At 41.0% G+C, this 59,163-nt stretch overlaps 1 protein-coding gene across 1 annotated transcript; it reads left to right on the top strand.

Moving 5' to 3' along the window:
• Positions 1-14,850: 14,850 nt before the first annotated feature.
• col15a1b (collagen, type XV, alpha 1b) lies at positions 14,851-49,171 on the top strand. Its single transcript, XM_054602898.1, has 44 exons — positions 14,851-15,253; positions 19,417-19,604; positions 20,532-20,741; positions 20,882-21,034; positions 23,607-23,681; positions 25,082-25,180; positions 26,038-26,152; positions 26,918-26,958; positions 27,131-27,313; positions 27,404-27,430; positions 27,513-27,575; positions 27,700-27,777; positions 27,970-28,032; positions 28,123-28,272; positions 29,727-29,891; positions 33,940-33,993; positions 34,121-34,156; positions 34,319-34,456; positions 34,575-34,634; positions 34,723-34,758; positions 34,912-34,953; positions 35,233-35,295; positions 37,258-37,293; positions 38,525-38,608; positions 38,702-38,767; positions 39,184-39,219; positions 39,578-39,640; positions 39,770-39,859; positions 40,766-40,801; positions 40,908-40,961; positions 41,231-41,287; positions 41,507-41,566; positions 42,060-42,104; positions 44,672-44,756; positions 44,976-45,016; positions 45,211-45,309; positions 45,539-45,683; positions 45,789-45,853; positions 46,051-46,182; positions 46,308-46,412; positions 47,093-47,167; positions 47,298-47,495; positions 47,843-47,958; positions 48,949-49,171. The coding sequence occupies exons 1-44, from the start codon at positions 14,851-14,853 to the stop codon at positions 49,169-49,171; spliced, it is 4,353 nt and encodes a 1,450-aa protein (XP_054458873.1).
• Positions 49,172-59,163: the final 9,992 nt, after the last annotated feature.

Genomic DNA, 59,163 nt, shown 5'->3' with positions numbered 1-59,163 from the left:
GCGTGCACGAGTCAAACTAAACAGGGACCCACTCATAATTTATAAAAAAATGCTCCATAGTGCTGCTAGAGGTCAAAAACTCTGTAGGGAACCTTAAAGTAGAAGTTTAGGTGGAAGTGAAACTACTATAAACTACTGAATTACCCTCAAGTTAAGTTTAATTTTTATAAAAATCTATTTAAAAAAAAAAATGCACTGACTCACATCTTGAATTAGTGAAGGGGGTTTAATTCTGGCCTATGCTGTTTACTCTATCATCATTTTTCCACAAACATGACTACAAAACATATCTCATTGCAATAACTCATTTTTAAAAGTATATCTTTTTCTTTCAGCCTTTTCTCAAAAACGTCACATTTTGATAGAAGCCCTCCACAGGTTTTGTGTTTTGCCATTGTTGATCGAACATCTTTGAACAAACAACATTACCAATTACAACCCTCCTTAGAATCCTAAAAATCAAGCAATAATTCCAGAGACCTAATATCTGTAGAGTCCAAATCACTTCTTTCTCAGTCTCCTTTCACCTCTGTATAATTGAAGAAAATGTTTAACATGATTAAAAAAAAAAAATTCCTTTGCCTCCCACTATCTCTATGCATTCTGTATCATCTACAATTCCTTAGGGCCGGAGAGCTCTGCAGCCTTACAAAGCCACTGAAATGTTTTTGCTTCTATGACTGAAGGAAAATGGAATGTGCTCAGGACATTAGGGACTCATTTACCAGTAAAAGATAAATGTCCCATATCCTTTTAGGGATCACAGGGAAAATCTTAATTCGGTTATGTAAACTAAGCTTTTGGAGAAATCGGCCGGCAAGCGTTATACTACATACATGTATCAAGAAGAGTATTTGTGGATTCAATCAGTGCTACACTTCAGTTTAGTGCTGAGTGTACACATGTACATATCTGCACATGCACCGGCCTGTAAAAAAGTCTCTACAGATACACAAACAAAGAAAAATTCCATTTTACTTCTGCAGTTCCGAACAATAGCGAATTTTGTGATGCGACGTCCATGGGCGGGAAGTCAATAGATGGTACTCTGCCAGAGGGACTGCGGACGGAACATGATGAGATAATATTTCCCTGTCACATTTCTCTGAAGGTTGTCTTTCATTCCGGGCCGTCCAGCATCAGACGCGTGAAAGAATCCCCCCCCACATCACTGTGCCTCCCATGTGTTTCATTAACATTCGTATTGGAGGAGGGGATGAGTCGATGCGGGAAGCAGTGAGAGGTTGTTTGCACTGAGGACAACACTTGCAGCTGAGCAAACACTCCCCAACACCCCACAGAGTCTCACATTCAATATCCTGTGCCCTACAGACGCATAATCAGGTCATAAACGGATGTAAATAGTATACCAACTTGTATCTATGATACCACATATTTGGATAAATTGATTGACTGGCTTGGTTGGTTTGATACAAATCAGTTCATCTCAAATTATCTCTGTCTATCCTCACTGTAGGATAGCATGAAAAGAACATAACTGTGATCTCAAAGAATGTTTGCAGGCATTGTATGAAATTGAGTTTACAGTATTGATAGAAATGTTTCTAAACTCTTTCTGGCACCTTTCTTAGTTGAATGAATTAAATCAGCCACAAAAATAAATCAAAATGGCTGGGGTGAAAGTCAGGACACTTTATGTCATGGAAACTGTCCTTCTGCAGATGTCCACCTCCTGACCGCTCCGAACAATGCATTCTTTTATCTCAAATATGGTGTAGGCCTTCCAGTGTGGCATTGAGCAAACTCTCTCTCTATCTGTGTTTCTGTCTGTTTCTGTCTGTGTGTGTGTGAAATGCTTATTGTGTTAATAACCTGTGGATGAGCAGGCAGCCTGTATGACATTACACCAATCAGCCCTCATGTTGCAGAGCCGTGCTGCATTCACGTGCCACTTACCGCAAGACTGTTTTAACTTAATTTTATGCCAAAAGTAAACATTTGTTTTTTGCAACAGCCACCAAACCACTCAATCAGATCAGCTGACAGCTTACTCTCATGCTATTTAAATTGGCCTTAAAGGTGGAATTATCCATATTTTTATCTCAAGAATAGATTAGATGACTCTGAGTAATGTGAAAAGGCATGCCCAAGTGACAAATCTACAGAAAAATGATCACCCAACTCTGTATTCTCCTTCAGCTCTAAAGAGCGTTTTAGAGTTTTTTAGCTAACTTTTTTTAGCTTATAGAAAAAGCAGCAAAATGTGGACAGACAAAGCTAGCGACGAGCTTTTGAACGCAGCTGAGCACTTGGCAGCTATCTAGATATTTAGCAGATATTTTTTGCAGGAGTTGGTTGAGACCAAAACGGAGCTATGTTGGTCTAAATTACACTAGGTGGACAGAAACACAACTCCAAAACATGCAAATGTTGCTACACGTGTAAATATGCAACTATTTTACATGCCAACTTTAAAATGTGCTGTTCTGTTATTTTTTTGCTTTGTCGCAAAAAAAAACTGAGAAAGTATGTAATTCCTTTTACAAATGAAAAGTTAAATCCATAAGCAATAAAAGGCACTGTTGCTTGATTCAATAAATCCATGTTTTGATGCTACAGCCTTACTTTGTGGTATGACAAGTAGCTCATGGTATAGCTAATGTTAGAAAAATCTAAATAGATATTGCTGTATAACTTTGTTTTGTGTGAAAGCAACAGTGTTGCTAAAGGAGAACTCAGCAGGATGAATGGTCCATTTAACGTAATCTAGTAAACTAGTTAAAGGCCAGACAAAATTTAGAATAATCTGTTAAAATAATGAAAGTTAGATTAACCAAATTTACAAGTCACATTCCTGCCTTGTCGGCTATCTGATGCCGTGTTGTGTTGGCCCCATGACTTCCTGAATGTAATTGGCTGGATGTCTGCTCCAAACCAAAACGTTCGTAATATTATTAATGCCAGCAAAAGCATTGGGGTCTGAATTGATTCAACAGTTTGAGACATTAAACGGGGAGTTTGTTAGTGCCACTTTCCTCTCTGCTGGATTTATGTTGGTGATCCACTGCCAAAATCATACGTTGAACAATCAGATAAAATAGCTGTGCACACACATTGTTATTCTCAAATACAAGACAAGATCCTGTCTTGAGAGAGATCAGGTAAACGGTATCAAAGTCTTAGCATTCTGTAGCATTCATGTGTGGTGACTTTTGGTGTTTCCTTGTGTTTGTGGGCAGGTCAGTTGTTTGGGGTTAATCCTACCCTAGGGTCAAACTCCCCTCAGATAACCTCTCTGACTTTTCTTTTCTCTTCCACTTATCTGTCCTCTTCTGTCCTCCTTTCTTCTCTTCTCCTCTGTCCTAAAGCAGCTCCTGTCAGTGCCTGCTTATTTTTTTCTCCCCCTCAGTCTCGCCCTTCCTCTGCACAGCCTCCCCCTATTTTCCCATGCTTCAGATTAACTTGTCACAAAGGGATTTTAATAGGCATACTAAAAAGGATCACAAAATAACATAAATGATAATAATTAAGACCGCTCCTACTGATGTTCCTGCTACCACTACCGCCACTACAGTGGTGAAATGTAACACTTACTGGAGTGCACTTAAGTACACTTTCAAAGTATTTGTTTTTTAATTGAGTGCTATTGCAGATATTGTACTTTTTATACATTTGTCTGACTGCTTTGGCTACTTTACAGATTACAGTTTTCCATCCCGTACTAGTCCAGTAAAAACACGTATCTCCAGATGTGTTGTTGATGTTGAATCTTCCTATTTCTCAAGCTAAATAAATTCTTAAAAAAGCCTCTTGGATCAGTTGGAATTCATCGTCACAAAGCTGAAAACAGGGCTGTTTTTCTTTTTAGAGATATGCTGTTCTCACAGGACAACAACGCTACAAACATATGAATGTCTTATAGAACATGACTTTGTAGATTCAACTACCCAACAGTATTTAAAGCATGTTAAAATGATGCACATGCAGCAGAGATAATAATCTAGAAACATCCGATATAATAATGAAACACTGACCAGAACATTTTACTCCTCAATCAGTACTTTTACTTTTGATACCATAAGCATCTAATGCTAATAATGATTTTACTTAACTCAGGTTTTGAATGTAGGACTTTTACTTGTCGTGGAGTATTTTCACAGTGTGTTATTAGTACTCTTCCTGAAGTAAAGGACCTGAATACTTCTTCCACCATTGACAGCAGGTGTGTATGGAGATATTCCTAAAGTCAGGGTTTAGTGGTTCTATTCATTATATTCACATAAACTGTTATGCTTTGACAACAACAATCTGTTGTTTGTACTTCCTCGGAGGAGAGCTGATGGAGGCTGATGGATTGTAACTCTCTCCCAGGTCTCACCGCCCCTTTGCCTGCAGGTAATCCTCTTTGTCTTCGAAGGGGTTGGAGGTTGAGCTAGAGGTTCAAAGAGTGTGTGATAGTGAGAGTGTGTGTGTGCGCGCGTCATTGAATATGCCTGCGCGTGTGCACATCTAACAACACCTCTGACATTCCAGGCATTTTTTTTTGCCTCCCACCTGCTGTTCTGGACACAAAAGGGGACCCGATCAGACCGACAGACCCTGTCCCCCTCATGCAATCACCACTGAACCTTGACTGAGTCCAGGGCCAACGCTAGAAAGTGCTGCTGCCCCTCAGTGACGTAGCTGTAAATTACATGTTGGGGGAGTTAGGATCTCCACTCGAACAAACTCTTAGAAAACAATTTTGATGGTACAAATAAGCAGATACACTTTTATGAAATTTATGAAAGTTATTCTGTGACTTTTTCTCCCTAAGACAACTTAGAAAAGTAATAACAAATATATGATACTGGTCAGTTTTTCCTATAATTTTTAAGTTTACCTCATAATTATTTGTCAGCATAAAGGGGAGAACGCTCTATTTTACTTCATTTTTTCCAAGTTTGGGTTCCCCACTACACCCATGCTCACTTCTGATTTTACTTTCTGATATCCTTCCACTCCTTTTTTTTCTATTTTGTGTTATTTATTTAAAAACACCCCAAACTAAAATAAATGACTTTATTCTGGTTTTGGCCAATGTTCTGGCTTAAATGGTCGTGTTATTGATGCACATCAGCGGCTTTATTGGCTGAATCAGACTTAATGTGGATAACAACTCTCCACTCCACATGATGGTGGCGTAAGCTTTAAGTGGGCTGAACAGCCTCTCTTGGCTGTTTTTTCCCATAAGAGTTTATAAATGTATACTCACTCAACAACGTTTTCTGACTGAACATGGCCTAGAAATATGAAATGAAAACACGACGTAGGAGTAGCGGAAGAGGAAGGGAGGAGGGGGGAGGTGCGACACAGAAAAGCAACACAGGCCTCATTGACTACTGGCCTAGTGGCTATACAGTGTGCATGTGTGCGCACGCTTCTGAAAATGTGTGTGTGGTTTACCGTTACCTGAGAACAGGTCCTCTCTGTTGACATCCTCAGCCCGCCCACCCACATTTCTGCCATAGGGTTGGTTGAGAGGATGTGTCAATCAAACCTACTGGGGGAAATGGTAATATGTGGTCACACAACAGAAAAAAAACCAACACAGAAAGCCCCTTTGAGTGGCACAGATGATCTTGTGCTTGGTTGACAGAACAAGAAACTAATGTCTTAAGATAACTTAAAAAAACAACAACACTTTGTTAGCATCTGTAGCAGCCAGTAAATTAATCGCTGTGTTGTTCTCGCACAAAATCACTGGCCAGTAAGCCAAAACCTCTTTCGCTCTAATTGGCAGAGCGTGCCAACTTGCACACTCAAACTTACACGTAGGACTTGTGAACACACAAACACAGGAATGAACTCATTCTTACGTAACAGCTTTTGACCATCACAAGCATCTTTGAACAGGACTGTTAGTTAGGCTGTTACAGAAACACTTTACTTTTCTTTCTTTCTGCAGATGTACCCTTTAATTATGGCACAGATGTCTTGTACGGGTAAATTATTGGGACTATTATAAACACGGAAATATTTCCGGGCAGTGGTTCCCAACCTGTTTTCTCTACAACACAGCCCTAACTCAAGTACTTCTTCATCTATACTATCTGCCATATAAAGTGTGCATTTGAATTGATTTCGAAGTGGATGTTCTATAACATACTTCATCAGTTAAATGCATTTTGGTGCAAATACTTTTCATACAAGATAGTGATCCTGTTTATAACATACACCAATTTGGTAGTTTCTAATAAGGTAACATGACCATAGGCCATGTGGTTTGAACTATTCTTTACTCAAGTCTTTGTGCTTTGCTGTCTATGACCACTAGGTGGTGCCAGAGTGCTAGTATGTGTTAACAGAGTTGTGTTACAGGTCCTGTGTGTCCACTTAATTGTGTCTCCTCTGTTGTTCTGGTTTTGAAGTTACGGTCGCTAGTTAGCTGATATGCAAGATTTTTTTCTGTGTCTTAGGATACTTACAATCTAATAACTGCATGGAACCCAAATGTTTACCATCCAGTTTAAGTGCTAAAAGAAGCCCGATTACCTGACTGTAGGACATATTTCAGATAATAATGTGGCATGTTACAGTGTCCAAAGCATCAAGTAACTGATTAGAAATGATTAAGAGTTCAGTTCCTGGTAACCGCACTGTCTCCAGAGGCCATTTAAGTGTTTATTTTTGCAAAATAAATTCATATGATCTGCTTGTGATTGACTGTGACAGTAAACCAATTAAAGTTTATTGTTGGGGTGGTTGCTAGGTAGAGCGGGAAGTGAGAGAGAGAGGTGAAGGGCAGTGGGGTAACTCTTCCTGGAATCCAGAGGCCCTAAATGGGGTCACCATGTATAGAAAAAAAAGTGGGACTGCAAAACAGAATGTGGGAGCTTTTCAACAGCAACTGCACACCAAAGGGCCCACTTTAACTTTAGTTATTTGTCGACACCTGATAGAAGTAGAACACTCTTACATTCTGTAGATGTATTGATACCCTCGGATATGGCTATTGGTCTTAGCCTATGAGTTGTTAGTCTTTTTTTTATAGCTTTTAAAATATTACAAAGTTTAATAAATTATTTACTTTTGCTTTAGATTTTTATTTGCATTTACTTGAGGGAGCTGTCAATGTCTGGCAATAATCTTGTATTTGGAACATTCCAAAAGTAAACTAACATTACCATCCCGTCTACAGTTGGGTTCATCAATAAAGCCTGCGACCCCCACTTACATCCTCTGGACAATTTCTCACAGATATACACCCCACGACGCCTTTTCTTTTCTTTAATGTACTCTTTTTTCTTTATTTGTTACCATATTTTATTTTCATATTTCTATTTTTAAATGATGTCTTTACTGTTTACTGTTACACGCCAATTAATCACCGAGCCAAATTCCTTGTATGTGTAATGTACTTGGCAATAAACAGATTCTGATTCTGATCAACAGAATGTGAAGGGGTTAAAAAGACGTCTGTGTATAGTGTTGCAGAGATATCTACTGAAATGAGCATGCTAACCAACTAGCTCCGGCCTGTCCTGTCTTGTCATACCACTTGTTCCTCGAGAGGCGATAGTGAGTCACTGTAGTGTCCAGTCTGTCCTCAGTCCGACATGAGAGGACAGAGTAGTAATCAATAATGTTGAAGGTACAAGGTCCCAATACGTTTATAAGATTAAATCCAAAGTTGCAGAAAGAAAACAACTCTTATTTCCGTCCTCCCTGCCACAAGGATACTAAGGTACTTCGCCAATAGGAGATTGGGCAGCAGCTCCAAGTGACGGACCTTCAATTGTCAGTTAACTGGGAGAACTTGCATTATGCAGCCAGGCCAAACCCAAGCATCGGGGTTTGATCCCGGGGGATTACTCCTGGTCCCCATCGGATAGGCAAACTTTCTGTCGTTGCCATTACACAGGTTTGCGTTTCCTGGCTGAATGTGAGTTGCTACGGCTGCTACCTAAAGATCTGTGTCCAGAGCATACTGCTCTCCTCCTGGCGAAATAGTTTCCTGGCGGACAGGAGGACAAAACAAAAATACGAGTCATTATCTTGTTCCTGCCACTTTGGATTAAATACAATAAACAAACTATCAAAATGTACAACCCTGCTAGTGACGCAGTCACTAAGATGGCTAACTTAAGTTTACCTTTTTAACTTCACTCTCGCCACTCTCATTAACCCCTTGTTCACTACCTGTGAACAAGACGGACTAAGTAAGCGACTAGCTAGTGAATATAGTTGAGCATTGAGCAATTAAAAAGTTTGATATTCTTCTCCGAAGTTGTTGGAGACCAAAACAGAGCTGAAAGGAGGATGGAATTTGGACTTAAATTCATCAAGTGTCCAGAAACTTAATTCCAAATGAATGCCCATGTTGCACCATGTTTGTTGGATGTGTTAACAGTCAACTTTGTGCCAAAAGCTTGCCATTACAACTTTGTAAGGTGATAATATGTTAATGGTACTTTTACAGCTGGTTCTGCTGCCCCCATGTGGCCAAACAATTAATTGCCACTGCTTTAAAGACATATTGCACACTTGGATATAACCTGCATAATTGCTAACTATAATACTCAGGCCCCCTCAGTAAGTACTGTGTGTATGTTGGTATGACAGTGTCCATTCCACACCCCCTCATCCCTGGCTAATCCATGACTAATCAAGCCTCTCCCCCGGGGGGTCTCCTTCCTCACCCTCTCTTTAAATCTTAAACCTATCATCTGCTCCATTAGAGACCACCTTACCCCTCTCCTCCCACAACTTTTTATGTGATAGTGTGCTCTAAACTGGCATGGCTCTTAGAATCTGATAAAGATAGCACTCAAGACAACCCCCAGGTTAGGCAGTTTAGGAGAGAGAGAACTATGGAGTGGAGGGTGATATCACAGCTAAGTAAGAATAGTAAGAATAAGAAGAGGGAGTAAGAATAAGAAGAGGGAGTGCAACGCATGTGGAGTAATGAAAGTACATTAATCAATGCTTCCCATCCAGGGACATAGGATACATCCCCACTTATACATTTTTGTTAAAAAAAACTGGCTTTTAAAAGGAAAACTATCTCCGTTCACACATGCGTTTCAGCATCTGTATCGAAATGATTCCTGTCCAGACTAGCTCACCTGAAAACGAATATCACATGACTATGCCGGTGTAAACAGGAAGTACATTGGTCGCTTGGTTACAGAAATTACAACAGAGTATTCTAATAATCTTTAAAAATAAAGTGAAGGACACGTGGGCCATGGCCGATCTTTTTGCTGGCAACAGCCAATCAGATTTTCCTCCCTGCACACACTCAGAAAATACCAACTCAATCACCAAGTCAATCGCAGTGTTACACATTCATTGTGTGAGATGCTTTGATCGCATCTCTTGTGTGGTTTTATTTAAAAGGGATTTGAAACCGCAAGTCGAGAATTTTTGATGCTCTGTGGGATAGGCTGCCTTTTTTTACTCCGAGTGACGTAATGCTACATTTTAGCATTAACATAAACAGTATCTATTGAAGAATCATCTTAAGCAATTCTGTTTTTCTGTAGTCATTAAAATGGAATTTGTATTAAATTACGAACTCTGAATGGCTAGATTTGAGCCCTTGATTATTTATCTACGATAAGGCAAACATTAGCATTAAGCTCTTTGACTGTCCAGAACAAACCTCGAGGAAGTGGCCCGCCTTTGAAACAAATTATACATATCGGCAAACCAGTGGAATCCCAACTTTAGAGTCTGTCAAGTGATGCCATTGAGCCCAAAAGTACTTTTCCCTTTAGTAATTCATTGGGAAGCAGACTTCTGTAAATGAGCGGATATTTATTTTTGGGGGGAGGGAAATCAACATCCCATTACGAACACTTGGGAAACCGGGGCACCCTCCTGGAGCCAGACCTGGTAGGGGAGCTCGCCGGCGAGCGTCTGGTGGCCGGGCCTTGGCACATGGGGCCCGGCCGGGCCCAGCCCGAAAAAGCTACATCGTGCCGCCACCCTGTGGGCCCACCACCCGCAGGGATAGGCATTGGGGTCGGGTGCAATGTGAGCTGGGCGGCAGGCTGGGGCGGAAACCTGGGCGTGCTGACCCCCGGCATCACAGACTAGCTCTAGGGACGTGGAATGTTACCTCTCTGGCGGGGAAGGAACCGGAGCTGGTGCGGGAGGTGGAACGCTACCAGCTAGATATAGTTGGGCTCACCTCCACGCATAGCACCGGTTCTGGAACCAAACTCCTGGAGAGGGGCTGGACTTTTTCCTTTTCCGGAGTTGCCCAGGGTGAGAGGCGCCGGGCGGGTGTGGGGATACTCACAAGCCCCCGGCTGAGCGCCGCTGTTCTGGAGTTCTCCCCGGAGAACGAGAGGGTCCCCTCTCTGCGACTGGGAATCGCAGGAGGAAAGTCTCTGACTGTTGTTTGTGCCTATGCACCAAACGGCAGTTCGGAGTACGCGGCCTTCTTGGAGTCCTTGGGTGGTGTTCTGGAAAGGGCGCCGACTGGGGACTCCATAGTTCTTCTGGGAGACTTCAACGCTCACGTGGGTAACGATGGAGAAACCTGGAGGGGTGTGATTGGGAGGAACGGCCTGCCCGATCTGAACCCGAGAGGTGCTTTGTTGTTGGACTTCTGTGCTAGTCATGGACTGTCCATAACAAACACCATGTTTGAGCATAGGGAGGTTCATAAGTGTACTTGGTACCAGAACACCCTAGGCCAAAGGTCTATGATCGACTTTGTAGTTGTGTCATCAGACCTGCGGCCGTATGTCTTGGACACTCGGGTGAAGAGAGGAGCAGAGCTGTCAACTGATCACCACCTGGTGGTGAGTTGGATCAGGTGGCGGGGGAGGCTGCCGGACAGACCCGGTAAACCCAAACGTGTAGTGAGGGTGAACTGGGAACGTCTGGCTGAGGATCCTGTCCGCAAGGTCTTCAACTCCCACCTCCGGAACAATTTCTCGTGCATCCCGGGGAGGCTGGGGACATGGCATCCGAGTGGGCCATGTTCAAATCCTCCATTGTGGAAGCTGCTGCTAGGAGTTGTGGTCGGAAGGCGATCCGTGCCTGTCGTGGCGGCAATCCAAGAACCCGCTGGTGGACACCAGCGGTGAAGGAGGCCGTCAAGCTGAAGAAGGAGGCCTTTCGGTCTTGGTTGGCCGAGGGTCTCCTGAATCAGCAGGCAGGTACCGGTTGGCCAGAAGGGCTGCAGCTGCGGCGGTTGCTGAGGCAAAAACCCGGGTGTGGGAGGAGTTCGGCGAGGCCATGGAGAAGGACTTTCGAATGGCCTCAAGGAAGTTCTGGCAAACCGTGAGACGACTCAGAAAGGGGAAACAGGGCTTTTCTCAGGCTGTGCTCAGCAGGGGGAGAACTGCAGACCCGGACTGGGGATATTGTCGAGCGGTGGAAAGAACACTTTGAGGAACTCCTGAACCCGACCAACACGTCCTCTGTGGAAGAGGCAGAGTCTGAAGACTCAGGGGAAGTCTCGTCCATATGCCTGGCGGAGGTCGTTGAGGTAGTTAAAAAGCTCTTCAGCGGCAAAGCGCCAGGAGTGGATGAGATTCGACCGGAGATGCTAAAGGCTCTGGACATTGTTGGGCTGTCTTGGTTGACACGTCTCTTCACTGTCGCGTGGAAGTCGGGTACAGTGCCTGTGGAGTGGCAGACCGGGGTGGTGGTTCCCATTTTCAAAAGGGGGACCGGAGAGTGTGCTCCAATTATAGGGGTATCACACTGCTCAGCCTCCCCGGGAAAGTTTACTCCAGGGTGCTGGAAAGGAGGCTCCGTCCGATTGTCGAACCTCAGATTCAGGAGGAGCAATGCGGATTCCGTCCTGGACGTGGAACAGCGGACCAACTCTTTACCCTTGCAGGTCTGTTGGAGGGTGCATGGGAGTTTGCTCATCCAGTCTACATGTGTTTTGTAGACTTGGAGAAGGCCTTCGACCGTGTCCCTCGGGGAGTCCTGTGGGGGTACTGCGGGAATATGGGGTACCTGGTTCGTTACTACGAGCCATTCGGTCCTTGTATGACCAAAGTGAGAGCTGTGTCCGGATACTCGGCACAAAGTCGAGCTTGTTCCCAGTGCGTGTTGGCCTCCGCCAGGGCTGCCCATTGTCACCAATCCTGTTTGTGATTTTCATGGACAGGATTTCAAGGCGCAGCCGGGGGAGGAGAGTTTCCGGTTTGGGGACCTCAGAATCGCATCCCTGCTTTTTGCAGATGATGTGGTTCTGTTGGCTTCTTCAGAACGTGACCTTCAGCACGCACTGGGGCGGTTCACAGCCGAGTGTGAAGCGGTCGGGATGAGAGTCAGTACCTCCAAGTCTGAGGCCATGGTTCTCTTCCGGAAAACGGTGGATTGCACCCTCTGGGTTGGGAGTGAGTCACTGCCCCAAGCGAGGAGTTCAAGTATCTCGGGATCTTATTCACGAGTGAGGGTAAAATGGAGCGGGAGATGGACAGGCGGTTCGGTGCAGCGTCAACAGTGATGCGGGCGTTGTACCGGACCGTTTTGGTGAAGAAGGAGCTGAGCCGAAAGGCAAAGCTCTCGATTTACCAGTCCATCTACGTTCCAACCCTCACCTATGGTCATGAGCTTTGGGTAGTGACCGAAAGAATGAGATCGCGAATACAAGCGGCCGAAATGAGCTTCCTTCGTAGGGTGGCTGGGCTCAGCCTTAGAGATAGGGTGAGGAGCTCAGACATCCGGAGGGAGCTCGGAGTAGAGCCGCTGCTCCTTTGCGTCGAAAGGGGCCAGCTGAGGTGGCTCGGGCATCTGATCAGGATGCCTCCTGGACGCCTCCCTTTAGAGGTTTTCCAGGCACGTCCAACTGGTAAGAGGCCCCGGGGTAGACCCAGAACACGCTGGAGAGATTATATATCTCGTCTGGCCTGGGAACGCCTCGGGGTTCCCCAGGAGGAGCTGGAAAGTGTTGCTGGGGAGAAGGACGTCTGGAGGACCCTCCTTAGCTTGCTGCCCCCGCGACCCGGCCCCGGATAAGCGGAAGGAGATGGATGGATGGATGGATGGATGGATTACGAACACTTGAATAGCCCTATTTAAAAAATTATAAAATGTAAAAGTGGTTTAAATGCACAAATAGCCAATCAAGGACTGGTAGACGCAGGTGGATGCAGAATCTGGGTTCATCTGAATTTTATACTCGGACGTCAAACTTTTTTTGCTCAATGCACCACTAAGCAACTTTCTTAGGAATGGATGGGGCCCTGCCTTAAATCCAAATAATAGAAGTCACAGAGCAAAATGAGTCTGTTCAGTCTACCTTTCTGACATTGCCTATGCAGGTAGTGCTGATGTCAACACCATCATCTGTCTCCCTGCACCCATTAACCCTGGCGTCTTCAAGTGGAAGAAGACGGAGACTCTTATTCTCAGGCCTCTTGCCCCCGGGTTTTTTCCTCAAGAAGTGTAGTGTTAAAATCAAGTGCATCAAACCGTGCTTGGCGCGACCACGCCCCGACTCAGCGTGAACAAACTCCTCCACCCAGGGATCCTCAGCAGCACTCCATCCCTCATCCTGGATCTCACCAAACATCAAGGGAAGCACAATACGACAGAATAGACTTCCCTTTGTCATCACCGACATGAGGCCTCTGACCCTCTCTCCCTGATCAGTGAGCTGCAGCAGAGAGAAAATCTACACTTTATAAATGCTTCATTTCGACCATTTGCATTTTTTTCCCCCAATTTTCAATCTTAATTTAAGTCAGGTGACTGTAAAGCTTTTTTTTTTTATTTACCTGCCTTTAATAATAGAATTAAAGCATTTCGATAACAAAAACAAATCTCAGCCTAGAAATAAAAGGACTTTACTTCAGGTCAGTGCAGTTCAATTTGATTCATTTCAATGAGCAGAGATTGGTTTACAGAGATCAAGCATTGTTGCTCTTTTGTAAAGGCTTACTGATGCATCTTATGAATGGTGAACATCATCACACCCTAGCTTAGCCATGATTACACTGACTTTAGAGTTTGTTTCTGTCCGTTGTTGTCATCACTGTTCCTTGGAAGCACAGTGATTAGTGATTGTCATCTGTGCAGGCACCAAACTCTGGTTCTGAAAAGTGAAGCCAGTGCAGAAAAAGGCCTAAAACTTACATTTTTGCTAATGGCCATCAAGGGGCGACTCCTATGATTGCAAAAAGAAAGAAAGTAGTCTGATTATATAGAGAAAATGACGCTCCTTCTAACTTGATTTATTATCTCGGTAAACATTTTAAACATGACTTTATGGTCTCAATCGCTAGTTTCAAGTCTTCCACCAAATACACCATCAAGCAGGGTATGATTTAGGGCGTGGCTACTTGTGATTGACAGGTCACAACTTTAACTTTTAAAGTGTAAGAATTCTCTTTTTCTAGGCCTAATATGTTGTAAGTATATGACCCAGAGAACATACACACACACAGATGGGGGAGGAGGAGGAGGAGGAGGAGAAGGAGGGAGTAGTGAACTAACTCTCTAATCGGCCTGTCTGAGAGAAAAAAGGGGAGAGAGAAAAAGGGGAGAGAAAATCAAGTCTGCTGTGTTGTGGAGTGGCAGAGGAGGGGGATCGGTAATTACACAGGGAGAGGAGAGGAGGGGAGTGAAAGAGAGAGATGTCAGGCAGTTAAAAAGGGGCAAGAGACAGAGACGGACAGAGAGAGAGGGAGGACGTAACGGGGAGAAGAAAGGAGAGAAAAAAGGGAGAAGGAACAGAGAGGGCACCAAGAAGCTGAAAGGTCGTTCCTTGAATACTTCTTGCACCACTGGATCTGCTGGATTACCACTCGGCAGGCCTCTGCTTCCTCTCATAGCTGGAGACTATATTCCCGTTTGCACGTGTGCAGTATTTGGCAGCTGCAGTTAACAGGATCGGCGTGTTTGTAGATTCATGCAAGGCATAGTCCGATGATGGGAGCCCCTCACCTCTCTCTCGCTCTCTTCCTCCTCCTCTCCTCTCCCGTACGAGCCCAGTGGTGGAGTTACTTCTGGGCAAACCCTCAAACCAGCTCCAGCTCTCCTCCTCCTCCGTCCATTCCTCCTTCAATCCCTTCTCCATCCATCACCACCCTGGGCACTTCTGACACCCCAGGGCCAACACAGTGGGTGGTGGTAACGGATGAAGGGGTGACAGAGAAAGCTCCAGAGGGTAGCACTCTGACGGAGGGGTCGGTGCTGGCCCCTACGCCCAGCCCAGGGCTGTCAATCTTTGGCCGCAGCACTGCAGAACCTGGGCCGTTACATCCAGAGGAGAACGCAGGGGGAGGCAGCAAAGCCAAGGCCCAATACAAGACACTGAAACACTGGAAGAGCGGTGAGTGTTACGGGGACGTTGGAGAGAAGAGGCTCTTTAAGAATAGTAGTTTTAAGAGAAGTATGTTTGCCACCATAACTTAAGGTAGCATATATACCTATTTAAAAAGCCCCAGATGTAATAGTTCGCTATAAAAAAAGCAAAGATTAATAAAAAGGTCAGGTAAATGGGCACGTAATTTGTGTAGCAGAAATGTTTTCCTATCTTGTTCATCATCTCCCAGGTTGGGAACGGACTGGATAAGATCACTCTATAACAATAAAATCCCACAAGCAAAAAAACTCAACGATATCCTTTTACCGGCATTAAAACATGTTTTTGTTGTCCACTTGGAGGGAGCAGAAACAAGTTAACCCAACATAGCAGAACCTTATAAAGTTGATAGTGCTAGCTGGTTAGCAAGCACTTGCCTGTTTGCACATGCAGCAAACACAGAGCAACATGTATCATTGATTTGGAGTTGTGTCTGTGTCAACCTGACAAATGTAAATCCAATATTCACTCTTCTTTTAGATCTCGGCCAAGTACAGATGAAAATATGGCGCTCTTTAGCTGCGATGTTCTGCTATGTTCACTAATACTGTGTGTCTGTCTGCCATTTGTTGCTGGGCAGGTAGTGAAAAGTGATTTTTCAACTGAGCTTTTAATACAGGGTGATGAGAGTGAACCAAAAGAGAAGTGGTCTTTAAACTAAAACAGTAAAAGATGCTCAAATGCTCTGAACGGCTGATGGGAGCTGAGGAGTCAGGTGATAACTTTCTGTGGGTTTACCCACTACAAGCAACCCCTTTACAGCAAACTAAGTGATTTGATCCTTTGTAAACATGAAAATATTGATTAGTGCACCTTTAAGCAAGACACTGCCACTAACTGGATTTGAGCAATATATAATATATATACAAATATATTTTTAATGCCCAAACATGTAGCACAACCGGCATTGTTGAATATCTGTAAAGAAAATAGTGCTTTTAACTGTCAAGCAGGTAGTGCTGACGTGTTAACACATGATTTAAGTGAGAATGCGTGAGAGGATATAGATTTTTACCATCAATACACCATATTAACAGCTTTAAGTCATTACTAGTCTAGAGTTAAGTCATTGGGTCAGTAGCTCACGCCTATGGTACCGTGTTTCAGTCCTTTTTATAATGTTCTCCTATCATGCCCCAGTTCGTCACGCAAATCAGAACATAGGTGGTTATTTCTGTAGCGTGTGCTGGTAATGTGACACAGTACCCTGATGACGCTCCCCTTTAAATCCGTTGGAGTCCGAGAAATCTTGAGAGAGTGGGCCAGGCAGCGGGAGGCCTTTTGTTTGGCGCAACAGGGTCAGTGTGGGTTTAAAAGGTTATACGTGGCAATGCTAGGGAGGTTGTTAATATTGGTTTTGTAAGTCGCCGCAAGCTGATCAAGCATCCATGTGGCCAACATGACGAGGATTAGGTTCAGGGGGAGCGAGTTAGTGTGGAAAAATGTGACGCCAAATGACTCAGAGATCAGATGACCAGCAGACTGTTGGATTTGGTGACATGAATGCAATTGTCTTAGGATACTGTTTGAAGCCTGACTGACCACCTAACTGTCTTATTGATAGTCTGCTTTAAGAATACCTCGTAAGAGTGTTTGCACCTTTTTCATAGGAGTGTTTAAGCTAGTATTAGGAAATCATCAGAAATATGTGTTGTGTAAAGCTTTTCCTTAACAATGTAAATTAAGTCGAAGCATGTAGTCTTCAAACAACATCTTTCTGTGCAGAGGTTGTTTTCTTTGTCATTAGAGCGGAAGTTGACCACATACCTTTCTGGCGACTCATTTCCATAGGCTTGTTTGTGTGTGTGTGTGTGTGTGTGTGTGTGTGTGTGTGTGTGTGTGTGTGTGTGTGTGTGTGTGTGTGTGTGTGTGTGTGTGTGTGTGTGTGTGTGTGTGTGTGTGTGTGTGTGTGTTTGCACATTCAAACTATTGGTGAAAAGTACATTTTACTCAAGAATTGCACCTATCTACTGCTTTGAGATATTTTACCTAAATTGAGTATTTCCATTACTTCTACTCCACCTAATTGCACAGGGAAATATTCTACATTTTACTCCACTACAATCATGGGGCCGCTATAGTTGAGTAAGCCTACTTTGCAGAATAAGATTTTACATGCACAAGATTTTCATAGTGGTGCTTTTGAGATAAATATGCTCAGTGAATGTCCTTTGAACTTCCGCTTAAAGTACATTTTACTGAAAAAACCTTTGTAACGTCACTAATAGCGAAGTCAAATTTAGACGTCACTAGCATTTTAACCTGTGTTGTTATGTTAATATTTTGATGAGAGCTGCATTTATGTTTTTGTCACTCTGGGGCCAGTGGGACAAGCTCAAAATGCTAAATAAATAGATTATTGATATCTTGTAAAGTTGATATGATTCCTCGCAAACTATTTACACATCCATCAGACTCAGAGTCCGAGCAACATAAGCATTCATTTGGAGTTATGTTTCTAGATACCTGATGAATGTATTACTATTTCAAATTCTCCTTTTAGATCTGTTCTTGTCTCCATGAACTCCTGAAGTAAACATATGGCTCTATAGCTGTTAAATTACCCACAATGTTGACCAGCTAGTCGCAAACTTTACGTTTTCTTTGCTGTTTTGCTGCAGGGTTCATCAGCTGTTGGAAAGCCTCCTGCTGCTTAATATGTGTTTAATCATATAAATATTTTAATGCCAAAAGAAGAAAGAAAATTGCATGTTAAAATTGCAGTTTTGTTAAAACACCACTAATAACCAAACCATACATCATAGCTAAACCAAGATAACATTTAATAAATCCAGTTAAAGCTAGCTAAAGCTAAAGCTAGCTAAAGCTAATGCTTGCCTTGGCTGAAGCTAAATTAATTTTAAATTACTTCTCTCTCTCACTAAACTAGCCTAGCTTAGCAGACTGGCAGTAGAGCAATCTCAACTTTGGCTGTAATGGTAGTGGAATTCATGGTTTGGCCTAAATCAAGACTAGATTGTTCTCCCCAAAATTGTGCTGAGAGATTTGTAGTTACCCTTCTCACAAACCAATATATTTAACCCCCCTCCCTGCTTTTTCTGGCCAACGTGGACCTTGAGAACTCTTCACAGCAGTAACAATGTGGACATGAATCTGTGTCTTGAAATGGCAGCCGTCCAAGTCATGACTGGTAATATCCACCAGGTTGGTGCTGCTGCCAAGTCCTTCCCAGACCAGATTCCAACAGCAATGGTGCAGGAATGAAAAGTAAAACCTCTGCAGTCAGTGGCCACCAGACAGCACGCTTTTTTCTATCACAAACTCTCTGAGCAATGGCGTCCGTGCCTTTTCAGTCCTTATGGAGCACTAATGACTCCACATCTGGACTGGGGGTGTGAGGCTATGGCTTTGGTGTGTTTGTGCGTGAGCGTATTTGGTTTGCACATCTTGTGTGCCCACCTGTTACGCGTTTATTGTAATAAACGCGTAAATGTGCAGTGCTTCACTTCTAGGGGTGTGATTGGTGCGCTCACACAGATACACTCCTTAAACCCTCTAATCAGGTATGCTTCCAGTTGGTCAGGCTGATGAATTAGAGACCCCCACAAGTTGGCCTGTCTGTTCTGGTCTGGGGTTTGTGCATGTTCAAGTGGGCGAGTGTGTGTGTGCATGATAGAGATATATGTAGCAGGGGTGATCCTGGCTGGAATGCTGAGGTGAGAGTTAGTCGCCACGGGAGACAGACTCCTTAGCGAGGGGAATCATGGGAATGTGAAGCCATCTCTTCACATACACACTGAATACTCTTAATTGCTGGCCATTGTGTGTGCATGTCTGTTTGGGAGGATTATGTCCATGCGGGGCAGAGCAACGAGGCGTGGGCAGAATCCGGATCAAATCAAGTCAAATTAAAGCCATGTCAAGATGAGTCCGGTAGACTCTCTTCTCTTCTCTAATTTGGTGTGTGAATGAGCAACACACAGGTAGCAGACAAAAAAAAGCTAGTTTGAACTGACATCAGCTAGAGTGGCTTCTGTGCATCTCAGGAGTAAGGTTCATTTAAAGATGGATGTTTGGGTCAATAAATGAAAGATTTTACCTGTTACTCCTTCATTGTTTGCATTTACACTTTTTTTTCTTTTCTTTTACGTTGTCTCTGTCTCAATCAGAGCGAGGCTCAGGAGGTCACCTGGACCTGACGGAGTTAATTGGCGTCCCCCTCCCTCCCTCCGTCTCCTTCACCCCTGGCTATGAGGGCTTTCCAGCCTACAACTTCGGGCCCAACGCCAACATCGGCCGGCTCACCAAGACCTTTGTGCCAGGGTCATTCTACAGGGACTTTGCCATCATCGTCACGGTAATGCTAAAGAACCTTTTATATGGAAACCCTAAACAGTTCAATATACAGTACTTTACAGCATATTTAGTTCAAATTTGATTGTGTCCAGTAACGCCTTTAAAAAACAGAGGGACGTACACACGTTGTATTAAAAGTTGAAAGTATGGAAGTCCTAAATGGACATTTAAACTCTCAAGCTTTGTTTTCTTGAGATAACGAGATGATTAACTCAATATAAAAAAAGAAGAAGTTGAATCATGTTTGTTTAGGGCTTCCATACCTTTTAAACACTCCTGTCACTCTATTATTTTAAAAGGGGTCACTATGGCTTTAAAGGCAGTGGTTAAGTGATTCTATAAAATGTAAACTAAGTATACCATAAAGTACTGTATATTGTACCGTATAAAAATCTCTGTGATGAAAAATACTCAAAGTTCGGATACAAAAAGATTATTTAACCAATGTTTCAACATGACTTCTTTTTCTTCACACTTTTTTCGACGTGGTCAGCATTTCTCCGACAACGACTTGCATTCTCATTCCTCTCATACTGTAAATTAATGTAAAATACATGCACTGCATGACTTTTATTTTATGCTAAAGAACAATCTTTATGGTGAGTTAAGGTCATGTTATGTGGCCACCTTGTGGAATTTTGATGATAAAGCAAGAATTCATATCCAGGAACTATATTCTCTCTATTCTCTGATTTTATTTTAAATTTTTCTTTCCTTAACTTGCATGATAAAACATTTTCAATAACCCTTTGGTAAAAGCATTCTATGATACACATTCTGATTGACCTTAGAACTTTCTGTGGCTCTCAGTATTGTGTATTACTGTATTAATATGTCTCATGGTATGACTGTAATATTCATATAATGGGAGCGAAAGGCCAAAGCAGTACCCTTTAGTGACCTCTGAGGTCTTCTGCCTTCGCTCCAGGTGCGTCCATCCACTCAAAGAGGAGGCGTGCTCTTCGCCATCACAGACGCCCGGCAGAAGCTGGTGGAGCTGGGTTTGGCCCTCACTCCGGTGCGCGGGGGCCTCCAGAGCATCTTGCTGTACTATACCGACGGGGAGGAAGCCTCCCACAGCCACAAAGCTGCGTCCTTTAGTGTCCCAGACATGACCGACCAGTGGACACGATTCACGGTGAGGTTTACATTCTGTATATGTTGACAAATTCTAAGATCTGAGACAGATATTCAGCTGATACAGACAATCAGTGACAATCATGAGAAATTCCATGACAAAACAACACATCGAATAAGTGTATCTTATCTGTCTATCAGGTGGTGGTGGAGCATGAAGAGGTGCGTCTCTACATGGACTGTGGAGAGGCCGAGAGGACTACTTTCCACCGGAGGCCCGAAAAACTCAACTTCTCGCACAATTCAGGAGTTTTCGTAGCCAATGCAGGAAGCACAGGGCTCGATAACTTTGTGGTAAGTGAAGAAAAATCAGCTAAATGTAGTTGTGTCTGTGTGTGTCTTTTGGAGGACAAGGCGTTTTCAGAAAGGTCAAAGAGGAGGAGAAAGAATTAGACGGGCCGCGGGTGTCAATATTAGTGTGTGGGGTTGGCTTTAGGATTACATTTGTTTGTGTGTGTGTGTTCTGGCCTCTCATTACCATGTAACAGGGTGCCCTCAGTCTGTCTCCTCTGGAAGCTTCCCAGCATCAAGCCTTTACTGAAAGAAATTATGTTTTGACAAAATGCTTGAGTAAATACTGGTAATTTTTCTTTTTCTTTTAGTATCTTGTTGTCTATGCAAAAAGCAGAAACCCATAAAAGGAAAGTACCAAAAATAGCTGCATGTGAATGTTTTCACCATTACTGATTTCAGATTTATGGGGTTGTGGGTACTGAAATGCCTGACAAGTACCTGGAAATTAACCCAAAATATTTGATTATAGAAAATGTAGTGAGTCTAATCACTCATATTTTTTAAATGCTTTCTCATATGAATGTCCATGAACCATTCTAGGCAACAAAACTACATGATTAGGTGTAGGAAAAGATCATAGTTTAGGTTAAACTTAGTACGTGGCGGTAATTAAACATATACGTTATGTAACAAAAGTTAGTTAAAATAAGTCACTGGGACTTTTCGTTTCACGCGGGACACAAACAGTCGTTTCCTGGGTCTCTCACCCCCTCCCTACATGGACTTTGTCACTCTTTATACCTTGTCAACTGATTCCCCAAGAGGCAGCTCTGCACGTCCTAGCTCAGGATACAGATTGGAGTGTATTACTTCTCGTAGATATGAGTACTAACAGTGAATGAGAACAGCAGAAAGATGTAACCTTTCCCAACCTACACTTTGTGGCAATGATGCACTGTGGCCAAGAACATGGCTTTGGTGAAATCAAAGATATTGTATCATCCTCTTCTTCTGCTTTCTTTTCACTTTTTTATTTAGTTGGCTTTTAAAATATATAAAACAGTGGAAATGTTGATAAATAAACAGACAATCAGTTGAGTGCGGAGGGACGAATAATCAACACTTCCACGTGTCAACATAGATGTAAATTGAAGCATAATTCTGCAATTTATGTACTACTTTTAGCTTATATTTACTTATAATTTGAGGGAGGAAAACATCCTCTTCTTGAAACTTACCAACTGGAACCAATCAAAGTAATAGTAATACCACTGATGCTAACTCATATGAAACACTGTCTGCATCGGGAGACACAACTAGGTCCAAACAGAGTCAAAATGTCATGACCACCCTTTAGTGCAACTTCCTGCATATTTTACTCCATAAAGCAATAGAAGATCAGAGAGAGAGAGAGAGAGAGATGAAGCAAGAAGGGAGGAAAGACCAGAGATGGTGAAGAAGGAAGGGAGAGGGGTGAGAAGGGAGGATCGGAGGATGGGAGGATGGGAGTAGAGGACGGGGGGGAGTAAGTGGATGGCAGATGAGGAAGTGGGAGATGTCAACAAGGCTTAGTTGTGGTCAGATCAAGGGCTTGACTCGGGCCTTTAAGTCTGCCTCCATGTCAAGTATGAGGCTGTAGTAAGGTTAAACTGAAGTAATGTTTCAGGCAGAGGAAAAAAATAAAAGTGTAACAGTAGGAATGACATAATACTGTATATATTACAAAGAGATTAAAGACTCAAAGACTCAACTGCATCTCTCTTCACACTGACGTTATTACTGGAATAGCCTTCAAACGTATTCCACTCATTGATGCTCACAAAAAACTGAAAGAGACTGCTGGTCACTTGTTGCCATGGTGATGGGACGTCCCCGCTTTAGTCTGCTTTGTTCAGCGTGGCCTGACTTTATGAACGGGTTATCCGAAGCATGAAGGCAGAATATGTGCGTGCTCAGCAGTCACATACAGTCTGAAATATCTGGGTCACTCTCTGTGTGTACGTGTGTGTATGTGTATGTTCATGTGTTTGTTTGTGTGTGTGTGTGTGTCCTTGGTTTTGTTGTCTCTGGCTGCATGTTTTGGCATGGGGCCCTTTTTAATCAGCATGTGTTCTCATACAACTTTATAAACCAGCACTATAACAGTGCTACCATGCTACGAGTTTGTTGTGTGTGTGTCTGTGTGTGTGTGTGTGTGTGTGTCCTGTCTCTATGGTGATATCAATAAGTGAAACTGTAGTTAATCGTGTATTTGTGGTTGTGTGCTCCTCTGATGGCAAGTTAGGCGAGATACGCTCTTCATGACCGTGACTAATGTTTTTTTTGTGGCATTTTTTATTGGCATGTCACACCCAAAAATGACCAGCAGACATATTTCCACACATTATCCAACACTGACCATGTTCAGGTTTGGTACTTTGTGACAGAAAATACTTATTATCCCAGCTGCTTGACGTTTGTGTCAGTAATATGTGATCAGTCGTACTGTATATCGCTGCTCTTGTTTTCGTTGTGCTTTAACCAAACTTTTTCCACTTATTTTACCTGAGTTATTACATCTATATATTCCAGCATAAGTGTTTAGATTACAGTTAGATATATCAGTGTTATCTATCCTCTCTCTTTCATCCAGGGATCCATTCAGCAGCTGGTGATAAAAGATGATCCCAGAGCAGCTGAGGAGCAGTGTGAAGACGATGATCCTTATGTGAGGAAACACACACACACACACACACACACACACACACACACACACACACACACACACACACACACACACACACACACACACACACACACACACACAAGGTAGAGGTGGCTGACATGCAGGAAACCACTATTTAAAACAAAGACAGGAGTTTCTTTGAGTGAAAGTTAAAAACTCTGCACAAACATGATACACATGAATAAACAGCACCCTCTAGTGGCCAAATGTCTTCACTGAACAAGAAAACCCAGTTGCTGGGAATTGGTCCTCTTACTGCCTGAATGATCAAATGAGTAAACCTTTTTTTATATATATTTTATTTTGCTTTTTCAAGGACAGACACATTGACACATGGCACGTAGCCATTAAATAATAAATTACAGTACTAAGCCAACAAGACAACAAACAACTCAAACTTAAGGTAAAAAAACAAAAAATGACAATAAAATGATATAACTAAACAAACATTGAGAGACACAGGGCAACATCTCGTACCAAGGATCAGGTATTCAATCACAACCCCAATACAAGATTAACAAAAGACGCTATCCATTTGGTGTGATGGGAAATTTCCCATATAATCCAAAAAGGGTTGCCATATCTTGTAAAATATTTTACTCATTACATTACATTACAGTCATTTAGCAGACGCTTTTATCCAAAGCGACTTACAATCAGTACTCTTATTTCTTAACCAATAAGTTATTTTCTCTAAAGGTATACAACTATTAATATCAGAGAGCCACAATAAATGAGTAAACTTTAACTGTATTCTGACAACTTCTTGCTTTTTCCTGTCCTCTGTAAATGGCATAGGAAGTACTTTTTACATTACATTACATTACATTACAGTCATTTAGCAGACGCTTTTATCCGATACATTATATGATTAAAGTTACCATGAGGAACTTTCAAATGATTATGAAACTGTTGGAATGTAATACTGATATGACTTACACAAGTACAGAAGACCATCAGTGAGAAGATTGAATTCTGAATCGACAGTCCATGTAGGGATCCAACCTCGACACCACACTGTTGGAGACCCAGGCTGTACTGCTCCCCTGTCAGAACCTGCTGCAGTTTTTTTAAAGGGACTCTGGTGCTCAGAAACACTACCGCTTTTGTCCACAGGGACCACTAAAATCAACACAAATTAAGGTTCCTACTGGTAGCTTAAATCTAATCCCAACAGGATATTTGAAAAAACTCAACACTCAATAGAGAAAATCTGAAATCGAATGTTTTCAGTTGAATGTCCTTTCCTTCTCTCATTATTTCAAAAAATCTTTAATTTAGATATGTAACAATGTGTATAACTGGCAAACTGGGACACTGCATAATTAGTGGTTGACATTATTTTTTGCTATAAGTGACGCATAATGTGATGTTTGTTAAAGGCCTCGGGATACACCAGTGGAGATGATGCTCTGGATGACAGAGAGACAGAGGAGGAGATGATGAAGAACACACATGAGAGGAAACATGGCACGGCACAGGTAAGCCTGCTGGATGAAGTGTTGGGAACAAGTACCTGGGAAAAAAACTCTGTTTGGAGGTGCTTACAGGTTTGTTTTTGGTAGATTGCATCATTACATCAAATGGAAACATACTAAATGTCTTCAGCGTATTTCAAACGTTTTGAACATTTTGGACCTCAAAATTAGTCTAAAACAATGTCCTGTAGGTTCAAAGAACAAGTTCAAGAAAAAAGGTGTGGTTCCTTGAGATGCCCTCAGAAAGAAAAGAAAAAAGTTTGGAGGTCTGAAAAAAAACTAAGAAGCACTCAAAGGCAGCAGGAAGGGCTATAAATACAGTAAAGCAAGTTTCCAAAATATGCTGAACATGAAAAAGTTTGTGTGTGTGTGTGTGTGTGTGTGTGTGTGTGTGCGTGTGTGTGTGTGTGTGTGTGTGTGTGTGTGTGTGTGTGTGTGTGTGTGTGTGTGTGTTTGTGTGTGTGTGTGTGTCCGTCAGTTTGTTTTGTCCTCTGCTGTGTGTGATGCACTACCCCACTTCTTATCATCAGAACAAACTTTCATTCTCCCTCAGCCAAGGTAGTCATCTTGACCCCAAACATCCCATAATCAACATTGACTTTGAAGCTTCAAAGGAAACTGTACTTCAGAAGCTCAATAAATGTTATCAAAGTCTGGGTAGATGTCCGGAGACCATCATCAGCAACAGTGCCGACAAATAGTTTAATTAAATCAGACATTTTTGGTTTCACTTGAACAGAATGTGCTCCCTGACTACGTGATATGACGATTTCTAACTCCGAGAGTGTGCACACTGCAGGGAAGAATCAATTTGATGTGGTTGGGCTTTTGAGTTTACTTGTCTTCTTGATTTCCCTGAGGAGGAGGACAGCGTTCCAGTTAGAGCTCCGCCCACTGAGGCTCCGGAGGTGGAGCTTGATGAGTATTCCGGTCACCAGACCTCAACAGAGGCCAATGAAGAAATGCTGATCAGAGGTCAGAATAAACTTTGATATGCAGTATTACTTTTTCTTTCTGTCTGTCTTTTAATAAACCATCTGTGAGGATTAATGTACACAAAACACACTGTCCATTTCTGGAGCCTTTGATATTTCAGTAAGAGTTTGTACTTAAAGGTCAACATCAATGCAAAGCATGATTTCTAATGTTTTCATTACTTACATTTCATTACTCAACTTGGCAATTGGAGGCTCAAAGCTGAGAGCAGCAGGCGTGTGACATTGTTTGATCCCGGGACTAGCTTGACAAACGTGGGCTTGGGAAATTAAAGAGAAGGACTTTGTCCTCCTTCTTAAACTCTTTTGAGGACGACACATTACTGCTCCAATGAACTGCTACTAATTGTACTATGGTATTAATGTGTGTGAATGTGTTTGATGCCAAACCTGGAAAAGAGAGCATACTAGTGAAATAAAGTAAAAAAATGTGTTGCAAGTAGGCCTATATATGTACATAGTTCCTTTTGATTGGAGCAGATGAGAAAATGTGTTAAAGCAGCAACAGATGCAGCAAAAATCATGTGGATAAATAATGAATATAATGCAAACAACAGCATATAAACGTTTTCAGCTTTGCTCCATGATTGTCACTAAAAGTCTTATCTATCAGTCCATCCTCTCTGGAGCCGTTCATGTGTCCGTGTCATGCTTGACGAGTGGCTAGTTACAGTATATGGCTAGTGTTACCACATAAGAATCTGATTGGGTAAAACCTGTTGATGATGTCACATGCTGTGCACAGGGCCACACCAGACAGAGGAGCCAGGGGAGAGCTCAGGAGATGTGAGTTCAGATGTGGACTTTCTCAACAGTCTTTCAACTTTCTTATGTTGTTGTCAATGTTGTTTTAAAACATCATGAGATATTTGAAATATTCTGCACAAAAGCAACCTTTTTTTATTACAGTTTTTCCGTTATCTTATACATGCAAATTATATTTTATTTGAATTTCTAGGGTCATATCAGACACGGTTCAAAGGGAGAGCGTGGAGAGCCTGGACCCAAAGGCTCACCTGGCCCTCCCGGTCGCCCAGGTTCCAACCCTCTACCTGGGACAGCTCAGCCTGGTCCAAGAGGGACACAAGGACCACCAGGAATCCCTGGATCCCCAGGACTGCCTGGGAGAGATGGACTGCAGGTGTGTGTGTGCAAACGAGATAGAGGTGTGTGTGAGTTCTTAAGAGTCAGTGCTGATCCTAAATCCCTCTCCCTCTCCCTCTCTCCACAGGGAAGCAAGGGTGATAAAGGAGATCCAGTAAGTGATTTATCTCTTCTTCTGTCTTCTTTGCTAAGCTGTAAATATCACTTGCAATAACTTAAATGTGTTTTCCATCCAGGGTCAGAGAGGATCTAAGGGATTTGCAGGTCTGGATGGAGAAGCTGGAGCTAAAGGAGAGAAGGTTGAGCTCACATGTTGCAACTAATGACAAAACTTATTACAAGTAGACTCCTAATTCAAAATCACTTAAATTCTATGTCACTCAAATGCAATGTAAAAGACTGACGCTTGCATTCTATCTACAGGGAGACCCAGGAGTTGGTCTACCAGGTCCTCCCGGCCTCCCTGGGATTCCTGGACCCCCCAGATCACGCAGTGTACCTGTGAGTGTCAGTTTTATGGTTTTACTTTCTTTTGTGTTGCACTTGTGGTATTATCCTGCATTTTAAAGTGATGAAATCAACACATAGTAGTTGTAGATGAGGGTTGAGCCTTGTTGGCAACCTGGGTGGAAAATGTTTGTAGCATCAAAACATCTCAGTGTATGTGTCGGACTGTGTGTTTATGTGTCATAGTATGGAGCAGATGCCCTGGGTTCTGGGTTTGAAGACCTGGACAGCGAAACTGACCTCATCAGGGTAAGAGAAGGGCAGCAGAGATAGACGGAGATACTCAGAGTTTAGCTTGATTTGGACAGTGGAAATAATAAAAAAATCTCTTTTCACCAGGGTCACCCTGGGCTACCGGGGCCTCCGGGACCTCCTGGTCCCCCAGGACCCCTGTCATCATCTGACACAGCTGAAGGCCTCTATCAAGGGCATGCTGGACCACCCGGTGCCCCTGGTAGAGACGGGACCCCAGGCAAACCCGGAATACCAGTAAGTAAAGACATATAGTATTCATTTTCCTGTTTAATCTAGTTACAGATCAACATAGGACCTGCAGACTGGTGGGTTTGTTTTCATTGCAAATAATTAGCCATGTAACGTCCTCGAAGTATTGTTTCATGAATTCCTTCTTTATATAGAGTCATGCAGAGGCCACCTCTAGGACTTTTAGAAACACGTTTCATTAGTCAGAGTTTAAAGAAGCAATGTGTAGGATTTAGTGACATCTAGCGGTGAGGTTGCAGATTGCATCCAACTGAATACACATCCACTCATCCCTCCCTTTTTAAGCATGTAGAGAACCTACAATGGCCTTAGGATAATGTTAAAAATGTAAGAGGATCTCCCTAGAGCCTGTGTTTGGTTTGTCCTTTCTAGGCTACTCTAGAAATATGGCGGTGCAAAATGCCGGACACAGTGAAGAGGCTTTTAATATGAGAGCATATGAAAAACACTATTTCTAATAAGAGAGTAAACAATACCTCTAATATGAGAACATATAACACTACAACGGGCTCCATATGTAGGGCTGTTTCTATGCTCACAAAAACACGATTCTTGGTTTCAGGTCATTTTACACTAATGGATACATGATAATGTATACAAACTGGTCCTTTAAGTACACTGTTTTAATACCCATTGATGTTTCTAATGCTGTTTCAAACAAATGATCCACCACAACAGAAAACAAATGGAGGGAGACAGTAAATATTGAATCAAACCTTGTAACCTGTAAATGGCAATGGTAAAATCAAATTTAAATATATTTATATAACGTCAGCACACTAATAGCTATACATGTCTTCAGTCTTTCAGTTTTTATCATTTATCAGTTGTCAAGTTTCACTATTCACTGAATAGTGCCCAAAAACAATGAATTGACCTCAATTGGAAGCGCATGTATTTCTAATTTCCCCAAATGTAAGAGCAGAGTGGAGCTCAGAGGAATTTAAGAATTTCATACTATGTGGAAGCTGAGTGGTGTTGTGTTTACAATATAAATACGGACTGAACACGGGAATGCCATTGAAGAATAAAGCAAAGCTGTGCTGCAAAATATGTTAAGATTTGCTATGATTTCAATAACATCATGTATATGTGAATACTTTACCTTTATCTTTACGTTTTACTTGGGTGTTGCTGTATTCCTGTCTGTATTATCATTGTGTGTTGTCCGTCTTTCTTGTTCTCCACCTTCCCCTCCAATTTGAATTCACCTTCAGTTTGTTTCTTCTCAAATCATATTGTAGTGATCAATATTTGTGTGTGTCATGACCGATGACCAGTCCATCTTTCATTCTCCCTGTATCTCTGTTCTTGTCACCCTCTCTGTATTTTCACCCTCCATTTCTTCTTCCTTCATCTCCCCACCAATCTTTAATCCTGATTCTTCTTCTCCACCCTCTAACTCCTCCCATCTCTTCCTCCTCTCCACTCTGTTTCAGATGTTTGATGAGGATTGGTTTAGTGGTTCTGGGTCCGATGGTTCAGGTTTGAGCTCAGGGTTCTCCTATGACCTCGGCTCTGGTTTCAGCTCTGGGTTCAGTCCTGAATCCAGCTTTGCCTCTGGTTCTGGGCTTGACTTTGGGTCTGCTTTGGGTTCAGGCGAGGTATATTTTCCTGGTTTGCTTGGTGAACAAGCAAACAATAAAAGGCCTGAGTATTGAGGAAGCAACACTCTGAGACAATAATCTGTATTATAATAATCTAATTTTAGACAATCATTGTGGTTTTATTTTGTTAAACCAATCACACCCTGTTTAACACAGACTTGAGCTCAATTCCTTAATACTCAGGTTAATGACTGCAAATGACTGCAAAAACCATGTTGTCTTATTTGCTGGCTGGCTGCCACAGCTGGCTAAATCAAATTGTTTTCACCCAGCAGGCTGAGTTTTTCTGTGTGTGTGTGTGTGTGTGTGTGTGTGTGTGTGTGTGTGTGTGTGTGTGTGTGTGTGTGTGTGTGTGTGTGTGTGTGTGTGTGTGTGTGTGTGTGTGTGTGTGTGTGTGTGTGTGTGTGTGTGTGTGTGTGTGTGTGTATCAGTGCTTTCTTTGACCCTTTATAATCCCCCTGGCAGCTTATGTTACTGCTCACACACTGTATGAGCTGCTTAGTCAAGAATAAGCTTTGGTTCACTTTCTTTCACTTCAAATGTTGTCATTGCCAAATGAAACATTTCAGCATTAAGCTTGACTTTTCATGGTTAATGAACTGAAGGGAATTTAACTCAAACTTGCTGTGTAACCTTGGCTCGAGCTTCCACTTTGCTTCTTTACATTCAACATGGTGAAGGAATGAAACTGCATTTTTACTGCTCTGCTTTAATTTTTCTATTTTGTCGCATGTGTACAGATTGTAAAGCCCTCTGAGGCAAATTTGTAATTTGTGATTCTGGGCTATACAAAATAAACTGAATTGAATTGAAAATATTGCTGTATGTTGGCTGTTCTCAGTCAATGCAAAGCACCAAGGTACACTGATGTGCTTAGATTTCACTCAAAACTTAAAACTGAGTTAGAACATTTTGTCACTCAAACTTTATTTATTACGGATACTTTGCTTCATTACAAAATAATCCTAGACCAACCTGTGTTTTCCAGTTATGATATGCTCACAAGAACACAAGGCCCCAACAGGCTGCCTCACTGTATGGAAGTGTTGGATGAAGCAAATAACACAATGTCAATTTTGAAAGTAAAACTTAAAAGTAGTCCTAAGAGTGGCTCTTGAAGAAAGCACAACTCTTATGAATGTGCTTAAAAAATGTTATCGCAACCTGCCTGTTGACCTTTTGGCCGGAATGTAGCACACCAGCTGATAAAGTGTTAAAAATGGAATTTGGGTAATCCATTTTTTTTTAAGACTTGCAGTTAGTTTCCCTCTTTTTTTACCAAACTGTTGGTCAAGTTAAGAAGAGAGTTCGTATTCGACCCAAATCGTAACAATTATCCTGCATCCAAATGAAACCAGGCATACTGCAAACCAGATTTCAGAGAATACCACAAAAAGTAGAACGCATTGTCATTCGAACATAAACTATTTTATTTTCTAGCCCCCCTCCACGATGGAATTTACAACCAGATGAACGTAGCTCTCTCACAAAAGGAAATTGAGTTTGCTATGTAATATTTAGAGAAAGCTGAATTTTATAGATACATGCATTAGTAGAATAATAACATAAAACACTGGACACATTAAAATATTTGAAATATATTTTATTCCATCATCATAGCAACATATCGTTTGTTCGTGTTCCATTTTGCCGTCCTGCCATCCTGTTGGACTGTTTTTTTTAATTTTCTATGCCGTCCCGAGGGTTGTCTGTCTGCCTGATTCCATTTGAATGCAGCAATAATCCTCGGCAATATGCACGGATAAATGAATGGCAGGTTAGTCAATAGTTATCAAGAAATCCTGCTTTGGATTAAAGTGCTCAAAGGATCAACAGGCAGATGTATTGTCATTCTTAGCGCCCTCTAGTTGGGTATGGGTATAGCCTTTTAGTAGTCAGTAATCTGATGAGCAATGCGTCAGAAGCCAATGAGTCAGTGTGCTTTGGAATTGAGTGTTTTACTGAAAAAGTCTGAGGCCTCTGCTACACCATGTTGTCAGTTTGTACCAAAAAATGTACAGAAACATTGTTGTACTTTGGTCTGAGTTTGTTAAAGGATTAACTTCAACTTTCCTGCTAAGTGATGAGAAAACAGAGGACATGTTGGCATTGATGACTTTATCACTTAAGGAAACTGACTTACAACCGGTATTCCTTTAGACTGACAGGCTGTCACCTTTTGGAATGGCTTTAGGGTCAATGAACAGCTAAGCATGTAATTACTCTTTTTTTTATTTCTATGTCAGCATACAGCGGGTAAAATAAGTTTTGAACACGTCACCATTTTTCTCAGTAAATATATTTCTAAAGGTGCTATTGACATGAAATGTTCACCAGATGTCGGTAACAACCCAAGTAATCCATACATACAAAGAAAACCAAACAAATAAGTTCAGAAATTAAGTTATGTGTAATAAAATGGAATGACACAGGGAAAAAGTATTGAACACGCTTACTGAAATTTATTTAATACTTCGTACAAAAGCCTTTGTTGGTAATGACAGCTTCAAGACGCCTCCTGTATGGAGAAACTAGTCGCATGCATTGCTCAAGTGTGATTTTGGCCCATTCTTCCACACAAACAGTCTTCAAATCTTGAAGGTTCCGTGGGCCTCTTCTATGAACTCTGATCTTTAGTTCTTTCCATAGATTTTCTATTGGATTCAAGTCAGGTGATTGGCTGGGCCATTCTAGCAGCTTTATTTTCTTTCTCTGAAATAATAATAATAATTAAGCCTTTATTAGTCCCACAATGGGGAAATTACAATTCTCTGCATTTGACCCATCCCGGAGGAGCAGTGGGCTGCTAAGAAGCACCCGGGGAGCAACTTGGGGTTCGAACCACCAACCTTGTGGTTACGGGACAAGCGCTCTACCTCGTGTGCCACAGCCACCCTTAAACCAATTGAGAGTTTCCTTGGCTGTGTGTTTGGGATCATTGTCTTGCTGAAATGTCCACCCTGGTTTCATCTTCATCATCCTGGTAGATGGCAGCAGATATTTAACCCGTCCTTCAATTGTAGTTTGCCAGTGCCATATGCTGAAAAACAGCCCCACACCATGATGTTCCCACCTCCAAACTTCACTGTTGGTATGGTGTTTTTGGGGTGATGTGCAGTGCCATTTGACCTCCAAAAATGGTGTGTATTATGGCATCCAAAGAGTTCAATTTTGGTCTCATCTGACCAGACTATATTCTCCCAGTATTTCACAAATGTTGTGCAGCAAACTTTAAACGAGCTTCAACATGCTTTTTCTTCAGCAATGGAGTCTTGCCTGGTGAGCGTGCATACAGGCCACGGCGGTTGAGTGCATTACTTATTGTTTTCTTTGAAACAATTGTACCTGCTAATTCCAGGTCTTTCTGAAGCTCTCCACAAGTGGACCTTGGCTCTTGGACAACTCTTCTGATAATTCTTTTCACTCCTCTGTCAGAAATCTTGCGAGGAGCACCTGGTCGTGGCCGGTTTATGGTGAAATTATGTTATTAATTATGGCCCCAACAGTGCTCACTGGAACATTCAGAAGTTTAGAAATCCTTCTGTAACTAATGCCATCAGTATGTTTTGCAACAATAAGGTTGCGAAGGTCTTGAGAGAGCTCTTTGCTTTTACCCATCATGAGATGTTTCTTGTGTGACACCTTGGTAACTCATTACCAAGGTGTCACACCTTTTTATAGGCCATCAGTTGGGACTGAACCAGCTGATATTAATTTGCACTGACAAGGGGCAGGATTGCTTTCTAATAACTGATAGTGTCTTGGCTTTCCATGCCTTTTTGCACCTTCCTTTCTTCATGTGTTCAATACTTTTTCCCTGTCATTCCATTTTATTACACATAACTTAATTTCTGAACTTATTTGTTTGGCTTTGTATGTATGGATTACTTGGGCTGTTACCGACATCTGGTGAACATTTCATGTCAATAGCACCTTTAGAAATATATTTACTGAGAAAAATGGTGACGTGTTCAATACGCTGTATTTCCGTGACTTATCACTTTTGTCTGCCTCTACTTGTGTCTGTCTATATTTGTGTGTCCAGGGTCCAACAGGAAAAGATGGGGATCCAGGTCTACCAGGAGCTGTGGGAGAAAAGGTATGATCCTCAAGATGGATTGTGTCCTGGCCTGGGAGCTCAGTGGACTATATCAAAGTCACGTAGTCGTAGTCATCACCTTTTTGCCTGTTTTAATACTTTATTTATTCCTTCTGAATATCCTAAGGGAGACCAAGGGTTATCTGGGCCACCTGGACCAAAGGTAATATACAGCTCAACATAGAACAAGCCAAAATAAATCTAAAGCCCACCATGTGCTTGTGTGCATTTCTCTTTCATCACCAAAACAAATGTTTCTGGTTGTTAGTTAGGAAGAAGGACAAATCAATGTTAACTAGGCAACTTTTTCTCTTTATCTCTGCAGGGTGAATGTGGGTCTGAGAGTACTGCAGGGTCTCCAGGGCCACCAGGGCCAAGTGGTCCACAGGGGAAGAGAGGCCCATCTGGTCCTCCGGGACCCCCTGGCCCTCCCGGACCTGCAGGAACCAAATTATTTGAAGAGGTGACCCGATTAAATACCAAAGATCTAGGCACACATAGCACTGGTGTCGTACAAACCTATTTTAATTAAGAAGGATAGCATGTCAATGTGTAACACCAGGCTGTGTTTTTGCTTTCAGGATATGGAGGGATCTGGGAAGAGTGACATGCTCATTGGAGCTGGAGTCAGAGGCACACAGGTCAGTGCGATAGCGTGTGTGTTTTTATGTAGACTGTGGACATCGTTTCATATGTAGTAAGTGTTTTTGTTTTTTTTGTTTTTTTTAGGGTCCCCCCGGCATACCTGGCCCACAGGGTACTAAGGTAATCTATTTATGAAAGTATATTAAATGTATGCAATTATGAGCCACAGGGGCTGCTGATACTTATTGTATGATTGCTCTGTTAGTAGTGCTTCCACTTTGTATTGCTGTGTATTGCTCAGTAGTTGAAGATGCTCTGTCATGTCTTCTTTAGGGTGAGGATGGAGCCGCAGGGACTCCGGGGCTCTCTGTCAAGGTAAGATGATTCTGAAATGGAACTGGCAGTGGAAATGCTCTTCTTCAGTCTGTTATGGTTTCGGTGTAACGATACTTTAACAGTGAGCAGAACCCTTTAAAAGCATTTATTATAATTTCTGAATGAAGTGAAGAGTAGTTGGATTTAAACCTCACTAAGAAGTGAACCACATCTTATGTATGCAACTCCAGTTAAACGTGTAACAGTGAAATCACTTAAGCTCGGTGCAACCTTTGTGTTACCTCTATCCATATTGTGTGTGATTGTGTGTGATTGCAGGGTGAGCCAGGGGACCCAGGACCAGAGGGTCTTCAAGGTCCCGCTGGACTACCAGGCGCTAGGGTAAGTAGCACGTGTTTCTGCAACAAATGTGTTTATGATGTTACATTGCCAGTTGTTGGCTGCAAAGTATTTGCCTTGGTGAAATGGCTCTGTTCAAGGTAGACCAAAGGATAGAAAAAAACTGATATAGACAGAGGTGGAAATGTCTCAGGTGATTAACTCATAGTTAGAATGACAGTTTTGCTGTATACTTTACACTCAGTGGTTGTGGCACTTATACTAATAGACTTGAATGAGTGTGATGAATAATTACTACTCGGCGTTTGACACGGTGAACCACCAGATCCTCCTCTCCACCCTCGAGGGGATGGGCGTCTCAGGCTCTGCACTCTCCCTGTTTGCATCCTACCTGACAGGCCGATCCTACCAGGTGACATGGAGGGGGGCCGTATCGGAACCACGCATGCTGACTACGGGGGTTCCACAAGGTTCAGTTCTGGGCCCCCTTCTCTTCTCGCTCTACACAACATCTCTGGGTTCTGTTATTCGCTCGCATGACTTCTCTTACCATTGTTATGCCGATGACACCCAGCTGGTCTTGTCATTTCCTCCCGGTGACACCCAAGTGGAGGCACGCATTGCTGCGTGCTTGGCTGACATCTCGAAGTGGATGGCGACACACCACCTGAAGCTCAACCTGGACAAAACCGAGCTACTGTTCCTCCCGGGGAAGGGTTGCCCGCACCGAGACCTGTCCATCACCATTGATGATGCCGTGGTGACGCCAACTCGGACTGTGAGGAATCTGGGTGTGACCCTGGACGACCAACTGTCGTTCTCAGCAAACATTGCTTCGGTCACACGCTCCTGCAGATTCCTCCTCTACAACATCAGGAGGATTCGCCCCTTCCTCACTGAGGAGACGGCGCAGGTGCTCATCCAGGCTCTGGTCATCTCCCGCCTGGACTACTGCAACTCACTACTTGCCGGAGCCCCGGCGTCGGCCATCAGACCTCTGGAGCTTGTCCAGAAAGCTGCAGCACATCTGGTGTTCAATCGCCCCAAGTTCTCCCACACAACTTCCCTTCTCCGTTCTCTACACTGGCTCCCTGTAAGAGCTCGCATCCAGTTTAAGACTCTGGTGCTAGCCTACAGGGCAGTGAAAGGAACAGCTTCTTCCTATCTCCAGGCCTTGGTCAAGCCCTACACCCCCGCCCGACCACTTCGCTCTGCTGCCTCGGGGCGATTGGTTGCCCCGTCGCTCAGAGGTCCCTGCGGCCGATCCACCCGGTCACAGCTTTTTTCTGTCCTGGCCCCTCAGTGGTGGAATGAACTCCCCACTGACGCCAGGACAGCAGAGTCGCTGCCCATCTTTCGGCGCAGGCTGAAAACTCACCTCTTCATGAAGTACTACCCTGAGCCTTCCTCGTAGCACTTATTGTATTCGTATTAGTTGTTGCACTCACTGTATTCGTATCAGTTCGCTGCACTTATTGAATTCGTATTCGTTTACTGCACTTATCCTATTCGTAGTAGTTTGTAGCACTTATTGTATTCGTATTAGTCTGTTGCAATTATTGTTTTCGTAGTAATTTGCCTCTGCACTATACTTTTGCTCTGGTTTATGCTTTAAGATGCTTGTTTAAGAAAGGAGATGCACTTATGACTTCTGGTGACTAGTAGTTCTCTTGAATACCTATGTTGAATACACTTCCTGTAAGTCGCTTTGGATAAAAGCGTCTGCTAAATGACTGTAATGTAATGTAATGTGTTGAATAAAGTGAAGTTCAAATTCAATACAGAGCAGTACACTAGCTTAGTTATCACATTTGTCATCAGAATGAACTTACTAACACCAGAACACATAAAAGGTCTTGAATGTATTAAGGAAGTTAGCTGAAGTGCTAGTAGTAGGTAACTACCTAGCTTGTTCAGGAGCTATCTAATACACCTGAACTACTCACAAAGATGATGGTTAGCAACACATTAATAACTTTTCATTTCTCTTTACTCTACAAACAGGGGGCCAAAGGAGAAAAAGGCAGTCAAGGATCCAAGGTAGGGTTGCCATAATATGTGGATATTAAGTGATACTTATGCTGTCTGTTTGTTCCACCTTTTTGGTGACTTATGACGCTCAATTCTGAGAGGCTATGATTTATATTTTTAGAATAGCTATGAACCAAATGACAATAATAAAAATAATGTGATTAAGTAAAGGGGTTCGGTTGTAGTGATGATGAACCAACAAAGAATCATCACCTGAATGTGCTGCTCCCTTCGGCTTCATGGAGCTCTTTAGTAAGTTTCCGCTCAGTGAATAAGCTGTACGATCCACAACTTTACTTTTTTGGTTTCACAGTCAGACAGCTGTTTTTGGAGAGAAAGCTCTTATACCCAACTTTACACTACCTGCGCAACACCAGACAGCAGACAGACACAGTTCGCGACTAGCTGGTGAACATAGTGGAGATGTTAGCAGATGAAAAGTCAGATATTTCCATAGGGAGTTGGTAGAGACCAAAAACTGATCTCCAGGTGGCCAGCACACAACTCCAAATGAATGATGGAAATTGGAAATTGGATGACAGGAGGATGATGGCCAAGCTATCATCCCTGATGAACAACACCTCCCACCCCATGCAGGACACCCTGGCAGCTCTGTACAGCTCCTTCAGCCACCGGCTGCTTCACCCCCGGTGTGTGAAGGAGAGGTACCGCAGGTCCTTCATTCCTGCTGCTGTCAGGTTGCACAACCAACTCTGCTCCCAGTAGACCACATGACACTAAAAACCTGTGCAATACAAATACACCGTGCAATTATAGTTATAATAGTTATTCTGTCTGTACATATAATATTTCAATTATTGTGGATTTTACTGTTTTTTATTGCTTATTTATAATAGTTGTTTTTTATTGCATTTTATTTTTATCTTGTCTTTCTTTTACTATGTCTCTTGTGTGCACTTTACCCTATGCTGCTGTAATCCTGCAAATTTCCCTGCTGCGGGACTAATAAAGGATTATCTTATCTTATCTTATCTTAATGTAAAGGAGCAACAGTTTGCTAACAAGTTCTCTGCATCAACTTAAAAGTTAATGAAATGTCAAATTGTTTCCGCTGCTCCCAAATGGACAAATAACAGTTATTGTAGGTGTAAGTTAACTTCACTGTTGGTTGCGTCATCAAGTTCATATTCCTGTTTTCTTCTGCCTTCTAAACCAGATGATCTACACTTTTATTCAAATTTTTATTTTAATAAAGAACTTTCTGTTTTGTGTCCTGAAGGGTGATTGTGGTGTTGATGGACTCAGTATCCCAGGACCACCTGGGCCTCCTGGAACTCCTGGAACTTTCATCAATCTTTCCGATGTATGCGCGCCCACCCTATTTAGTGATTCATATAAAAAAGTATATACAATGCTAAATGTGGCCACATTTAATCTTTGCCTATTTTGTTTACAGCTGCTGCTCAATGTGACGGACGGGATGTTCAACTTCACAGAAATCAGAGGACCGCCGGGCCCCATGGTGCGTAGCACTAAGCTGTTAAGGACAATGTATTTTAATATGGTACCTGCATCATTCTACAAACGTTTGACTGTGAACAGACAACAGCTGATAGTAAGGACAGGAGTGTGATGAATATATTACCACCACTCACATCTGTGACATCAACAGGAACAGAAAGACACACCAGATACAGGGACATAGACGTGAACTACAATACAAGAAGCCAATACTTGGTGTCATCAATGCATTTTTGAAGTGTTTCGGCTGCAGTTGTGTATGATGTTGCTGTGTATGAGCATGTTGTTCTTTGGCTTTGTCAGAAAAAAAGTTAAACATTAACCCAGCATTACTGCTTTAGCTTGCATCAGTTTTTTTTGTCTGCACATGCATGCATGCTTATGTGTGGATGTGTGTGTTTTCTCGGCATGTTTCAGGGCCCTGAAGGCTTGCCTGGCAGAGCTGGATTTCCTGTAAGAGCATTTTGCAACACTTCCTAATGCTGAGTATTTGTGTCACCTGTTGACTGTGTTTCTAAAATTTAAATGTGCACATGAGTGTTTTTGCAGTTCATGATTATTAGAAACCAATGTAACATTACATTTTTTTCCTAAATTTGCTTTTGCTATCTTTGGGCTAAACAGGGTAGGTATGTTTTTGCCTCGGATGGTGTTCCTTTTGGGGTTACTTAGCCCTTAAAAATACAAGACCCATAATATTTATTGTTATATCACCTATAGAATTTACAAAGCTCCACTGCCTCACTTTTTAAAATGCCATGACTCTCACTAAACCTCCCAACTCACTCACTGCCCTTTAATCACCCCGTAGGGCCCCAGGGGACCAAAGGGAGACATAGGCCCTGCAGGTGTCCAGGGACCAGCAGGGTTCAAGGTGAGAATTAGACAGATTGTGGATTATAGCACTAATAAATGTTGATAATATTGTTGATAAGAAGCCCCCAGTGTATATCCAGGAAAATATATAAAAAAACCAATACTTTTTGTTTCTTTGCGCCAACAGGGAGAGAAGGGAGAGCCCGGGGTGACCATTGCTGCTGACGGATCACTCTTATCAGCGCCAAAAGGCCCCCAGGGGCCCAAAGGCATCAAGGTATCAGTCAAGTGACCCCTTACACCATCAGAATCAACCTTGCCAATGTGGTGGAAATAATACTATCTATCTATCGATGTCCCGAGATGAGTCCAAAGTGAGCGTTGAAATAACAATCAAATGACAGAGAGTGTCTTTGTGGTATTTTATTTCTTGCAAGAAAGAGGCAGAGGTTTACAGGATCACACAGAGCCTGCAAAAGTATGCACTGGCGAGAAAGGCTTCACCCCCTGAATGTAAAGAGGAAAACAAGACAGGGTGGTCAAGGCTACATTTCAGTGTCTGCAGACTCTGTTTCTGATTTACTATCTATACTTGCGTCTAGGAGGGTCAGGTCAACGGAGGGGGGCATGAAGGTTAGAGGGGAGGACATATATTTGCCATTACACCAACTCTTCTGGTGTTGGTGCATCAGCACTACAGCAAATGTCTGGACATTTTTTGTATAGTTATTGTAATTCCATAAAATTCCACAGCTCAATTTAAATATTCTAAACTTCTGTCACCCCTCATGCCACGTAGAAGCTAGGCTCAAAATGATCTGTTTTTGTGTTTTGTATTTTCCCTGTAATGTACCTTAATTGCCTCCAATGTTCTAGTTATTGCAAGTTCTGCTGATTGTAACATAATACCAAGGTTGACACGAGGGTAAAAAAAACTAAAATCTAACTCACTCTAAAAACAATCAAGTCTTCTAAAAGCAATGAAGCTTTTTGAAGACTTGATTTGGACCAAATCTGGGGTTTTCTGAAGATGGGAGTTATCCCTCAGTTCTTCTGGAGAAAAAACTAATTTAAAACCACAGCCAGTGAAAACATGTCTCTTACTGCCATTGATATAAATATAAGGTCCCATCCTTTTCACATTCTCGCCTCACAACTTACTGCACTGCGTTGTAATTTGCAGGGTGACCGTGGGTTCCCTGGACCTGCCGGACTTATGGTGAGTTTGTTAATAAGGAGTTATACACAAATCTATTAATTCATGTTGTTATGAACTGAAATGGAAATCTGCAGATCTATAATTAATTTGTTTCTGTATATTTCAGGGACCAATAGGACCAGCTGGACAAAAAGGAGAATATGGCTTCCCTGGTCGTCCAGTGAGTACCTTGTGGTTGTTGTATATTTGTCTGAAAATGAACATCCCCACTGTAAATTTAGAGTCTAATCAGGTACTTGTACCAAAAAAAACAGGTATATATTTTTTTAACATGCTATATTTCTTAGTGCCAAGAAAAATCACATTCATTCATTCATTCATTTTTTGAATCTGTTTTTATACACCTATTCATAAACAGGTATATTTTTCAGTTGCGCCTTTTTTGTCTTTTACAAATACTGATGTGTTTCACTCTTTCTCTTCCTCTAGGGGAGATCTGGTATGCCTGGGAGGAAAGGTGACAGAGGAGATTCTGTCGGTCTACCGGTAAGACGTAAAGGAAGGGGAGGAAAATGTTGGATATCTTATCGATAATGCATTTGAAAAGTTCCGACAGATATATTAAGAGATCTCCAAATAAGCAAATATACATTGCTTAAGTAAACAGATCTTTGCGATGTTTCAATCTTCACATTTGAATTTTGGTGGTGAAGGGGCCCCTTTTTTAAATCATTGACACTAATGTGATAATATTTTCTCTCTCAGGGACCTCCTGGTCCTCCGGGCCAACCTGGACATCCAGGAAGAATTATTGGACTGAAAGGAGTAAGTTCCATCTGTGGATTTTTATTTCTCTAATTTATAATTTTCAGTTGGTGGACTGGCATAATGAGAATCATTTAGGTTGTTGATGATACACAGCCAGCACTTCAGAAAATTATTTTTATTTAGGGAAGGCCTTATTGTATAACAGGTTTGTCTTCCATTGAGCATCACTGACCCTCAAGTGTTCATGTTGATATATACTAAAATTTTCCAAATTATGACGTTTGCTCCAATTTTCACAAAGTGATTGAATTCTTTTTCCAAAAAACCATTGGAATAACTAGAAAGATACTGTAGTCTCATACATCTCATAAAAGTAAGACACATATTGGCTCTGACACAAAAAGCCCTGTGATCAAGTGTAAGTTGTCTGTGAAGCAGCAGTTTTGGAAGCTTTGTTTGTTTGTGTCCATTTTATTCTTGTCTTAAACCATGTCTGTAAAGCTCATGACTCATTTGGTCTGATGACGCTGCTCTTCTCTGAATTCTAAAGACAGTGTTTCCATTGCGCCCCAGACCGCACTGCAAAAAAGGACGAGTAAGTTTGAGTCGGACCATTTGATTGGTCTGTTTCACCATCCGGTGGTTCTGTTGGTGTGTGGGTGTAGCAGCATGGCAGCTCTCTGGTCTGGGCTACAAACAGCTCTCCCCCCCCTTCATTTTCTCCTCTCCTCCCTCCTGACACTTTTATTGTCCTAATGATCCTTAAAAACAGCTAAATGTCTGTGGGTCTGGCCCCCATGTCATCAGGCATAAACATTACCATTGTATGCAGGTTGTATCCAGACAAGTATTTCAATACACATACACATATTTGTTGTTGGAGCTACACGCAAAATTAATTTTAAGTAGTTGTAGATATGGATTAAAGATGAAAGATTAGCCACTTGTAAATTCGGTGCACCTCGGGTTCATTGACATCCAGTTTTTCTGTGTGTTAAATCCAATCTGATCAGCCATCCTGAATGTTAATGCCGGATGTTAAAGGGGGTCTGAGACGGAATCCCACTTGCCTCGTCTTGCCTTTCCGTCCTCATCATTTTAGGAAAGAGGAAGTTGGGTAAACCACTGACAGGGAGGAGAAAAACTATGATTGATACTCATCCTTCTACTCTATGCTCATCAGAGTTGGTGCCAAATCACTTTTCAGTTCAATCAATTCAAAAAAGGAATCTATTGAGACTATACAATTTGGACCATGACAGGCTTTTCCATTTTGTATTCATTCCCAAAAAAGCCTCAATCCAATTGATTGTATTTAAAGTGAGATATATTAAACTCTGGCCTGCCTTTGATCAGGTAGATAGAAATGTGTTCAGAAATGTATAGTTTATTCTCACGGTGCTTGGTTTGTGGGTTCTGCTTTGAAAATGTTCTACCTAAAGTGTCTTCTGTGGTCTCTGGTGACGCTGCAGTTTCTGCTTGGATGAATTCTAATCAAGTAAACTGGTGAAAGGCTCTGTTTCGGGGTTATACACACATTTTTTAGACAAGACACAGGGGTTTAAGGTTTGGTGAAGGGTTACTCCATGAATGTATGAAATCTACTGATGAGTGGAAGGGGAATCAGAACCCTGCCACTGTCATGATAATAGGAACAGTGTGTGGAATTAGGGGGAAAATAATAGTCATTGTGTTTTTGTTACCTTAGAATGAGCTATTTATATCTAAATATGGAGTGTTTCCTCTTTACGAAGCCGGCCACCATGTTGCTATGGAATGGACAAACCAAACACTGGCTCTAGATGGGTCCCCTTTACATTTTCGTGTTGGCGAACATAGTTCTCCTACACGCTTGGCACATGGGAGAAGTTCCAGTTGGTTACTATTGGCCACCGCACCACTTGATGCTGCAAAATCCTACTCACTACACCTTTAAATGTGCAGTAGGTCACATCCAATTTGACAAAAAAAAATGTGAAAGACCTTGTATTGTATACAGATTTAACCATGTTACTTGGAGGTACTTGAACTGGTCATGAAATGGTTTGTATATTTTTCATATTTGAATGCTTTTGTATCAATAATCTCTCAAAGACACATGGATTATGTTAGTGCCTATGTTGCCCTCATGTTACATACACATCACAGTTTCATACAAATTTGGCAGGAGTTTGTGAAGGCCCTCAAAACATAGTTAAGAGGCGTAATGACATAACACGACTATGCACAACCCCTATGAGAAAATTACTCTACTTCTCTATTGATTTATTCCCTCAGTAAACATTGTAAACATGAGTTTATGGTCTCAATCTCTAGTTTCAAGTCTTCTTCAATACAGCATGATGTTCATTTAGTAAATTATGCTCCATTTAGAGTCAATAGACCATAAAGCAGGGTATGCTTTAGGGTGGGGCTAACTTGTGATTGACAGGTCGCTGTAGCTACCAGAGCCATACACAGCATCTCCCAGTCACTCCTCAACAGTCCTAATATTGTCACTTCCATTCACTGGTTGCAAAAAAACAAGATGGCTACGGCCAATATGCCAAACTTGAGGCTTCAGAACCTCGTATGCAGGAGATTGCATCCATTGGAATGTAGCTTTAACACCTTCTTTAATGCAATTTTCCTTTGCAATAGCTATCAATGTGATGTTGGGGCGCATTGCGTCATTCAAAGCAGTGGTGGTGAAGGTGTGACAGGGGCCTCCAGGAAGTCATTGACAGTAACTAACTGTAAAACACATTTGCCCATGGAAAAACAGGAACAGTTTATATTCACCATTATTTCTTAATGCAGATCTGTTTCACAAAACCTGTTGATTTAACCCTGTGTTCCCCAAGCTTTGTATTTTAACCACCAGAGCCAATATAAGGTTGTATGTGCTGCTGTCTGAAGCATGCACCCCTTGTATTTTAACAGATGTTTCTGCAGAGCAGACAGTAATGTTTTAACTATTAAAATCCGTCTTTTTTTTATTATAACAAGTTTAACAGTTTTTAACATTCTTTGCAGCTGTTAAAACTGAATTCAAGCTATTTGTTTCAGCAGTCTGTACATTGTGTACATGCAAGTGCCTGATATCGCCATCATGCCAGTATCCTTGTAATGTTAGAGTGGGTGTGTGTCTGTGTGTGTGTCTATGTGTCTCTGTGTGTGTAGGACGCAGTGACAGGGGGAGATTCAGTTGGAGCTAAAGGAAACAAAGGAAATGTGGGAACACCTGGAGAGCCAGGCACATCTGGTAAGACCTTTTCTACAGACATCTCTATGACTGCCATTGACGTGCTCTCTCACCTAACACTTGGGTCCCAGTTTGGTTTATATGGAGCCACGGAAAAGCGATTTAGGGGGCAAAATCTAAGCTAGAAAAAAAATGATTTATTTTCGAGAAGATTTTTAAATAATAATAAATAAAATAAATATATAAAAATGACTGCTGGAATGAGTATCATTTACGCCTCGTCATTTTTCCTTTCAGCGCCCGGGTTTCCAGATGGAATTGTGGTGAGTACTGATTCATCATACACCATAGAGTGTATGTGAGACAGGGTCATAAAAAAATTCTCACGACAGAGCAACAGTCCAGTCCTATATTAAAGAATGTGAGAGGAGAAAAAAATCGAACCAATGAGTCAGTATTGACAATGAAATAAGATTCTTGAGCTTCTTTAGTATTTTTTTTTGTGTGAATCTCTCAGGGTGCTAGAGGTGATCAGGGATACCAAGGTCAGAAGGGAGAAAAGGGTGACGGCAGTTTGCCTGGTCCTCCAGGACTGCCTGGGAGGTCAGGACTCGTGGTAAGGTCTAATAAAATACTTTTTATTCAGGTATTGAAATGATTAAATGTAATCAATGGGTCTGATTACAGCAGTTCTCCTAACTTTGCTGTTGTTGTGATTTGATGCGGTTGAATATCTCTGAGGTTGCGTGTACCACATAGTGAAAATAATGAGCTGCATGAATTAATGCTTTGAAAATGTATTTTGGAATTGCCAGATGAATGAGTCTGATTGTACATTCCTATAGGGTCCAAAAGGTGAGTCCATCATTGGCCCTCCAGGACCAGTTGGCCCTGTGGGTCAGCCTGGAGCCCCTGGTTTCGGACGACCCGGTCCCAGAGGCCCACCTGGCCCGGCTGGACCTCCAGGAATTGTACCAGCACATGGATCGGGTATGTGAAGGGGAGAAAGAGATGGAGACATCGGCTTATATTAATACAAGTTATGTACTTCATTTACTGTATCTGTTAAATGTGTTTCTGATGTGCCGTTATCAGGTGTCAGTATCCCCGGCCCTCCTGGTCCTCCCGGCCCAACAGGATCTCCAGGATATGCCAACCCTGTAAGATACCTGCCATTGAGCAAGGCACTTTACCCCTGATCCACTATGTTTGCCCTTGTATAGGACTGTCTGGTGAAATATACAGAGCATACTAACATTTCATTTTGCTCTGAAGCTTCTCCATATTTTGCCTTAGTATTGACACTTGTTGTGATAAATGTATCTGATAAAAAAGAAATTATGATGATCTTTCTCAGGTGACTACCTATAAGACAAGCCATGCTCTGAGCAGGGAGACTCACCGGGCTGCAGAGGGAACCTTGGCCTACGTGTCTGAGAAGGGAGGAGAGCTGTACATCAGAGCACGCAACGGCTGGCGTAAGATCCAGGTGTGTATTGTGTGTGTGTGGCTCAATGTGTGGCTATTTAGCCCAGTAAAGGTGGACTTGACTGGGGGAAATCCACATGAGATCATAGCTTTAAACCGTATGCTGTATGTGTGTCCCTCTTTCAGCTCGGAGACTTGATCCAACCTGGACCTTCCTCCTCGGCCGCGTCTCAGTCAATCAGCAGGCCTGGAGACTGGAGCAGACCGAGCAGGAGCCAGAGCCACAGCCAGGTACACACACACACACACACACACACATGCACACGCACATGAGTACCAAATCTGATAAGAGCAGTTCCAGTTGCGATCTATGTGTTGCGAATGTTGGTTTTTTAACGTGAATTTTGGGGGCCGTTTGAATCGTCCAGATCCGAGGTCCCGCCCCCACATGCTCTACATGATTGAAGTAGAAAGCAGAGTCTTCTTAAATGTTTGAACAATATTACATGAGTCATCCTCATTAGAAGGGGCACTTTCGGAAAACACCAGTCCAAGCAGCAACTTACAATATGTAATTTTAACATGTCCCACCTTAAAATAACCTTGTTTATTTTTTTGTTAAACAATACATAAGCTATCATTGTGAAATGTCTTGACAAACCTTGCAGTGAAAGTGACATTAAATAGTGAAAAAATATTAAGGTCTAATCCTTCTTATTTACAAATGTTCTGCCTAGACCCCCCTAGCTAGCTACACCATACCGTTGTGGAATTTCCTATTTATTTAAGCCGATAGCATGGGGATTCGTCAGATGGTTGTATCATATACAAAGATACAACCATCTGGTAGCTCTCTCTTTTTTCATCATATACGTAGCAATGCATACATATATGGCAATTTGTTTAAACATTTCTTTACATTTATAACTACCTTAAAACAACCTCTTATTCCTGTTGTTGTTGTTGAATAGGAGCTTCAAGAGGGCAGTAGAGGATATCAGCCCATCTATAACGTTCTACCACAGACCTTCAACGCTGTACCCGGGGTGAGTGTAACAAACACAAACACATGCACACATACATAAGACCAAGCAACAACATCCTAAGTGTCAGATTTGGAACAAGTATATTTACTCCTCATCTCTGTTTCCTCATCTGTGTTCTTCTCTTTCCCAGCTCCACCTGGTAGCACTGAACGCCCCGCTGAAAGGGGACATGCGTGGCATCCGGGGGGCCGACTTCCAGTGCTACCAGCAGGCCCGCTTCATGGGGCTAACCACCACCTACAGGGCCTTCCTGTCCTCACACCTCCAGGACTTGTCAACGATCGTGAGGAAGGCGGACCGCACTGACATGCCCGTGGTTAACCTCAGGGTGAGGGGGAAATTCTGTTTACATTTCCAATTTCGTTTTATAGATGATATAGAATCATCTCAATGAAAAATGGAGGCAGTTTAATGATGTGTTTGACTGTTTTACTGGCATGGTTCTCACGCAGCATTTTAGACCTTTATTAAGCTTTTCATTCATTAGGGTTAAAGGAGAAGTTTGGAATTTCTTATTTAAAAAAAGGTCATAGTATATACTATGTTATTAAAAAAGTCATAGTCTAGTATGTCAAAAAAAAGCTAAAGTTATACTCAACAATCAAAATAGATGATATGTATACTGTTGGCTTCTTCTTTGGAGATGTATCCATGCCTCCTCTCCTCTCCTCTTAGGGTGAAGTTTTGTTCAGTAGTTGGATGTCCATCTTCTCTGGGAATGGAGGCACATTTAACCCATCCACACCCATCTACTCCTTTGACGGACGCAATGTGATGACTGACTCAGCATGGTGAGTGTGTATAGAGTGTACACTCTGTGAGCAAGTAAGATAAATGATTTGTGTGGTGGGAAATAAAAGCCAATCTTCCACATTGATTGATTTATGAGACCACAAAAAACACTCAACAAAAGAAATAATTTACTGCAGACAGACCATAAGTTTCAGGTTTACATGGACAGCGGCTGTCTTTGAAATGGACAGTCAGGGTATTTGCCTTTATAAGATAGGTGCCGACGGAGATTGAATAGGAAAGGAGAGAGAAGGGGGATGATGTGCAAAATGTAAATGTAACAAGCTGCAGTAAGACTGTGTAAGTGATATAAAGCTTTATCCCAGCATGCATTTGGTGACAGACACTTCCAATAGTTCTGCTGTCCAATCTGAGCCTGATGGGTCCAGATAGACTTGGCTTGGGTGGAAGGTTGGTCATTTTCAGCAATGAGCAATTACATTAATTAATTGATTTAAGTAATTAATACATTGTTATTAGTTTTTGTAAGATGGTGCTCTCTTTCTGTCTCTCACTGTACCAATTATCTGCCTCCTCGATGTCATGTGTCGCAAGTAGGTAAACATGCCCCACAAATGAGAAGAAGGAAAGAGAGGGTGTCGCCAATGTGTTGCATTAGCCTGACAAGCTAACAGCCAGTAATGGACGACACAAATACAGAACAATGTAGCTTCGGAACTTGGATTTCGATCTCAAATGTGGTAGTACCAGTTAGGTTCAGTGGGGTCTTAATAACAGGGATATGTGTCGGCCTCTGGTCTCAGTTTTAAGCCTTTACAGAACTCAAAACACCTTTGGGCAAATTAGAGTTTCCAGTAAAGAAACCTGCATGTCTTTAGAATATTTGGAGGAGACCGGATCCGTATTAACCACTGGGAATGTTTTTTATCTTTCTTTCACTCTTATCCCCTCCAGCTCTCATCTTGATTTAGCACATTGGCAGACCATTTAACCTCCACTCATTATGTCTCTTTCCCTCTGACCCCCAGGCCAGAGAAGCTGGTATGGCACGGTTCCAATGCGGTGGGCATCCGTCTGACCAGTAACTACTGCGAGGCGTGGAGGACGGCTGACATGGCAGTTACGGGCCAGGCTGCTCTGCTGCAGACGGGACGCCTGTTAGGACAGCACACCCGCTCCTGCTCTAACCACTACATAGTGCTGTGCATAGAGAACACATATGTGGGGAACACGCACCAGAGGAGGACCTGAGGAGACAGAGGAAACACACACACACACACACACACACACACACACACACACACACACACACACACACACACACACACACACACACACACACACACACACACACTCACACAAACAAACACAAGCGTGCGTGCTGAAAATGTGACATACGTAATTTGAACGGGAAACACATGCAGGCACATACACACATCATGATGACACGACGCTGCATGGAAATGACATTCAAGCACACAGACGAAAGGCACTTTTGTTCATACGTGCAGATGAAATACACACACGTTAACATGCACAAGCAGGCGTCTAAATTTGAACACAGAAAAAATGAACACATGCCCACCAATTTGAGTTCCTTTCACCTATAGTTTAATCTTTAGTGCCAGTGTGTAATCCAACAATGCATAATGCTGCCACGCATCCGCCCAAGTCTAGAGTTCCATTATTTGTATTCACTATGAACATGTAAAAGCACAGCATATCACCAGGCAGGACATCGGGATGTACAGTGTGTGTTGTTTAAGTGAAGGATTGACTCAGGCTGATATGAGTAGAGCTAAATGACTTAACAGACAACTTCAGTGCGAGTTTGATCTCCTTAACTACACATCTGTTATGTACGGAAGCCCTGAGAGGACAGTTAGGAAAAAAAACCCAATTCTAAGTGTGATTAAAATATTTTTCTCAAAAGGTAGAAAAAGTTTTGCACGCTAAACACAAGGAAACAAGTTATGTAAATGAAAAGTCTCTGTGAAGAAAACAAGAATGCTTGTAGTCCTTTTTGGAGCATTGGGTAGTGGTGCACTTCTGCCTCCCGTGGCAACAGTTAGTATTACAACAACAACTTAATCCTGAAAAATGATCTGACTATTATTTAACCTGCCAAAACTGTTTTCCCCACCTTTTTCATAGATGAAGAAACTATTTTAAGGAAGTTATTATTATCCTGCCAAAACATTATTTTTCTCACCTGTTATAAACACAGGAGAGAAACAAATTCTCACTTGTCTTTCAGTGTTTCTGTAGTTATTCTTTAAATATTGGCTGACATTTTCAAATGCATGTCATAGCTTTAGATCTTCTTTTTATAATGTTTTTCACGGTTCCATGCAGCCATTGGTTTTAAACCATTTTTCTGCAGTATCGAGTCTGCATTAAATGGTTGTTTTTCCAGTGTTAGGTTACTGTAAAATAGTGATGCATAGTAATGTTTTTCTTTTAAGTGTGAATTGCATTACCGCACAATAATAATAACCTGTTCTGAAAAAAGTAATGTAGACTTGATGACACTGGACAAATCTGCCAAAAGATTTTCATATAGGGCAAGGGATGAAAACATCCATTGAAATGTAAAATGGCAAAATAGTTAGCTGTGATGTAGTACCACAGTAAGATTTATCATTTGGAGTTAATAGGACTATGTCACGGAATTTTGGGTAAACATTGTCTATTTAAAATTTTTGACCTAATTTCAGAACATTACAGTTTTGTAGTTTAGACCCAAGTGTTGAGTGTCAAAGCTGGCTGTTGTGAAAATATATGCAATATTTTCACTGCAGAGCAGACTTTTCAGGGTATACAAATAAATAAAACACTCTTGGTAACATTCTATATTTCTAATATTATCATCGAGCCCCATGCAAAACCAACACTGTTAGTCCATCGCTTAATACTTTCCAACTGTCCTAGACTGTCTGCGGCTAATCTAAAAAAAAGGCCACAAATTAATACTTTATTCATATTTCAGTATTTTCCTTAAGCAACTGGGCACTGTAGTTTATAGCAAACAGGAAGAAATAGTGCATTTGTTTGGGGACTATTTCAATGGCGGATCAACACATATTTGGTGCTCTACTGGCAGCAGGACAGTGTTTGTGAGTAAAAATAAACTACAGTGTGCATGTTTCTAGTCATGAAGGAACTTACAAGAGTAACAACTATACAAGTAATGAGATCGTTCTTCTGTCAAAGCCTTTTTATTTGAGTGACCCTTTAATGTCAGACCAATGTCTGACATTAAAGGGTCACTCAAATAAAAAGGCTGTGTGTTCATCTTCTTGTAATATTTTAGCTGTAAATATACGCTATATCTAATAGACTTGCTCCCACCCTAGTCAACCAATCACAGGATCACTAATTTATCCTCCATTTCTTTTCAGGCCACTGAAAAGCCAAAAAAGAACTGGCTTGATTTTACCAAAACCATTTACCACTAAGATCTTCTCTCTAATTGTTAAAGCTGATGAAGAATAGATAACCAAGCCATGTTTGCCAAGAATCTTAGCTTTCTTAGTCTACAAACGTAGGAGAGAGCACACATATAATATTGAAGGATTTATTCATAAACGCAGTATGGTGCCCCCTGCAGAAAACGTTGTTTTGTTTGAATTTTGTTGCATTTATTTATGAGTTTAATTCATCACTAATTGGCATCACATAATCCAACATTTAAGATTGATTGTCTTAAAAACAAATTGTATTAGGACTTTTTTTTCAGATTTTCCGCTGAACTTTAGCCCTGCTGCTTGCAATAAATGATTAAAGTAGTGTCAACATTAACATAAGATCGTTAGTATTAGAGTTGAAATCAATATGTGATTTTTTAAATTAATTTATACAGTAGCATAGTGTGACAATCTAGCAAATTCACATTCAGATTTTGATGAAATTGGAACATGTGTATATATATATGTTTGTTTTTGTTGTTATTGTCCAAATCTTTTTCGTTTTACACTGTAGAAGTAGGTTTTTGACACACACTAAATGAGTGAGCATTTTCACTCACCAAACATTGATTGAGATGTAGTTCCAGTGTTCTGCCTGTAAAGATGATAAATAGGCCTGGCTGAAAGGAGCAAAGTCTTGAAGATGTTTTGATTTTCAAAGAAGTAATAGTTTTACGGATTATGATTACTGTTCAAACAAGACTTGAGCTACTGAGGAATGAGAACGTTTGTACTGACTGACTGGTGCTCACTGAATAAATGTCTTATTTTGTGTTTTTTTAATTTGGTGACTCCTTCAGTTTCCTTTACTCTATGTCCATCATAGCATGGTGGGTCATAAAAAAGTCATAATGTAGTATGCCATAAAAATGTTATATAAAAAGACATAGTATAGTATGTAAAAAAAAAATCATAGTATAGTGTGTAATAAAGTCATAGTGTAGTATGTAATTTTGCATGGTATTGCAGTTTAGTTGTCCTTTTTTTTAAGTGTGCATTGCATTACCTCACAACAATAACCCATTCTTTATAAGTATATATAGCTATTAGTAATGTAGACTTGAAGGCCCGGAAGAAAATTGCAAAGTAAAAAAAATGATTTTCTGATAATTCATAAATAAAAAGTTATTGTAGTGTGCGATGAAAAATGTCATAAAATGTCAAAGTCTAGTATGTAATGAGAAATTAACAAAAAAAAGTTTTAAAATAAAAAGTATAGTTTGCCTTTAAATAAAAGTATACTTTGCCTTAAAAATAACATTAAATAACATAGTATATTATGTTATGGCAGTCATGGTATAGAATGTCAAAAATGTATTCAAACAAAAGTCTAAATCAAAAAGTTTTAGTATAGTATGCCATGAAGGGCTTAAAAAATCTGTAGTAACGTAGAAAAAAAGTATAGCATATTATGATAAATGCAAAGTATAGTATGTCATTAAAAAATGAACATAAAAAAGGTCTTAAGTCATAGTATGTTATGGCGAGAAAAGTCATTAAAAAGTCAAAGTTTAGTCTGTCGAAATTTCTTAAAAGAAAGTCGTAGTATGTTATGGTAAAAAAAGTCATACAAAAGTCGAAAACAAGTCATAGTAAAGAATGTAAAAAAAAACCTCATTAGCCACAGTATTTTATTGCAAAGAAAAATACATAGTTTAGTATGTTTGAAAATGCATAAAAGAGTCATGGTACAGTATGTGGAAAATGTCATTAAAAAGTCATAGTATGTCGAAAAAGTAAAAAATAAATTCATAGTAAAGTATCTCGAAAAAGTGTCGAACAAGTCATTCAAAAAGTCGAAAAAGTTTAGAAGAAAGTCATAGGCGGAGAAGTCATAAAAAAGCCATAGTATAGTATGGCGAAAAATGTATAAAAAATATGGTATAGTTTGTCGAAAAAGTAATTAAAAAGTAATTGCATAGTGTCGAAAAAGTCAAAAAAGTTTTGGTATTATATGTCAGAAAAAGTTCAACTCTTTTTGAGATGAGCTATGAGATAGACTTCAGATATCAATCATGTGCTGTTCAGTTATTACAAGGTAATTTACTGTTACTGTCATCACAGACTTCCACACACAGAGACAAACATTGTGCACTTTATTTTGAAAATACCCAGTTTTCACACAATTTATTTGATTAGTCACTAACCCTAACCCTAAATGACACAAAAAAGTTCATAGTATAGTTTGTTGAAAAAAGTCATAGTTAAGTATGGTGGAAAAGTCAAGAAGTCATCTTATAGTATGATGAAAAGTCATAAAAAAGTCATAGTATAGCATGTCCAAAACATCATAAAAAAAGTTGTAGTATAGTACATCAAAAAAAGTCATGAAATAGTATGTAAAAAGTATAGTATGGCAAAAAAAAGTATTTTAAAAGTCATATGGCGATAAAAGTCATAGTATAGTGTGGCGAAAATAAGTCATCTTATAGTATGACGAAAAGTCATACAAAAGTCATAGTATGTCAAAAAGTCATCAAAAAGGCATAGAAAAATTTAGAAAAAAGTCATAATATAGTAAGGCATAAAAAAGTCATAGTATAGTATGTTGAAAAGCCACAGAAACGGCAGAGTGCAGCATGTCGAAAAAGCCCATAAACAAGGTAAAGTTTGTCAAAAAAAGTCATAGTATAGTAAGGCGAAAAAGTCATAGTATAGTACGTCAAAAAAGTCAAAGTAGTGTATGTCAAAGAAGTTAAAAAAAAAGTAATCATATAGTGTGTCAAAAAAGTCATAAAAAAGTCATAGAATAGTGTGGAGAAAAAAGTAATGGTATAGTGCAGCATGAAAAGTCATGAAAAAGTATATTATATATATATATTTCATATATAAGGATATACATATCATATAAATACTGGTAGCCATATACATATATATATATACATAGACATATACATATACATACATATACTGTATATATATGTATATGTATTATTTACATATACATGTATATATATACATATATATACATATACATATATAGTATACATTTTATACATATAAAGTATATATATACATATACAGCGGGTAAAATAAGTATATAACACGTCACCATTTTTCTCAGTAAATATATTTCTAAAAGTGCTATTGCTATGAAATTTTCACCAGATGTCGGTAACAACCCAAATAATCCATACATACAAAGAAAACCAAACAAATAAATTCAGAAATTAAGTTATGTGTAATAAAATGGAATGACACAGGAAAAAAGTATTGAACACATGAAGAAAGGGATGTGCAAAAAGCATGGAAAGCCAAGACACCAGCTGAAATCTATCAGTAATTAGAAAGCAATCCTGCCCCTTGTCAGTGCAAATTAATATCAGCTGGTTCAGTTCCAACTGATGGCCTATAAAAAGGTGTCTCATTACCAAGGTGTCACACAAGAAACATCTCATGATGGGTAAAAGCTAAGAGCTCTCTTAAGACCTTCGCAACCTTATTTTTGCAAAACATACTGATGGCATTGGTTACAGAAGGATTTCTAAACTTCTGAATGTTCCAGTGAGCACTGTTGGGGCCATAATCCGGAAGTGGAAAGAACATAATTTCACCATAAACCGGCCATGACCAGGTGCTCCTCGCAAGATTTCTGACAGAGGAGTGAAAATAATAAGTAATGCACTCAACCGCCGTGGCCTGTATGCACGCTCACCACGCAAGACTCCATTGCTGAAGAAAAAGCATGTTGAAGCTCGTTTAAAGTTTGCTGCACAACATTTAGACAAGCCTGTGAAATACTGGGAGAATATAGTCTGGTCAAATGAGACCAAATTGAACTCTTTGGATGCCATAATACACACCATGTTTGGAGGTCAAATGGCACTGCACATCACCCCAAAAACACCATACCAACAGTGAAGTTTGGAGGTGGGAACATCATGGTGTGGGGCTGTTTTTCAGCATACGGCACTGGCAAACTTCATATAATTGAAGGAAGGATGAATGGAAAAATGTACCGAGACATTCTTGATGAAAATCTGCTGCCATCTACCAGGATGATGAAGATGAAACCAGGGTGGACATTTCAGCAAGACAATGATCCCAAACACACAGCCAAGGAAACTCTCAATTGGTTTCAGAGAAAGAAAATAAAAAATAAAGCCAATCACCTGACTTGAATCCAATAGAAAATCTATGGAAAAAACTAAAGATCAGAAGAGGCCCACTGAACCTTCAATATTTGAAGACTGTTTGTGTGGAAGAATGGGCCAAAATCACACCTGAGCAATGCATGCGACTAGTTTCTCCATACAGGAGGCGTCTTGAAGCTGTCATTACCAACAAAGGCTTTTGTACGAAGTATGAAATAAATTTCAGTAAGCATGTTCAATACTTTTTCCCTGTGTCATTCCATTTTATTACACGTAACTTAATTTCTGAACTTATTTGTTATGTTTTCTTTGTATGTATGGATTACTTGGGTTGTTACCGACATTTGGTGAAAATTTCATGTCAATAGCACCTTTAGAAATATATTTACTGTGAAAAATGGTGACGTGTTCAATACTTATTTTACCCGCTGTATATGTTTAGGTTATTGTGGCATGATTCTTGCATCATGTCCCGATGTGATTGTATCGGCCCAAATCCGAAGGACATGATACAATAACCTATTTATCATCAATCTACATGAAAAGTACAACATGAATAACAAGAATTTGTTTGGACCAACTCATTTTAATTCTGTAACACCTAAATAACTGCAGGATGAATAAATATCGCACACATGGATAAATGTAACTAATATAACAACACAATGAATGATTCACTCAGTTCACTCACTGTTTGCCAACATTGACTGTAACAGCCCCATTGAAAGTACAGCTTTGGAGAAAGTTTGGTGGAATGGAAGGTTGACGAACACATACTGGGTGTTGGGGCACGTCCATAGAGGGATCAGTGGAATCCAATGAAAAAAATCCAGGAAGGGTTGCTAAGAGGAAGTGAGTAGTGATTGTTGGAAGGAGGGCATTGGCTGTTACTTTGCAAGCAGTCTCGGGATTGGTTAATGGAAAAGGGCGATACGGATCCTGGTATTTTCATCAATTTTTCTCAAATCGGCCCAGCTCAGAATCCTGTATCGCCCTCCTGGATTTTAATTGTATTTAAAACAGTGCATGTATCAGCCTCATTGAAATATGTATCATGCTGGGCCAAAAGCTGTGTATTGGGCCATTTTTGCTCTAGTTTGATGATAAATACACATATGTACATACATATACACACATATACAAGATATAGCAAATAAAAAGCAGCCACGATGTAACAAAAGATTTACTTTATTAAATGGATATGTACAGCACATTCCTGGATCAAAACATAAAGTCATTATCTCTTCATTTTGAGAATTATCTTCTTTGTTTCATTTACCAAAAAAGAAAAAAAGAAAAGAAAGATATACAACAGGTGTGCTTCAATTTCCAAAATGTTTTAAAACCTCCTCTTGAGTCCCAGGGTTATCAGCCTTAAAACAGCAATCACACCACAGACACATTGTTCTGCCGGTGTGCTTTAAAACGAGGACAAACTGAAGACACTTCACTAGTAGCTACAGCTGCTTCCATCACTAGCTCTACCACACATACACACACACACTATTGAAACAATAATTAGCTTAGAAAAGACCCCAAGACGTCTATAAAAAGGGTTTTCATAAAATCCATAGCTTGAAAAAGAAAAGGAAATATCTTTAAAATTGATAAATTCTATATTTGTGTTTCCTCATGTAGATAAATCCAGATGTGCACAGAGAGAGTTCAAATTAGTCCAGCAGCTTCAGAAAATCATCAAATGAGACCTGGAGAAACGTTCCAAAAAGCATCTTAGAGACACTGAATTTAGGTGGGTTGTGAAAGTGTGAATGTATCAGTACTCATCACATAGCACTGTTAGAATGCTCTTTGGCTGCATTTACATAGATAAAAAGGAATAATTTTCTACACATCTGGGACTGCCATAGATCAATGCTGACTTTTTCCTTGCAGATAACCCAGACAATTGATTAAGTTGTAAATATTATCAATTATCAACTGAATTTTCTTAATTTTAAATCAACCACAATGTCCTGCCATTATCAAATTTAAAAGCTAATGATCGAGTTTCTACTTACATCTGGCAGTATGACGGTGCCTGAAGGTCCGACAGAACAAATCTGACAATGAAATTAAAAAAGGACGTCCTCACAGGATCCAATTTATAAAAAATAAACAGACAAATAAAATAAAGTCTCTGGCAATTTCAAAACTTCAGGTGGAATTTGACTCTATGTGCTGGTGAAAAACAGTTGCAGTGGAAATAACAGTGCAAGTACTGTGTGTACGCATGTTAATTCTCATATCATAATTCTGCAATGTGTAAATTCAACTTTTTACTTTGGCCGTGTCGTCAGCAAACCATTAAAAAAAAAAAAAGTATAAAAACTGCAGCAAGGCATCAAAAGTCTGAAGGAAATAAAAGGCCGTCAAACAATCAGTAAAACAAAACAAAAGGGAAACATTAAAAAAAAAAATCAATACTGGCCTGATTAACACCTCTGATCCAAACCAGACAAAGCAGATATGTGTTTGATAAGAGCGGCTGTAATGCTTCACATACTGATCAGTGTGTACAAGCACAGCCATGACAGAAGGCCCTTTTTTTTATGCATAATTAATACACCGACACCCCACCCTATAAACATAACATTGCATCGCATGAGGTCAAACTAGTTTTCTAAAGACAAACGTGTAAATGACTACGTATGTCAACAACTATACAGTAAGAAAAGCAGGAAGAAGTTGCTATTGCGGTTCAAATCCGAGGCTTAAGTATAAAGAGTCCCTGAGAATCAAGATCCATCGATTAGAGATCAACATCAAGGACTGTTTGCACTGTGAGACCAGGAGCTGGCTAAATCTAGCCCAATCGGCACTGTGTTGGCACCCCCTGTGCCATCCAAAAATAAGGCGATAGCAGCTACTCAGGTTGGTTAAAACTTTTTTTCTTAAATGCATATTTAACAAAGACGATGCACTTTTAAGGCAGTGTTTCACTTTGCCAGACCTCCTTCACCACTAGACGTACACGACTAGATCGCTCAATGAACAACCATAGGAAACCAAATAAAACAATTCTAAGAAAATGTTGACCAGACTATTGTTTCCGAAAAGACTCCCCTGGGGAGACGTTTGTACTTAAAGTTAAAGGAAAAACTACAGTTTATTAAACTTTTTTTAGATCCATAAATGATGCCCCTTTTCATGATCTCCGCGATAACTGGGTGAGTGCAATGTTAACCCAGCTGATAGATTTAAAAGCCAGAGCTGCAAAAAATTAAATGCAAGCTGTAATAACACCGTTTCCATTCAAGCATGCTGAATAGAGCACTAATATATTGATTCAAAGATATAAGAGGAATTTATCTATGAAATCCATCCCTTTTATACCCGAAGAAGCAGTAAGGAGCTCTCTCTTCTATCCCAGAATGCATCTTACTGTTATAGCCAACACACTAGATTCCTTTTCACACCAGTAAGCGCGCAGTACAGCAACATGTGGCCACAAACAAGATTAAGAAGGGAACACCTCAGAGGGAACGTAAAACTACAAAGGCCAGGTCACATTGATAGAACTCTGATCTCAAGAGAAGAGGTGAAAGGTCAATTGAATTCTGCCAGGAGATATTTTTGTGTTGTGTTTTGAGTAGAAGCAATAATAACTTAGTTTGCTCAAGAGGACAACATCCTATAAAAAATGTCCAGGTGAAAAGAAACTTTCGCACTGAGGAGGTTTTGA

Source organism: Anoplopoma fimbria, chromosome 8 (genome assembly GCF_027596085.1).
Source record: "Anoplopoma fimbria isolate UVic2021 breed Golden Eagle Sablefish chromosome 8, Afim_UVic_2022, whole genome shotgun sequence".
NCBI lineage: Eukaryota > Metazoa > Chordata > Actinopteri > Perciformes > Anoplopomatidae > Anoplopoma > Anoplopoma fimbria.
This window is presented reverse-complemented; position numbering and strand designations above follow the sequence as displayed.

Coding starts and splice junctions, on each gene's coding strand:
- col15a1b (XM_054602898.1), top strand. CDS start 14,851: ATGGGAGCCCCTCACCTCTCTCTCGCTCTCTTCCTCCTCCTCTCCTCT. Junction 45,854..46,050: donor CTCCAGGATATGCCAACCCT/GTAAGATACCTG, acceptor GATCTTTCTCAG/GTGACTACCTATAAGACAAG. Junction 47,168..47,297: donor CCTTCAACGCTGTACCCGGG/GTGAGTGTAACA, acceptor TCTCTTTCCCAG/CTCCACCTGGTAGCACTGAA.